Source organism: Oncorhynchus nerka, linkage group LG10 (genome assembly GCF_034236695.1).
Source record: "Oncorhynchus nerka isolate Pitt River linkage group LG10, Oner_Uvic_2.0, whole genome shotgun sequence".
Classification (NCBI taxonomy): Eukaryota; Metazoa; Chordata; class Actinopteri; order Salmoniformes; family Salmonidae; genus Oncorhynchus; species Oncorhynchus nerka.
Genome location: NC_088405.1, coordinates 15,077,893 through 15,149,981, shown reverse-complemented (window position 1 = coordinate 15,149,981; position 72,089 = coordinate 15,077,893). Strand labels below are relative to the sequence as shown.

Genomic DNA, 72,089 nt, shown 5'->3' with positions numbered 1-72,089 from the left:
ACAGTAGGATGATGGATGATGAGACAGTAGGATGATGAGACAGAAGGATGATGGATGATGAGACAGTAGGATGATGGATGATGAGACAATAGGATGATGAGACAGTAGGATGATGAGACAGTAGGATGATGGATGATGAGACAGTAAGTTGATGGATGATGAGACAGTAGGATGATGAGACAGAAGGATGATGGATGATGAGACAGTAGGATGATCAGACAGTAGGATGATGGATGATGAGACAAGAGGATGAATGATGAGACAGCAGGATGATGAGAGAGTAGGATGATGAGACAGCGGGATGATGAGACAGTAGGATGATGAGAGAGTAGGATGATGAGACAGAAGGATGATGAGACAGAAGGAGGATGGATGATGAGACAGAAGGATGATGAGACAGAAGGAGGATGGATGACGAGACAGTAGGGTGATGAGACAGTAGGATGATGAGACAGTAGGATGATAAGACAGAAGGAGGATGGATGATGAGACAGTAGGATGAGGAGAGAGAAGGAGGATGGATGATGAGACAGTAGGATGATGAGACAGTAGGATGATGATACAGCAGGATGATGTGACAGAAGGAAGATGGATGATGAGACAGTAGATGATGAGATACTTACTTGTGCACCTGGTGCTCCAGGGGGTCCTGAGATGGCTCCTCCACTCTGTGGAGAAACTAGTATTACCGTCATAACATTCAACACAATGATGACATGGTATCTGATTGTATGGTATCTGATGACATGGTATCTGATTACAGGGTATCTGATGACATGGTATCTGATTACAGGGTATCTGATGACATGGTATCTGATTACAGGGTATCTAATGACATGGTATCTGATTACAGGGTATCTAATGACATGGTATCTGATTACAGGGTATCTGATGACATGGTATCTGATGACATGGTATCTGATTACAGGATATCTGATGACATGGTATCTGATTACAGGATATCTGATGACATGGTATCTGATTACAGGGTATCTGATGACATGGTATCTGATGACAGGGTATCTGATGACATGGTATCTGATGACATGGTATCTGATTACAGGGTATCTGATGACATGGTATCTGATGACAGGGTATCTGATGACATGGTATCTGATTACAGGGTATCTGATGACATGGTATCTGATTACAGGATATCTGATGACATGGTATCTGATGACATGGTATCTGATGACAGGGTGTCTGATGATATGGTATCTACAGTAGCCTACGGTATATAGGGGAATGTGGTAACCTTTACTTTGAGGGTCACCCTACCGATGCTAAACAAACAATACTATAAGTAACATGTCAACTGTTGACTAGCACTGTGATGCTAGTTGCATCGTCGGCAACACCTGACACCTGATGAGGATGATTACAGTGAAGTTCTTACCTGCAGTTTGTACAGACTGCTCATCCCATTGCCCTCCACATAAGGGACACCCTGCAAACACACACATCTCAGTCAGAGCCAGGTATCTCCTCCGTTAACACCCTGCCTCATGCCTTCTAGCCGTGTGTGTGTGTGTGTGTGTGTGTGTGTGTGTGTGTGTGTGTGTGTGTGTGTGTGTGTGTGTGTGTGTGTGTGTCTGCCTGAGTGTTTTCTGTGCCTCTAGTCTAACAGTCAGTCCTGTAGGCCTGGACCAGGCAGACAGTATTACTTTGTTCATAAGCCCTTAAATGCAACATGGTTGAGATGAATATCTGGGGCTGCCTGGTGATCACTACACGGAGAGATCAATATCTGGGGCTGCCTGGTGATTACTACATGGAGTGATCAATATCTGGGGCTGCCTGGTGATCACTACATGGAGGGATCAATATCTGGGGCTGCCTGGTGATCACTACACGGAGAGATCAATATCTGGGGCTGCCTGGTGATCACTACATGGAGTGATCAATATCTGGGGCTGCCTGGTGATCACTACATGGAGGGATCAATATCTGGGGCTGCCTGGTGATCACTACACGGAGAGATCAATATCTGGGGCTGCCTGGTGATCACTACATGGAGAGATCAATATCTGGGGCTGCCTGGTGGTCACTACATGGAGAGATCAATATCTGGGGCTGCCTGGTGATCACTACATGGAGAGATCCATATCTGGGGCTGGCTGGTGGTCACTACATGGAGGGATCAATATCTGGGGCTGCCTGGTGATCACTACATGGAGAGATCAATATCCGGGGCTGCCTGGTGATCAATACATGGCAGATATCAATATTTGGGGCTGCCTGGTGATCACTACATGGGAGATATCAATATTTGGGGCTGCCTGGTGATCACTACATGGGAGATATCAATATCTGGGGCTGCCTGGTGATCACTACATGGAGAGATCAATATCTGGGGCTGCCTGGTGATCACTACATGGAGAGATCAATATCTGGGGCTGCCTGGTGATCACTACATGGAGAGATCAATATCTGAGGCTGCCTGGTGATCACTACATGGAGAGATCAATATTTGGGGCTGCCTGGTGATCACTATATGGATATATCAATATCTGGGGCTGCCTGGTGATCACTACATGGAGTGATCAATATCTGGGGCTGCCTGGTGATCACTACATGGAGAGATCAATATCTGGGGATGCCTGGTGATCACTACATGGAGATATCAATATCTGGGGCTTCCTGGTGATCACTACATGAGATATATCAATATTTGGGGCTGCCTGGTGATCACTACATGGAGAGATCAATATCTGGGGCTGCCTGGTGATCACTACATGGAGATATCAATATCTGGGGCTGCCTGGTAATCACTACATGGAGATATCAATATCTGGGGCTGCCTGGTGATCACTACATGGAGATATCAATATCTGGGGCTGCCTGGTGATCACTACATGAGAGATATCAATATTTGGGGCTGCCTGGTGATCACTACATGAGAGATATCAATATCTGGGGCTGCCTGGTGATCACTACATGAGAGATATCAATATTTGGGGCTGCCTGGTGATCACTACATGAGAGATATCAATATCTGGGGCTGCCTGGTGATCACTACATGGAGAGATCAATATTTGGGGCTGCCTGGTGATCACTATATGAGAGATCAATATTTGGGGCTGCCTGGTGATCACTACATGGAGAGATCAATATCTGGGGCTGCCTGGTGATCACTACATGGAGAGATCAATATTTGGGGCTGCCTGGTGATCACTACATGAGAGATATCAATATTTGGGGCTGCCTGGTGATCACTACATGGAGAGATCAATATCTGGGGCTGCCTGGTGATCACTACATGGGAGATATCAATATATGGGGCTGCCTGGTGATCACTACATGGAGAGATCAATATTTGGGGCTGCCTGGTGATCACTACATGAGAGATATCAATATTTGGGGCTGCCTGGTGATCACTACATGGAGAGATCAATATCTGGGGCTGCCTGGTAATCACTACATGGGAGATATCAATATATGGGGCTGCCTGGTGATCACTACATGGAGATATCAATATCTGGGGCTGCCTGGTGAGCCCTACAAAAGAGATATCACTATCTGGGGCTGCCTGGTGATCAGTACATGAGAGAGATCAATATCTGGGGCTGCCTGGTGATCACTACATGGAGAGATCAATATTTGGGGCTGCCTGGTGATCACTATATGGAGAGATCAATATTTGGGGCTGCCTGGTGATCACTATATGGAGAGATCAATATCTGGGGCTGCCTGGTGATCACTACATGGAGTGATCAATATCTGGGGCTGTCTGGTGATCACTACATGGAGAGATCAATATCTGGGGCTGCCTGGTGATCACTACATGGAGAGATCAATATCTGAGGCTGCCTGGTGATCACTACATGGAGAGATCAATATCTGGGGCTGCCTGGTGATCACTACATGGAGATATCAATATCTGGGGCTGCCTGGTGATCACTACATGGAGATATCAATATCTGGGGCTGCCTGGTGATCACTACATGAGAGATATCAATATCTGGGGCTGCCTGGTGATCACTACATGAGAGATATCAATATCTGGGGCTGCCTGGTGATCACTACACGAGAGATATCAATATCTGGGGCTGCCTGGTGATCACTACATGAGAGATATCAATATCTGGGGCTGCCTGGTGATCACTACATGAGAGATATCAATATCTGGGGCTGCCTGGTGATCACTACATGGATATATCAATATCTGGGGCTGCCTGGTGATCACTACATGAGAGATATCAATATCTGGGGCTGCCTGGTGATCACTACATGAGAGATATCAATATCTGGGGCTGCCTGGTGATCACTACATGGAGATATCAATATCTGGGGCTGCCTGGTGATCACTACATGAGAGATATCAATATCTGGGGCTGCCTGGTGATCACTACATGAGAGATATCAATATCTGGGGCTGCCTGGTGATCACTACATGGATATATCAATATCTGGGGCTGCCTGGTGATCACTACATGGAGATATCAATATCTGGGGCTGCCTGGTGATCACTACATGGAGATATCAATATCTGGGGCTGCCTGGTGATCACTACATGGAGATATCAATATCTGGGGCTGCCTGGTGATCACTACATGGAGATATCAATATCTGGGGCTGCCTGGTGATCACTACATGAGAGATATCAATATCTGGGGCTGCCTGGTAATCACTACATGAGAGATATCAATATCAGGGGCTGCCTGGTGATCACTACATGAGAGATATCAATATCTGGGGCTGCCTGGTAATCACTACATGGATATATCAATATCTGGGGCTGCCTGGTGATCACTACATTGGATATATCAATATCTGGGGCTGCCTGGTGATCACTACATGGATATATCAATATCTGGGGCTGCCTGGTGATCACTACATGAGAGATATCAATATCTGGGGCTGCCTGGTAATCACTACATGGATATATCAATATCTGGGGCTGCCTGGTGATCACTACATGAGAGATATCAATATCTGGGGCTGCCTGGTGATCACTACATGAGAGATATCAATATCTGGGGCTGCCTGGTGATCACTACATGGAGATATCAATATCTGGGGCTGCCTGGTGATCACTACATGAGAGATATCAATATCTGGGGCTGCCTGGTGATCACTACATGAGAGATATCAATATCTGGGGCTGCCTGGTGATCACTACATGGAGATATCAATATCTGGGGCTGCCTGGTGATCACTACATGGAGATATCAATATCTGGGGCTGCCTGGTGATCACTACATGAGAGATATCAATATCTGGGGCTGCCTGGTGATCACTACATGAGAGATATCAATATCTGGGGCTGCCTGGTGATCACTACATGGAGATATCAATATCTGGGGCTGCCTGGTGATCACTACATGGAGATATCAATATCTGGGGCTGCCTGGTGATCACTACATGGAGATAACAATATCTGGGGCTGCCTGGTGATCACTACATGGAGATATCAATATCTGGGGCTGCCTGGTGATCACTACATGGAGAGATCAATATCTGGGGCTGCCTGGTGATCACTACATGAGAGATATCAATATCTGGGGCTGCCTGGTGATTACTACATGGAGATATCAATATCTGGGGATCAATATCTGCCTGGTGATCACTACATGGAGATATCAATATCTGGGGCTGCCTGGTGATCACTACATGGAGATATCAATATCTGGGGCTGCCTGGTGATCACTACATGGAGAGATCAATATCTGGGGCTGCCTGGTGATCACTACATGAGAGATATCAATATCTGGGGCTGCCTGGTGATTACTACATGGAGATATCAATATCTGGGGCTGCCTGGTGATCACTACATGGAGAGATCAATATCTGAGGCTGCCTGGTGATCACTACATGGAGAGATCAATATCTGGGGCTGCCTGGTGATCACTAAACAAAAGAGGAGAGCAGTAACACTTGTTTAACACTCCGGCCTCTGTAGATTCAAACACTAATGTGGATACCAAATAGCACCCTATCCCCTATAGTGCCCCACTTAAGGGCTCATAGGGCTCAGGTAAAAAGTAGTGCACTAGACAATGAATAAGGTGCCATTTGGGCTGTAGTCTAACTAGTGTATCTGGGGGAAACAGTATAGCAGAACACATTGATTTAAAGAGATGGAGGCCAGCAGCAGCAACTACAACATCCTGATGGCTTGAGGAGTAGCCTGGATATACCAGAGATAGTCTGGATAGTCCTGCCTGACTAGTGTTTATGGGTCCAGGGCAGGGGGGGGGGGGGGGGTCTCCTCTCCACTACTCAGTGTATGTGCTGTCTGTCATCAGTGTGTAATCTGAGGCAAAGCTAAATGGCTGCAAAATCTGTGGCCCTAAGCTTTTGCTAGATTTGTGCAATTTAAAGAATTTACAGTACTGAAGTTCATTCATTAACCCTCTCCTCCAACACAGTAAGTGGGTTGTATTAAGTAGGCACAAAGTGGAAGAAACCCCTCCATAACAGAGTGAAACAGGAAGTACTCGCTTTGTACGTGTCCAATAAAAAACACTCCTTTTGGTTTTGCTCCAGTGTCCCCAGAAGTAACATGAACATGGTGACTCAATAACATTTCTACCTGCCCTCCAGGACACCTACAGCACCCGATGTCACAGGCCAAAAGGATCATCAAGGACATCAACCACCTGAGCCACGGCCTGTTCACCCCGCTATCATCCAGAAGGCGAGGTCAGTACAGGTGCATCAAAGCTGGGAAATACTACTGCACTGTTAAATACTACTGCACTGTTAGATACTACTGCACTGTTAGATACTACTGCACTGTTAGATAGTACTGCACTGTTAGATACTACTGCACTGTTAGAATCTACTGCACTGTTAGATATTACTGCACTGTTAGATACTACTGCACTGTTAGAATCTACTGCACTGTTAGATATTACTGCACTGTTAGATACTACTGCACTGTTAGATACTACTGCCCTGTTAGATACTACTGCACTGTTAGATAGTACTGCACTGTTAGATAGTACTGCACTGTTAGATATTACTGCACTGTTAGATACTACTGCACTGTTAGATATTACTGCACTGTTAGATAGTACTGCACTGTTAGATAGTACTGCACTGTTAGATACTACTGCACTGTTAGATATTACTGCACTGTTAGATACTACTGCACTGTTAGATACTACTGCACTGTTAGATACTACTGCACTGTTAGATATTACTGCACTGTTAGATATTACTGCACTGTTAGATAGTACTGCACTGTTAGATAGTACTGCACTGTTAGATACTACTGCACTGTTAGATATTACTGCACTGTTAGATACTACTGCACTGTTAGATACTACTGCACTGTTAGATATTACTGCACTGTTAGATACTACTGCACTGTTAGATACTACTGCACTGTTAGATACTACTGCACTGTTAGATAGTACTGCACTGTTAGATAGTACTGCACTGTTAGATAGTACTGCACTGTTAGATACTACTGCACTGTTAGATATTACTGCACTGTTAGATACTACTGCACTGTTAGATACTACTGCACTGTTAGATATTACTGCACTGTTAGATACTACTGCACTGTTAGATACTACTGCACTGTTAGATATTACTGCACTGTTAGATATTACTGCACTGTTAGATAGTACTGCACTGTTAGATAGTACTGCACTGTTAGATACTACTGCACTGTTAGATATTACTGCACTGTTAGATACTACTGCACTGTTAGATACTACTGCACTGTTAGATATTACTGCACTGTTAGATACTACTACACTGTTAGATACTACTGCAGTGTTAGATACTACTGCACTGTTAGACACTACTGCACTGTTAGATTCTACTGCACTGTTAGATTCTACTGCACTGTTAGATACTACTACACTGTTAGATACTACTGCACTGTTAGATACTACTGTACTGTTAGATACTACTGCACTGTTAGATACTACTGCACTGTTAGATACTACTGCACTGTTAGATACTACTACACTGTTAGATACTACTGCACTGTTAGATACTACTGTACTGTTAGATACTACTGCACTGTTAGATACTACTGCACTGTTAGATACTACTGCACTGTTAGATACTACTACACTGTTAGATACTACTGCACTGTTAGATACTACTGCACTGTTAGATACTACTGCACTGTTGAGCTAGGAACACAAGCATTTCGCTACACCCACAATAACATCTGCTAAATATGTGTATGCGACCAATAAAATTGTACTTGATTTGATTTCCAGGAAGGAAGAAAGAACAGGAAAAACATTTTCTCAAGTAGACGGAAGAAAACATGTTGTCCTTCAAAGTAGTAAGTCAATCTCACTGTCCTTTTAAATGATGTGTTGTGTGACCAGCCATTCAAAAGGACACTAGTAATTGGCTAAGGTACCTTGAACTGGTGTCATCATTCATAGGCATGAAAACTGTTGACACATCTCACCAATGACTCAACAACACACGCACGCATACACACAGTCTGTATACACACACACAGAGAGAGATCTCAGTGATGCTCTGAATAACTTACTGGGGGGCCTGGTAGTCCTGGCCTTCCAGGGGAGCCTTCACTTCCCTGTAGGACACACACACACACACACACACACACACACACAGACACAGACACAGACACACACACACACACACACACACACACACACACACACACACACACACACACACACACACACACACACACACACACACACACACACACACACACACACACACACAGAACAAACCATGAGAGGGATAATGCTTTCCAGTCTGTCACTGGGGAACACGTTTCTCCAGTTAAGATCCCAATAATCTAAGAATTCACCTCTTTACCCATATTTACCCACACATTAGACACAGTGACAATCCTAATCTTTGGGACATGGCATGGCTGATAATACAAGTCTATTGCAGAGGTAGAGTATTTGAGAAGAGGGACATACTAGCTCTGTTGAATTTGAGATAGATTGGGGGTAAGGCTCTGCGATAAACTCGTGTCCTGTACAAGGGGTGTACTGATACATCAACCTGCCTCACGCTACAGAAACAGGAGATTCTATGAGCTGGCTGCACAAGGCAAGGCTACTGGCTACTGAATTGGCATACAGCACGCCACCCAAATCCACTGACAACACTAGGCCCATGTTATTCTTTCAACAACAAAACTGAAGAGAAATCCATAAGGAATTATGTGCTTTTTAAGAAAATAACATGATTCCTGAGTATTACAATAACCCATTATTGATGCTCTTTGAGATAGCACTAAATAAGACGCAAGGCATTGTTTTCATCTTAGACTATCAGAACAGCTCTTGGCATGTCAGGCCACATGCTTGAATAAAACATGACCCTGTATGTACTAACTGCCTATATTTAGAACATAAAGTAGACATGTACAGTACAGTGCCTAGTGAAAGTCTGTACAGCAATGGCACAGTCTTCACAAACCCCCCCCCTCTTAAAATTAAATTAAAAAACGGATTGAATTAGATATATTTTCTACAGGTCTACACAACCTACTCCACATCTTCAAAGTGAAAGAAATGTATATCAAATGTTCTAATTAATAAAGAAAACAAAAAAAACAAAGATCTTGATTGTGTGTCTTCACACCCCAAAGTTAATACTTGGTGGAAGCACCGTTTGACAGCCATTACAGCTGTGAATCATTTTGAATAAGATTCTGCACAACTCTTAGGGCAATATAATTCCATTGCTTGATCCTGACAAACTCCCCAGTCCCTGGCGATGACAAGCATATCCATAACATGATGCTGCCAACCACAATAGTTGAAAATACAGAGGGTTGACTTTGTGTTATGTTGTATTGGATTTGACCCAAACCTGTAGTTTTTTATTTTAATGGTATGGTATTATTGCAAACAGAATCAAGGATTTGGAGAGTTTTTTTTTAACACAGGCTTCCTTCACTTTACCATACGGGCCAGTAATGTGGAGTGAATGCAATGGTTTTGATCCCTTTGTATTTCCCAGTATTGTAGTGGCCTCGGGAGGCTGTCAGGATCTAAAGAAATATGAAAGGAACAAAGCCCAGGTAAAAAGTTAGAGGAAACCCTGTCCTCTGAATACCTAACCCTGGGATAGAGTTACATTTTTATGTGGGACAATTGCACACACACAAAATTATGCCAAGGACACAACAGAGTGGCTTTCCAAGAGGTATTTAGTGTTCCTGAGTGGTTTAGTCTCTGTCCTGACTTAAATCTGATTGAAAAATTAAAGACAATGTTTGAATACTGCTGTCCATCAATGATTCCCTACCAAATGTACTGAGCTTGAGCAATTTTAACAAAAACAATGGATATACACTCAGTGGCCAGTTTATTAGGAACAACAACCCGTTCACGAAAATGGTTCACTCTTACAGAGAGTGAGTCATGTGGCCGTGGCTTGCTATGTAAAGCAGGCAGACAAGCCTTGAGGCATTCATTTACTGTTCAACTGAATGTTACAATGGGCAATCCCAGTGACCTAAGAGACTTTGAGCTTGGTATGATCGTCGACGGCAGGCGAGCCGGTTCCAGTATCTCAGAAACACCCGGCATCTTGGCCTTTTCACGCAGGACAGTGTCTAGGGTTGACTGAGAATGGTGAGACAAACAACAAACACCCAGTCAGCGGCAGTCCCGTGGGAGAAAACAGCTTGTTGATGAGAGAGGCTGAAGGAGAATGGCAATAATCGTGCAAGATAACAGGAGGGCCACAAACAGGTCAATATCGGTGCAGTACAACAGTGGATGGCAGAACGGCATCTCGGAATACACAACTTGTCTGTCTTTTTCACAGATGCGCTATTGCAGCAGTTGCTGTTGCATCATGCTGATGTCAGAGTCAGGATTTGACATAAGCAGCACGAGTCCATGGCCCCATTCTGCCTGGTATCAACGGTACAAGCTGGTGACGGTGGTGTAATTGTGTGGGGAATGTTTTCCTGGCACATGTCAGGTCCCTTGATACCAATTGAGCAATGTTTCCATACCCCAATGAATTCATTCTGTTCTGGAGGCAAAGGGGGGTCTGACCCGGTACCTAATAAACTGGCCACTGAGTGCATGTTGTCGTAAGAGTTGTGCAAGCTTGGTAGAATCTTATTCAGAATGATTCCCAGCTGTAATGGCTGCTGAAGGTACTTCCACCAATTAAAAGTGAAAACATACGTAATCAATTCATCAGCATCTTGTGTTTCTAAGTCATTTGGAAAATGATCATTTTTCTTTCACTTTGGAGGAGGTTGTGAAACTACATTTGGGACAAATCTAATTGAATCCCTTTGTAGATTTAATGTGAAGGTAGCAAAGTGAAGACCGTGTAAGTGTGTGTAGACCTTCACTAGAGACTGTATATTCATACAGTGTTAAGACCGTGTAAGTGTGCGTAGACCTTCACTAGAGACTGTATATTCATACAGTGTGAAGACCGTGTAAGTGTGTGTAGACCTTCACTAGAGACTGTATATTCATACAGTGTGAAGACCGTGTAAGTGTGCGTAGACCTTCACTAGAGACTGTATATTCATACAGTGTGAAGACCGTGTAAGTGTGCGTAGACCTTCACTAGAGACTGTATATTCATATAGTGTGAAGACCGTGTAAGTGTGCGTAGACCTTCACTAGAGACTGTATATTCATACAGTGTGAAGACCGTGTAAGTGTGCGTAGACCTTCACTAGAGACTGTATATTCATACAGTGTGAAGACCGTGTAAGTGTGCGTGAGAGACCTTCACTAGAGACTGTATATTCATACAGTGTGAAGACCGTGTAAGTGTGCGCAGACCTTCACTAGAGACTGTATATTCATACAGTGTGAAGACCGTGTAAGTGTGCGTAGACCTTCACTAGAGACTGTATATTCATACAGTGTGAAGACCGTGTAAGTGTGCGCAGACCTTCACTAGAGACTGTATATTCATACAGTGTGAAGACCGTGTAAGTGTGCGTAGACCTTCACTAGAGACTGTATATTCATACAGTGTGAAGACCGTGTAAGTGTGCGTAGACCTTCACTAGAGACTGTATATTCATACAGTGTGAAGACCGTGTAAGTGTGCGTAGACCTTCACTAGAGACTGTATATTCATACAGTGTGAAGACCGTGTAAGTGTGCGTAGACCTTCACTAGAGACTGTATATTCATACAGTGTGAAGACCGTGTAAGTGTGCGTAGACCTTCACTAGAGACTGTATATTCATACAGTGTGAAGACCGTGTAAGTGTGCGTAGACCTTCACTAGAGACTGTATATTCATACAGTGTGAAGACCGTGTAAGTGTGCGTAGACCTTCACTAGAGACTGTATATTCATACAGTGTGAAGACCGTGAAAGTGTGCGCAGACCTTCACTAGAGACTGTATATTCATACAGTGTGAAGACCGTGTAAGTGTGCGTAGACCTTCACTAGAGACTGTATATTCATACAGTGTGAAGACCGTGTAAGTGTGCGTAGACCTTCACTAGAGACTGTATATTCATACAGTGTGAAGACCGTGTAAGTGTGCGCAGACCTTCACTAGAGACTGTATATTCATACAGTGTGAAGACCGTGTAAGTGTGCGTAGACCTTCACTAGAGACTGTATATTCATACAGTGTGAAGACCGTGTAAGTGTGCGCAGACCTTCACTAGAGACTGTATATTCATACAGTGTGAAGACCGTGTAAGTGTGCGTAGACCTTCACTAGAGACTGTATATTCATACAGTGTGAAGACCGTGTAAGTGTGCGTAGACCTTCACTAGAGACTGTATATTCATACAGTGTGAAGACCGTGTAAGTGTGCGTAGACCTTCACTAGAGACTGTATATTCATACAGTGTGAAGACCGTGTAAGTGTGCGTAGACCTTCACTAGAGACTGTATATTCATACAGTGTGAAGACCGTGTAAGTGTGCGTAGGACTTCACTAGAGACTGTATATTCATACAGTGTGAAGACCGTGTAAGTGTGCGTAGACCTTCACTAGAGACTGTATATTCATACAGTGTGAAGACCGTGTAAGTGTGCGTAGACCTTCACTAGAGACTGTATATTCATACAGTGTGAAGACCGTGTAAGTGTGCGTAGACCTTCACTAGAGACTGTATATTCATACAGTGTGAAGGCCGTGTAAGTGTGCGTAGACCTTCACTAGAGACTGTATATTCATACAGTGTGAAGGCCGTGTAAGTGTGCGTAGACCTTCACTAGAGACTGTATATTCATACAGTGTGAAGACCGTGTAAGTGTGCGCAGACCTTCACTAGAGACTGTATATTCATACAGTGTGAAGACCGTGTAAGTGTGCGAAGACCTTCACTAGAGACTGTATATTCATACAGTGTGAAGACCGTGTAAGTGTGCGCAGACCTTCACTAGAGACTGTATATTCATACAGTGTGAAGACCGTGTAAGTGTGCGTAGACCTTCACTAGAGACTGTATATTCATACAGTGTGAAGACCGTGTAAGTGTGCGTAGACCTTCACTAGAGACTGTATATTCATACAGTGTGAAGACCGTGTAAGTGTGCGCAGACCTTCACTAGAGACTGTATATTCATACAGTGTGAAGACCGTGTAAGTGTGCGAAGACCTTCACTAGAGACTGTATATTCATACAGTGTGAAGACCGTGTAAGTGTGCGTAGACCTTCACTAGAGACTGTATATTCATACAGTGTGAAGACCGTGTAAGTGTGCGTAGACCTTCACTAGAGACTGTATATTCATACAGTGTGAAGACCGTGTAAGTGTGCGAAGACCTTCACTAGAGACTGTATATTCATACAGTGTGAAGACCGTGTAAGTGTGCGCAGACCTTCACTAGAGACTGTATATTCATACAGTGTGAAGACCGTGTAAGTGTGCGCAGAACTTCACTAGAGACTGTATATTCATACAGTGTGAAGACCGTGTAAGTGTGCGTAGACCTTCACTAGAGACTGTATATTCATACAGTGTGAAGACCGTGTAAGTGTGCGTAGACCTTCACTAGAGACTGTATATTCATACAGTGTGAAGACCGTGTAAGTGTGCGTAGACCTTCACTAGAGACTGTATATTCATACAGTGTGAAGACCGTGTAAGTGTGCGCAGACCTTCACTAGAGACTGTATATTCATACAGTGTGAAGACCGTGTAAGTGTGCGCAGACCTTCACTAGAGACTGTATATTCATACAGTGTGAAGACCGTGTAAGTGTGCGCAGACCTTCACTAGAGACTGTATATTCATACAGTGTGAAGACCGTGTAAGTGTGCGCAGACCTTCACTAGAGACTGTATATTCATACAGTGTGAAGACCGTGTAAGTGTGCGTAGACCTTCACTAGAGACTGTATATTCATACAGTGTGAAGACCGTGTAAGTGTGCGTAGACTTCACTAGAGACTGTATATTCATACAGTGTGAAGACCGTGTAAGTGTGCGTAGACCTTCACTAGAGACTGTATATTCATACAGTGTGAAGACCGTGTAAGTGTGCGTAGACCTTCACTAGAGACTGTATATTCATACAGTGTGAAGACCGTGTAAGTGTGCGCAGACCTTCACTAGAGACTGTATATTCATACAGTGTGAAGACCGTGTAAGTGTGCGCAGACCTTCACTATAGACTGTATATTCATACAGTGTGAAGACCGTGTAAGTGTGCGTAGACCTTCACTAGAGACTGTATATTCATACAGTGTGAAGACCGTGTAAGTGTGCGCAGAACTTCACTAGAGACTGTATATTCATACAGTGTGAAGACCGTGTAAGTGTGCGTAGACCTTCACTAGAGACTGTATATTCATACAGTGTGAAGACCGTGTAAGTGTGCGTAGACCTTCACTAGAGACTGTATATTCATACAGTGTGAAGACCGTGTAAGTGTGCGCACTTCACTAGAGACTGTATATTCATACAGTGTGAAGACCGTGTAAGTGTGCGCAGACCTTCACTAGAGACTGTATATTCATACAGTGTGAAGACCGTGTAAGTGTGCGTAGACCTTCACTAGAGACTGTATATTCATACAGTGTGAAGACCGTGTAAGTGTGCGCAGACCTTCACTAGAGACTGTATATTCATACAGTGTGAAGACCGTGTAAGTGTGCGTAGACCTTCACTAGAGACTGTATATTCATACAGTGTGAAGACTGTGTAAGTGTGCGTAGACCTTCACTAGAGACTGTATATTCATACAGTGTGAAGACCGTGTAAGTGTGCGTAGACCTTCACTAGAGACTGTATATTCATACAGTGTGAAGACCGTGTAAGTGTGCGCAGACCTTCACTAGAGACTGTATATTCATACAGTGTGAAGACCGTGTAAGTGTGCGCAGACCTTCACTAGAGACTGTATATTCATACAGTGTGAAGACCGTGTAAGTGTGCGCAGACCTTCACTAGAGACTGTATATTCATACAGTGTGAAGACCGTGTAAGTGTGCGTAGACCTTCACTAGAGACTGTATATTCATACAGTGTGAAGACCGTGTAAGTGTGCGTAGACCTTCACTAGAGACTGTATATTCATACAGTGTGAAGACCGTGTAAGTGTGCGTAGACCTTCACTAGAGACTGTATATTCATACAGTGTGAAGACCGTGTAAGTGTGCGTAGACCTTCACTAGAGACTGTATATTCATACAGTGTGAAGACCGTGAAAGTGTGCGCAGACCTTCACTAGAGACTGTATATTCATACAGTGTGAAGACCGTGTAAGTGTGCGTAGACCTTCACTAGAGACTGTATATTCATACAGTGTGAAGACCGTGTAAGTGTGCGTAGACCTTCACTAGAGACTGTATATTCATACAGTGTGAAGACCGTGTAAGTGTGCGTAGACCTTCACTAGAGACTGTATATTCATACAGTGTGAAGACCGTGTAAGTGTGCGCAGACCTTCACTAGAGACTGTATATTCATACAGTGTGAAGACCGTGTAAGTGTGCGAAGACCTTCACTAGAGACTGTATATTCATACAGTGTGAAGACCGTGTAAGTGTGCGCAGACCTTCACTAGAGACTGTATATTCATACAGTGTGAAGACCGTGTAAGTGTGCGTAGACCTTCACTAGAGACTGTATATTCATACAGTGTGAAGACCGTGTAAGTGTGCGTAGACCTTCACTAGAGACTGTATATTCATACAGTGTGAAGACCGTGTAAGTGTGCGCAGACCTTCACTAGAGACTGTATATTCATACAGTGTGAAGACCGTGTAAGTGTGCGCAGACCTTCACTAGAGACTGTATATTCATACAGTGTGAAGACCGTGTAAGTGTGCGTAGACCTTCACTAGAGACTGTATATTCATACAGTGTGAAGACCGTGTAAGTGTGCGTAGACCTTCACTAGAGACTGTATATTCATACAGTGTGAAGACCGTGTAAGTGTGCGAAGACCTTCACTAGAGACTGTATATTCATACAGTGTGAAGACCGTGTAAGTGTGCGCAGACCTTCACTAGAGACTGTATATTCATACAGTGTGAAGACCGTGTAAGTGTGCGTAGACCTTCACTAGAGACTGTATATTCATACAGTGTGAAGACCGTGTAAGTGTGCGTAGACCTTCACTAGAGACTGTATATTCATACAGTGTGAAGACCGTGTAAGTGTGCGTAGACCTTCACTAGAGACTGTATATTCATACAGTGTGAAGACCGTGTAAGTGTGCGCAGACCTTCACTAGAGACTGTATATTCATACAGTGTGAAGACCGTGTAAGTGTGCGCAGACCTTCACTAGAGACTGTATATTCATACAGTGTGAAGACCGTGTAAGTGTGCGTAGACCTTCACTAGAGACTGTATATTCATACAGTGTGAAGACCGTGTAAGTGTGCGCAGACCTTCACTAGAGACTGTATATTCATACAGTGTGAAGACCGTGTAAGTGTGCGCAGACCTTCACTAGAGACTGTATATTCATACAGTGTGAAGACCGTGTAAGTGTGCGTAGACCTTCACTAGAGACTGTATATTCATACAGTGTGAAGACCGTGTAAGTGTGCGCAGACCTTCACTAGAGACTGTATATTCATACAGTGTGAAGACCGTGTAAGTGTGCGTAGACCTTCACTAGAGACTGTATATTCATACAGTGTGAAGACCGTGTAAGTGTGCGTAGACCTTCACTAGAGACTGTATATTCATACAGTGTGAAGACCGTGTAAGTGTGCGTAGACCTTCACTAGAGACTGTATATTCATACAGTGTGAAGACCGTGTAAGTGTGCGCAGACCTTCACTAGAGACTGTATATTCATACAGTGTGAAGACCGTGTAAGTGTGCGCAGACCTTCACTAGAGACTGTATATTCATACAGTGTGAAGACCGTGTAAGTGTGCGCAGACCTTCACTAGAGACTGTATATTCATACAGTGTGAAGACCGTGTAAGTGTGCGCAGACCTTCACTAGAGACTGTATATTCATACAGTGTGAAGACCGTGTAAGTGTGCGTAGACCTTCACTAGAGACTGTATATTCATACAGTGTGAAGACCGTGTAAGTGTGCGTAGACCTTCACTAGAGACTGTATATTCATACAGTGTGAAGACCGTGTAAGTGTGCGTAGACCTTCACTAGAGACTGTATATTCATACAGTGTGAAGACCGTGTAAGTGTGCGTAGACCTTCACTAGAGACTGTATATTCATACAGTGTGAAGACCGTGTAAGTGTGCGCAGACCTTCACTAGAGACTGTATATTCATACAGTGTGAAGACCGTGTAAGTGTGCGCAGACCTTCACTATAGACTGTATATTCATACAGTGTGAAGACCGTGTAAGTGTGCGTAGACCTTCACTAGAGACTGTATATTCATACAGTGTGAAGACCGTGTAAGTGTGCGCAGAACTTCACTAGAGACTGTATATTCATACAGTGTGAAGACCGTGTAAGTGTGCGTAGACCTTCACTAGAGACTGTATATTCATACAGTGTGAAGACCGTGTAAGTGTGCGTAGACCTTCACTAGAGACTGTATATTCATACAGTGTGAAGACCGTGTAAGTGTGCGCAGACCTTCACTAGAGACTGTATATTCATACAGTGTGAAGACCGTGTAAGTGTGCGCAGACCTTCACTAGAGACTGTATATTCATACAGTGTGAAGACCGTGTAAGTGTGCGTAGACCTTCACTAGAGACTGTATATTCATACAGTGTGAAGGCCGTGTAAGTGTGCGCAGACCTTCACTAGAGACTGTATATTCATACAGTGTGAAGACCGTGTAAGTGTGCGTAGACCTTCACTAGAGACTGTATATTCATACAGTGTGAAGACCGTGTAAGTGTGCGTAGACCTTCACTAGAGACTGTATATTCATACAGTGTGAAGACCGTGTAAGTGTGCGTAGACCTTCACTAGAGACTGTATATTCATACAGTGTGAAGACCGTGTAAGTGTGCGTAGACCTTCACTAGAGACTGTATATTCATACAGTGTGAAGACCGTGTAAGTGTGCGCAGACCTTCACTAGAGACTGTATATTCATACAGTGTGAAGACCGTGTAAGTGTGCGCAGACCTTCACTAGAGACTGTATATTCATACAGTGTGAAGACCGTGTAAGTGTGCGCAGACCTTCACTAGAGACTGTATATTCATACAGTGTGAAGACCGTGTAAGTGTGCGTAGACCTTCACTAGAGACTGTATATTCATACAGTGTGAAGCCCGTGTAAGTGTGCGTAGACCTTCACTAGAGACTGTATATTCATACAGTGTGAAGACCGTGTAAGTGTGCGTAGACCTTCACTAGAGACTGTATATTCATACAGTGTGAAGACCGTGTAAGTGTGCGTAGACCTTCACTAGAGACTGTATATTCATACAGTGTGAAGACCGTGAAAGTGTGCGCAGACCTTCACTAGAGACTGTATATTCATACAGTGTGAAGACCGTGTAAGTGTGCGTAGACCTTCACTAGAGACTGTATATTCATACAGTGTGAAGACCGTGTAAGTGTGCGTAGACCTTCACTAGAGACTGTATATTCATACAGTGTGAAGACCGTGTAAGTGTGCGTAGACCTTCACTAGAGACTGTATATTCATACAGTGTGAAGACCGTGTAAGTGTGCGCAGACCTTCACTAGAGACTGTATATTCATACAGTGTGAAGACCGTGTAAGTGTGCGAAGACCTTCACTAGAGACTGTATATTCATACAGTGTGAAGACCGTGTAAGTGTGCGCAGACCTTCACTAGAGACTGTATATTCATACAGTGTGAAGACCGTGTAAGTGTGCGTAGACCTTCACTAGAGACTGTATATTCATACAGTGTGAAGACCGTGTAAGTGTGCGTAGACCTTCACTAGAGACTGTATATTCATACAGTGTGAAGACCGTGTAAGTGTGCGCAGACCTTCACTAGAGACTGTATATTCATACAGTGTGAAGACCGTGTAAGTGTGCGCAGACCTTCACTAGAGACTGTATATTCATACAGTGTGAAGACCGTGTAAGTGTGCGTAGACCTTCACTAGAGACTGTATATTCATACAGTGTGAAGACCGTGTAAGTGTGCGTAGACCTTCACTAGAGACTGTATATTCATACAGTGTGAAGACCGTGTAAGTGTGCGAAGACCTTCACTAGAGACTGTATATTCATACAGTGTGAAGACCGTGTAAGTGTGCGCAGACCTTCACTAGAGACTGTATATTCATACAGTGTGAAGACCGTGTAAGTGTGCGCAGACCTTCACTAGAGACTGTATATTCATACAGTGTGAAGACCGTGTAAGTGTGCGCAGACCTTCACTAGAGACTGTATATTCATACAGTGTGAAGACCGTGTAAGTGTGCGAAGACCTTCACTAGAGACTGTATATTCATACAGTGTGAAGACCGTGTAAGTGTGCGCAGACCTTCACTAGAGACTGTATATTCATACAGTGTGAAGACCGTGTAAGTGTGCGTAGACCTTCACTAGAGACTGTATATTCATACAGTGTGAAGACCGTGTAAGTGTGCGCAGACCTTCACTAGAGACTGTATATTCATACAGTGTGAAGACCGTGTAAGTGTGCGTAGACCTTCACTAGAGACTGTATATTCATACAGTGTGAAGACCGTGTAAGTGTGCGCAGACCTTCACTAGAGACTGTATATTCATACAGTGTGAAGACCGTGTAAGTGTGCGTAGATCTTCACTAGAGACTGTATATTCATACAGTGTGAAGACCGTGTAAGTGTGCGCAGACCTTCACTAGAGACTGTATATTCATACAGTGTGAAGACCGTGTAAGTGTGCGCAGACCTTCACTAGAGACTGTATATTCATACAGTGTGAAGACCGTGTAAGTGTGTGTAGACCTTCACTAGAGACTGTATATTCATATAGTGCGTGTACACACAGCGTCTCTTTCTTACCCGATCTCCCTTTGTTCCAGGCTGACCCATTGGCCCAGGTCTGCCCATGACCCCCTGCAAACAGAGACAAGGTACATCAATTAACTGGGTCACTAACTAAATATAGAAACAAGGTACATCAATTAACTAGGTCAGAAACTAAATATAGAAAACATAGTACATCAATTAACTGGGTCACAAACTAAATATAGAAACAAGGTACATCAATTAACTGGGTCACAAACTAAATATAGAAAACAAAGTACATCAATTAACTGGGTCACAAACTAAATATAGAAAACAAGGTACATCAATTAACTGGGTCACAAACTAAATATAGAAACAAGGTACATCAATTAACTGGGTCACAAACTAAATATAGAAAACAAGGTACATCAATTAACTGGGTCACAAACTAAATATAGAAACTGGGTACATCAATTAACTGGGTCACAAACTAAATATAGAAACAAGGTACATCAATTAACTGGGTCACAAACTAAATATAGAAAACAAGGTACATCAATTAACTGGGTCACAAACTAAATATAGAAAACAAGGTACATCAATTAACTGGGTCACAAACTAAATATAGAAACTGGGTACATCAATTAACTGTGTCACAAACTAAATATAGAAAACAAGGTACATCAATTAACTGGGTCACAAACTAAATATAGAAACTGGGTACATCAATTAACTGGGTCACAAACTAAATATAGAAACAAGGTACATCAATTAACTGGGTCACAAACTAAATATAGAAAACAAGGTACATCAATTAACTGGGTCACAAACTAAATATAGAAACTGGGTACATCAATTAACTGGGTCACAAACTAAATATAGAAAACAAGGTACATCAATTAACTGGGTCACAAACTAAATATAGAAACAAGGTACATCAATTAACTGGGTCACAAACTAAATATAGAAACTGGGTACATCAATTAACTGGGTCACAAACTAAATATAGAAACTGGGTACATCAATTAACTGGGTCACAAACTAAATATAGAAACTGGGTACATCAATTAACTGGGTCACAAACTAAATATAGAAACTGGGTACATCAATTAACTGGGTCACAAACTAAATATAGAAACTGGGTACATCAATTAAATGGGTCACAAACTAAATATAGAAAACAAAGTACATCAATTAACTGGGTCACAAACTAAATATAGAAAACAAGGTACATCAATTAACTGGGTCACAAACTAAATATAGAAACAAGGTACATCAATTAACTGGGTCACAAACTAAATATAGAAAACAAGGTACATCAATTAACTGGGTCACAAACTAAATATAGAAACTGGGTACATCAATTAACTGGGTCACAAACTAAATATAGAAACAAGGTACATCAATTAACTGGGTCACAAACTAAATATAGAAAACAAGGTACATCAATTAACTGGGTCACAAACTAAATATAGAAAACAAGGTACATCAATTAACTGGGTCACAAACTAAATATAGAAACTGGGTACATCAATTAACTGTGTCACAAACTAAATATAGAAAACAAGGTACATCAATTAACTGGGTCACAAACTAAATATAGAAACTGGGTACATCAATTAACTGGGTCACAAACTAAATATAGAAACAAGGTACATCAATTAACTGGGTCACAAACTAAATATAGAAAACAAGGTACATCAATTAACTGGGTCACAAACTAAATATAGAAACTGGGTACATCAATTAACTGGGTCACAAACTAAATATAGAAAACAAGGTACATCAATTAACTGGGTCACAAACTAAATATAGAAACAAGGTACATCAATTAACTGGGTCACAAACTAAATATAGAAACTGGGTACATCAATTAACTGGGTCACAAACTAAATATAGAAACTGGGTACATCAATTAACTGGGTCACAAACTAAATATAGAAACTGGGTACATCAATTAACTGGGTCACAAACTAAATATAGAAACTGGGTACATCAATTAACTGGGTCACAAACTAAATATAGAAACTGGGTACATCAATTAAATGGGTCACAAACTAAATATAGAAACTAGGTGAGAGAAAATAGGGACCAAACAATGAGTATGGTGTTCTCAGTGATTGTTCTTGTATCAGCAACACAGTACTACACATGCATTACAACGAGGGATGAATAGATGTGAAAGATGATTTAATGAAATTGGTGATTTGTTTTGCTTACAGGGGCTCCAGTACGGCCTGTTGTACCCAGAATGCCTGGAACTCCAGGAGAGCCCTGAGAAAGACAAGAAACACCAGAGAACAATCATTGTCACTTCCTGTGTAATAGTTAGTGTATGATAGCCTAACTGGTAGGTTTGCAAGAAGGACAAGAAGAGAGTTAACCTCGTTTGCATTTTCGGGGCTATTCCATTGATTCTGTTGTACATGGGGCAAGATGAGTCATGTGACCGTGGCTTGCTATATAAAGCAGGCATTGAGGCATTGAGGCATTGAGGCATTGAGGCATTCTGTTACTGATCGACTGAACGTTACAAAGGGTAAAACCAGTGACCTAAGCGACTGTGAGCGTGGAATGATCGTTGGTTCCAGATTTGATTTGATTTGATGTAGTGTACCGTCAAGCACACTCAAGCATGTTAAAGTATATGATTCCTGTATTGGCCCCAGGACAGGTCTGAAACCCACCTCGTCTCCTTTGTCTCCACTAGGCCCAGGGAATCCTCTCTCTCCTTTCATCCCCTAGAACAGCAAACAACAACAGTGAATGAGTAAACAGTAACAACAACAGTGAATGAGTAAACAGTAACAACAACAGTGAATGAGTAAACAGTAACAACATCAGTGAATGAGTAAACAGAAGTGAATGAGTAAACAGTAACAACATCAGTGAATGAGTAAACAGTAACAACAACAGTGAATGAGTAAACAGTAACAACATCAGTGAATGAGTAAACAGTAACAACATCAGTGAATGAGTAAACAGTAACAACAACAGTGAATGAGTAAACAGTAACAACAACAGTGAATGAGTAAACAGTAACAACAACAGTGAATGAGTAAACAGTAACAACAACAGTGAATGAGTAAACAGTAACAACATCAGTGAATGAGTAAACAGTAACAACAACAGTGAATGAGTAAACAGTAACAACATCAGTGAATGAGTAAACAGTAACAACAACAGTGAATGAGTAAACAGTAACAACAACAGTGAATGAGTAAACAGTAACAACAACAGTAAATAGTACAAAAATGGTCAAATCAAGTTGAATTCTGTATAAACCTTTTCTTAATGTGTCTGCTTGTGAAATGAGAAATGTCTGCCACCATAATATACAGTATGTTCTCTCCAAACCTAATTGTCTCAAACCAGCGGCCTGACGGGTGGTCATACATTTCACTTTGACTTCTTGTTTCTAATAGAGCCAATTAGAAGCGACTGCTTGGGTAATTTTACTAATACAGGACACTGCTGTGTATCCATGGCAACCACGTCTGCAGCCAGCAGCTCTGATGATACGAATGTGCTGGACTAACATTGTAAATGTCTGAATCTTTGGTTCAACGGTTGGTGTCTGAATCTTCCTAAATCTCTCAGATGAAAAGAAATATGAACAACTACGAGAGCCTATGTCGTACATTATAGCATATTATGCATTGTTTATAAGGCATTATAAATGCCCTCACAATGCATTACGAAGAGGGTATTTATTCGTAGGAAGTATTATGAAAACAATTCAACTGGAAATGAATAGCAACAAGGGATAGAATCATGTAAAATAATATCCTGGAGAAGAAGTGTAGTCCCCAGCGATGTTATGCACCAGTCTAAATACTATTACACCTATCATCTTTTCTAATTCACTTTGTCATGCTGAGATTGGCAATGAATGGAGTGAATGGAGTAATTGTAAGGTGGAAAGTAATTCTATATACATTGACTGTTTCCCAAATGGACTGTGTCCTAATCCTTTACACAGGGCACTACTTTTCACCAGAGGTTATAGTGCACTATGTAGGGAATAGGCTGCCATTTAGAACACATGCATTATAATAGGGAATAGGCTGCCATTTAGAACACATCCATTATAATAGGGAATAGGCTGCCATTTAGAACACATGCATTATAATAGGGAATAGGCTGCCATTTAGAACACATCCATTATAATAGGGAATAGGCTGCCATTTAGAACACATACATTATAATAGGGAATAGGCTGCCATTTAGAACACATACATTATAATAGGGAATAGTCTGCCATTTAGAACACATCCATTATAATAGGGAATAGTCTGCCATTTAGAACACATACATTATAATAGGGAATAGTCTGCCATTTAGAACACATACATTATAATAGGGAATAGTCTGCCATTTAGAACACATCCATTATAATAGGGAATAGGCTGCCATTTAGAACACATACATTATAATCAGGATGACACGTTGTTTCCTACCTTTGGACCTTCTTTCCCTGGATTACCAAGAGGTCCTCGCACTCCTGGATCCCCCTGTTTAGGATGGACACACACGCAAATCAATGCACGCAAGAACACATGCACAGAGAAAGACACACACACAAAACCACACAATCTGTCCCCAAGGGTTCCACTCTCACACTTCTGGGCGGGCGGGCGACCCACCCCCACACCCACCTACACACACACACACACACACACACACACACACACACACACACACACACACACACACACACACACACACACACACACACACACACACACACACACACACACACACACACACACACACACACACACACACACACACACACACACACACACACACACACAGTAAAGATAATGAGACACTCACCTTTTCTCCCACCATGCCTTGCACTCCTGTCGCTCCATGGGTTCCCTCCTCGCCCTTCTGCCCAGGCAGACCTGGCACTCTGGTCTGGCACACGGTGCAGGCATTCTGCCAACACACAGCGGGAGGGGGGAGAGGTACGGTCATACAGACCACATATCTGTCATCTCACTGAGTCACAGCAGGGAAATACAGTGCTCCTTGTGTTTGTATTCCACCTCCCCTGGGTCGAAGAGCAGGGGAGATGTCTTAATGTTCTCTCAATATTTCCACAACATTGAAGTTAATGTGAGCAGATTGAGAACCAGACATTGTCTTATTTCCCACCCACTCTCTAACTGACTGTGACATTTGGGGGATCATTTGAAATATCACAGTCTCCCATCCAGTTCAGGTTTCACTGAGTAACATTTATTTACATTCAAATAGTTAGGCTTAGTGGAAATCAGCCCTGTCTGGGAAATCAGCCCTGTCTGGGAAATCAGCCCTGTCTGTAGTGTACTTCCTCTACAGCAGCAGACAATCTGTACTCTGACACTGTGGAGTTGTTGAAGTGTACTTCCTCTACAGCAGCAGACAATCTGTACTCTGACACTGTGGAGTTGTTGATGTGTACTTCCTCTACAGCAGCAGACAATCTGTACTCTGACACTGTGGAGTTGTTGAAGTGTACTTCCTCTACAGCAGCAGACAATCTGTACTCTGACACTGTGGAGTTGTTGATGTGTACTTCCTCTACAGCAGCAGACAATCTGTACTCTGGCACTGTGGAGTTGTTGATGTGTACTTCCTCTACAGCAGCAGACAATCTGTACTCTGACACTGTGGAGTTGTTGATGTGTACTTCCTCTAAAGCAGCAGACATTCTGTACTCTGGCACTGTGGAGTTGTTGATGTGTACTTCCTCTACAGCAGCAGACAATCTGTACTCTGACACTGTGGAGTTGTTGATGTGTACGTTCCCTACAGCAGCAGACAATCTGTACTCTGACACTGTGGAGTTGTTGATGTGTACTTCCTCTACAGCAGCAGACAATCTGTACTCTGACACTGTGGAGTTGTTGAAGTGTACGTTCCCTACAGCAGCAGACAATCTGTACTCTGACACTGTGGAGTTGTTGATGTGTACGTTCCCTACAGCAGCAGACAATCTGTACTCTGACACTGTGGAGTTGTTGATGTGTACGTTCCCTACAGCAGCAGACAATCTGTACTCTGACACTGTGGAGTTGTTGATGTGTACGTTCCCTACAGCAGCAGACAATCTGTACTCTGACACTGTGGAGTTGTTGATGTGTACTTCCTCTACAGCAGCAGACAATCTGTACTCTGACACTGTGGAGTTGTTGAAGTGTACGTTCCCTACAGCAGCAGACAATCTGTACTCTGACACTGTGGAGTTGTTGATGTGTACTTCCTCTACAGCAGCAGACAATCTGTACTCTGACACTGTGGAGTTGTTGAAGTATACTTCCTCTACAGCAGCAGACAATCTGTACTCTGCTGAAGATAATTATGTTAAACTGTATCAGTTACCCAGAGGCACTTACTTCATAGAACAATGCTATGATTATACACTGAGTGTACAAAACATTAAGGACATCCTCCTAATATTGAGTTGCACCTCCCCCTTTGCAATCAGAACAGCCTAAATGTGTTGGGGCACGGACTCTACAAGGTGTCGAAAGCATTCCACAGTTTTGTCAAATTGGGTGGATGTCCTTTGGGTGGTGGACCATTCTTGATACGCACGGGAAACTGTTGAGAATGAAAAACCCAGCAGCGTTACAGTTCTTTACATGAACCAGTGCGCCTGACACCTGCTATTATACCCCGTTCAAAAGGCACTTCAATATGTTGTCTCGCCCATTCACCCTCTGAATGGCACAAATACACAATCCATGTCTCAACTGTCTCAAGGCTTCAAAATCCTTCTTTAACCCGTCTCCTCCCCTTCATCTACACTGGTGGAAGTGGATTTAACAAGTGACATCAATAAGGGATCATAGCTTTCACCTGGATTCACCTGGTCAGTCTATGACATGGAAAGAGCCGGTGTTCTTAATGGTTTGTCCTCTCAGTGTACATTCAGTAGAAGAACACCACAGGAGGTTGATGGCACCTGAATTAGGGAGGACGGGCTCGTAGTAATGACTGGGGTGGAATAGGTGGAATGGTTTCCATGTGTTTGATGCTGTTCCAGCCATTACTATGAGCCCGTCCTCCCCTCAGCAGCCTCAAATGAAGAACACATGAATACGTTCCACTTCCAACCATTTATCTGTAGATGGATATCAGTTCTGTTTATACAGCATGAAGACTGTATGACCCTTAGTGTCACTGGCATTTAGACTCATCAGAGAAGAGCAGTGGGAAGATATTTCATGTAACTTTATGGAAGTACAAATCTTTTTTTCTGAGAGAGACTTGAGCGAAGTGTCTTGAAATAAAAAAGGTCCAATTCAGTTGAGTGCTGCTTTCAGTGTGAAATATCAAATACCATCGGCTGTAAAGTGACCAAACTGTCAATTAAAGTGAAGAAACGGAGAAAAGCTATTCTTGGGGAGGATTGTCATTCAGCTCATCAAGTTGAATGACGCAGTCAAGCCAGCAGCACATTGTAAAAAAGGCCTTTAAACAGGCAGGTTAGCGTTTCTTTGTCATGGATCTTGTTCTGGAGGCAGTTCTGCAGAGTGGTCACTAGCTAGCACAGCCACAAAGTCGTAAAATCAGATTTTAAATCTAACTTTAATCTTAACCACACTAATAAACCTAAACTAAGACCAAAAAGCAACATAGCCAATTTTGACTTTGCAGCTGGCCAATCTAGTGGAAATTGCTCAGTTCTGCCTCCAGGACAAGATTCAGGACAATAAATGTCAATCTGCTTTGAACAGCTAAAAGCTTGGAAACTTTATTGATTTAACTGGGCTTCCTATCTTTGGTCTGGTAGAATAAAATCCCCCCCCCCCCCTCTCTCTCTCATAATCCTGTTTTAACACAATCCTCTCTCAACAGACACAATCCTGTTTTAAATACACATAATTTCTTCTCTGACTGAGAAGAGAGGGATGAATGCATGGATGTGCATTCATCTTGGCTGGCTGAGAGGGACTAGCATCACAACCGAACAGTAATCACACAAACACAGAGAAGAGAGAGAAGACAGACGGAGAGAGAGAAGAGAGACAGAGAGAGAAGAGAGAAGAGACAGATGGACAGAGAGAAGAGAGACAGAGAGAGAAGAGACGGACAGAGAGAAGAGAGATGTAGAGAGAAGAGACAGATGGACAGAGAGAAGAGAGATGTAGAGAGAAGAGACAGAGAGAGAAGAGAGAAGAGACAGATGGACAGAGAGAAGAGAGAAGAGACGGGCAGAGAGAAGAGAGATGTAGAGAGAAGAGACAGATGGACAGAGAGACAGATGGACAGAGAGAAGAGAGATGTAGAGAGACGAGACAGATGGACAGAGAGAAGAAATGGACAGAGAAGAGAGATGTAGAGAGAAGAGACAGATGGACAGAGAGACAGATGGACAAAGAGAAGAGACAGATGGACAGAGAGAAGAGAGATGTAGAGAGAAGAGACAGATGGACAGAGAGAAGAGAGATGTAGAGAGAAGAGACAGATGGACAGAGAGAAGAGACAGATGGACAGAGAGAAGAGAGATGTAGTGAGAAGAGACAGATGGACAGAGAGAAGAGACAGATGGACAGAGAGAAGAGAGATGTAGAGAGAAGAGACAGATGGACAGAGAGAAGAGGGATGTAGAGAGAAGAGACAGATGGACAGAGAGAAGAGACAGATGGACAGAGAGAATAGAGATGTAGTGAGAAGAGACAGATGGACAGAGAGAAGAGACAGATGGACAGAGAGAAGAGAGATGTAGAGAGAAGAGACAGATGGACAGAGAGAAGAGAGATGTAGAGAGAAGAGACAGATGGACAGAGAGAAGAGACAGAGAGAAGAGACAGATGCAAAGAGAGAAGAGACAGACAGAGAGAGTGAAGAGACAGATGGAGAAGGAGAAGACAGACGGAGAGAGAGAAGAGACAGATGGACAGAGAGAAGAGACAGAGAGAAGAGACAGATGCAAAGAGAGAAGAGACAGACGGAGAGAGAGAAGAGACAGACAGAGAGAGAGAAGAGACAGACAGAGAGAGAGAAGAGACAGACAGAGAGAGAGAAGAGACAGACAGAGAGAGAGAAGAGACAGACAGAGAGAGAAGAGTGTACATTGTACAGATACATCAACAAGGAGTGGGAGTGTTGGAGAGATAGAAGGAAAAGGAGAAGTATTGTCCCTTAAATACATAGCAACAAGGTAGCCGTGAGAACAAACAACTGAGAACAGAACGCCCTATTCCCTATATAGTGCACTACTGTTGACAAGAGCCCCATTCCCTATATAGTGCACTACTGTTGACAAGAGCCCTATTCCCTATATAATACACTACTGCTGACCAGAGCCCTATTCCCTATATAGTGGACTGCTGTTGACAAGAGCCCTATTCCCTATATAATACACTACTGCTGACCAGAGCCCTATTCCCTATATAATACACTACTGCTGACCAGAGCCCTATTCCCTATATAATACACTACTGCTGACCAGAGCCCTATTCCCTATATAGTGGACTGCTGTTGACAAGAGCCCAGCCGTAGCTCTCTGGTCAAAAGTAGTTCACAGGGTAGGGAATAGGGTACCATTTTGGACATATTCCCTGTGTACTCCAGGAGGGATGTATTCAACAACAGCATTCTTCTTAGGACATTTCAAGGATTCCTGTTGAATATAATAATGCATTTCCATAGTGGATTTCCAATTTCTTGAATTTCTAGCTGCAGTTCGCCACCACCACCTGATGGAGGCGCTCCTGAGCTTCTGTTAATAATTCCGTAACATCACCCTGATAGGTTTAGTACTGGTGAAAATATCACATCAAAATATCAACATTAAACGTTTGTTGTTGTATTACAATTGTGAGGTCTTAAAGTGTGAAATACACCACTGTGGGCAACTGTGCAATCATAGTAACTGATGCAATTAAAGCAGGCTAAATTATAACCTGTTTCTACACCCTCAGTCAATGTGGATCTACATGTTGGCACTTCAAGGTAATAACAAAATATCTTCCATGAATCTTGACAATTAAAAAATAATGTTTGATTTATGTACCACACTGAATAATGTTGGAATGACAATTGATGGGAATAATCATATGCCACAAAGGTAATACATGAAACAGTCCAGTACCTTGAGTAAAGAGCTCATATCTCCGACAATTGGCAAGGCAGTCTGTTGGAAAGACACATTGTCATCATACATTTAATCTTTTCAGTCAGATCATAGTTGAATGAACCTGTCATAATTATCTGAGCATCACTCGAAGCTTGAACTCTTACGAATGATGCTGAAACACTCAAAGTTACAACGATTGTGTTTATGGTGGTATGAATGATGCTGAAACACTCAAAGTTACAATGATTGTGTTTATGGTGGTATGAATGATACTGAAACACTCAAAGTTACAATGATTGTGTTTATGGTGGTATGAATGATACTGAAACACTCAAAGTTACAACGATTGTGTTTATGGTGGTATGAATGATACTGAAACACTCAAAGTTACAATGATTGTGTTTATGGTGGTATGAATGATACTGAAACACTCAAAGTTACAATGATTGTGTTTATGGTGGTATGAATGCCTTATACATAACCCCTTCAAGTACAGTGATTTCAGTTTTCTGTAAAATAATTGTCTCTCTGTGGTTTTGAGGCATTTAACCTAAATATGGTACAGTGGGCTTAGCACCTCCAAGTGACACTGACACAGTATATCTCTGAGATAGAGATGAGAAAGAGATGAGCGGTTAACTTACTGGTTGACCCGGGGGGCCAGGAGGACCTGGGGGACCTTCTCGACCAGGGGATCCCTTTAAATGAGAGACATAATGATGTCACCAGCTATGAGACCATCGGAAACACACAGCGCTGCACAGCCTTGGCCCACGCTTTGACATTCATCCTAATGGGGTGCTGTGTGTGTGTGTGTGTGTGTGTGTGTGTGTGTGTGTGTGTGTGTGTGTGTGTGTGTGTGTGTGTGTGTGTGTGTGTGTGTGTGTGTGTGTGTGTGTGTGTGTGTGTGTGTTTCTGATGTGTCCAGAAACTGTTTCTATTTCCTCATGCAGACATAAAGGAAACTTTCATCAGAATGTTAGTTTCTCTTTTTATCTGCAGACCGAGGAGGAGAGGAGGAGAGGAGTGGAGGAGAGGAAGAGTGGAGGAGAGGAAGAGTTGAGGAGAGGAGGAGTGGAGGAGAGGAGTGGAGGAGAGGAAGAGTGGAGGAGAGGAGGAGTGGAGGAGAGGAAGAGTGGAGGAGAGGAAGAGTGGAGGAGAGGAAGAGTGGAGGAGAGGAAAAGTTGAGGAGAGGAAGAGAGGAAGAGTGGAGAGGAAGAGTTGAGGAGAGGAGGAGAGGAGGAGTGGAGGAGTGGAGGAGAGAAGGAGAGGAGTGGAGGAGAGGAAGAGTGGAGGAGAGGAAGAGTGGAGGAGAGGAAGATTTGAGGAGAGGAGGAGTGGAGGAGAGGAGTGGAGGAAGAGTGGAGGAGAGGAGGAGTGGAGGAGAGGAAGAGTGGAGGAGAGGAAAAGTTGAGGAGAGGAAGAGAGGAAGAGTGGAGAGGAAGAGTGGAGGAGAGGAGGAGAGGAGGAGTGGAGGAGAGGAGTGGAGGAGAGGAAGAGTGGAGAAAAGGAAGAGTGGAGGAGAGGATCGGAGGAGTGGAGGAGAGGAGGAGAGGAGTGGAGGAGAGGAAGAGTGGAGGAGAGGAAGAGTTGAGGGAGAGGAGGAGTGGAGGAGAGGAAGAGTGGAGGAGAGGAAGAGTGGAGGAGAGGAGGAGTGGAGGAGAGGAAGAGTGGAGGAGAGGAAGATCTGAGGAGAGGAAGAGAGGAAGAGTGGAGAGGAAGTGTGGAGGAGAGGAGGAGAGGAGGAATGGAGGAGAGGAGTGGAGGAGAGGAAGAGTGGAGAAAAGAAAGAGTGGATGAGCGGATGAGAGGAGGAGAGGAGGAGAGGAGTGGAGGAGAGGTAGAGTGGAGGAGAGGAAGAGTGGAGGAGAGGAGGAGAGGAAGAGTGGAGGAGAGGAAGAGTGGAGGAGAGGAGGAGCGGAGGAGTGGAGGAGAGGAGTGGAGGAGAGAGGAGAGGAAGAGTGGAGGAGAGGAAGAGTGGAGGAGAGGAGGAGAGGAAGAGTGGAGGAGATGAGGAGAGGGATAGCGGAGGAGAGGAAGAGTGGAAGAGAGGAGGAGAGGAAGAGTGGAGGAGAGAAAGAGTGGAGGAGAGGAGGAGCGGAGGAGTGGAGGAGAGGAGTGGAGGAGAGGAAGAGTGGAGAAAAGGAAGGGTGGAGGAGCAGATGAGAGGAGGAGAGGAGGAGAGGAGTGGAGGAGAGGTAGAGTGGAGGAGAGGAAGAGTGGAGGAGAGGAAGAGTGGAGAAAAGGAAGGGTGGAGGAGCGGATGAGAGGAGGAGAGGAGGAGAGGAGTGGAGGAGAGGTAGAGTGGAGGAGAGGAGGAGTGGAGGAGAGGAGGAGATGAAGGGTGGAGGAGAGGAAGAGTGGAGGAGAGGAAGAGTGGAGGAGAGGAGAAGTGGAGGAGAGGAAGAGAGGAGTGGAGGAGAGGAAGAGTGGAGGAGAGGAAGAGCGGAGGAGAGGAAGAGCGGAGGAGAGGAAGAGCGGTGGTGTGGAGAGGAAAAGTGGAGTAGTGGAGAGGAAGAGTGGAGGTGGGGAGCAGAGGAAGAGTAGAGGAGAGGAAGAGAGAAAGAGTGAGATGAGAAAAGATGTGAGGAAGAGGAATAGAAGACAGAAAGGAAAGACATTTTTCCTCTGAATGTTAGTTTCTCTTTATCTCCAGATGTAAAGTATCACTGTGTCTCCTTCCTGCAGAGAGAGGAGGACAGGGGAGTGGAGGAGCTGAATGAGAAGAGAGGAAGGAAGGTCTTGATCCCACTCACCTCTCTCCCGGGGTCCCAGCAGGGCCTGAGAAACCAGAGGGTCCACGAGGGCCCTAGGAGAGAAGACAACCCCATAACACACTAATGAGATCAGGGCCCGTATCTAAAAGCCTCTCAGATTAGGATTGCTGACCTAGGAATAGAATATACAGTATATTCTCAACCCTCACAAAGAAGACATGCAAATAAGCCTATGATGAGTCTGACACCAGACCTGTTGAAACTAATACCAGTCTTGAAACTAACACCAGTCCTGAAACTAACACCAGTCCTGATGAGACTAACACCAGTCCTGATGGGACTAACACCAGTCCTGTTGAGACTAACACCAGTCCTGATGAGACTAACACCAGTCCTGATGAGACTAACACCAGTCCTGATGAGACTAACGCCAGTCCTGATGGGACTAACACCAGTCCTGTTGAGACTAACACCAGTCCTGATGAGACTAACACCAGTCCTGATGAGACTAACACCAGTCCTGATGAGACTAACACCAGTCCTGATGAAACTAACACCAGTCCTGATGAGACTAACACCAGTCCTGATGAGACTAACACCAGTCCTGATGAGACTAACACCAGTCCTGATGAGACTAACACCAGTCCTGTTGAGACTAACACCAGCCCTGTTGAGACTAACACCAGCCCTGATGAGACTAACACCAGTCCTGATGAGACTACCACCAGTCCTGATGAGACTAACACCAGTCCTGTTGAGACTAACACCAGTCCTGATGGGACTAACACCAGTCCTGATGGGACTAACACCAGTCCTGATGAGACTAACATTAGTCCTGATGAGACTAACGCCAGTCCTGATGAGACTAACACCGGTCCTGATGAAACTAACACCAGTCCTGATGAGACTAACACCAGTCCTGTTGAGACTAACACCAGTCCTGATGAGACTAACACCAGTCCTGATGAGACTAACACCAGTCCTGTTGAGACTAACACCAGTCCTGATGAGACTAACACCAGTCCTGATGGGACTAACACCAGTCCTGATGAGACTAACACCAGTCATGTTGAGACTAACACCAGTCCTGTTGAGACTAACACCAGTCCTGATGAGACTAACACCAGTCCTGATGGGACTAACACCAGTCCTGTTGAGACTAACACCAGTCCTGTTGAGACTAACACCAGTCCTGATGAGACTAACACCAGTCCTGATGAGACTAACACCAGTCCTGATGAGACTAACACCAGCCCTGATGAGACTAACACCAGTCCTGATGAGACTAACACCAGTCCTGTTGAGACTAACACCAGTCCTGATGAGACTAACACCAGTCCTGATGAGACTAACACCAGTCCTGTTGAGACTAACACCAGTCCTGATGAGACTAACACCAGTCCTGATGAGACTAACACCAGTCCTGTTGAGACTAACACCAGTCCTGATGAGACTAACACCAGTCCTGATGAGACTAACACCAGTCCTGATGAGACTAACACCGGTCCTGTTGAGACTAACACCAGTCCTGATGAGACTAACACCAGTCTAATATCACAGGGATCAGATGGATGTGTGTGTGTCTGGACAGGAGATATTCTTCCACATACCTCAAATCTCTCTCCTCTCTGTCCCGTGGGGCCCTAGAAGAACACATCACACAGCTTGTTTACAACACAACACCACACCTTCAGCCCTTCAGCACACACACACACACACACACACACACACACACACACACACACACACACACACACACACACACACACAACACACAACACACAACACACAACACACAACACACACACACACACACACACACACACACACACACACACACACACACACACACACAGACAGACAGAGAGACAGACAAACCAACTTGTTATTAACACCAACAGCAGTTCAGTCCAAGATCCAGTAAAGGACTGTGTTTCAACATCCATCCTTTGCTATGTTCCATTGATCCCTTGGTTTCCAACAACTCTGAATTTCACCATTTAATAAACCAAAGGGCAAAACTCAAGCGGGCATTTTTGAAGTTGAAACCAGCAGCAGCCTCACTGAGGATAGATAGATTGTGAAGTAGTGTGTAATGCTGAAGGTCCACAATGTTTGTAAATCTAATCTGGGAATTAATGTTCATTGAATGTAGTCTTTATTGTGTCATTCATTTGACCCGGATAAAATCATATATAAGTCTATGCACAAGCCATTCTGAAGATGACTCAACTGAAGAGGTGTGTGTCCAACAGAAAGGTTTTGTGAAGACTACAGGTTAAAGAGATGGGGTTGCAACTGCTGGTATTCTCTGGAGGATTGGTTTGAAAAGCAAAACATTTATTTGTGAAAATGTCAACGGACAATAAAGTATGAACAAGAGAAAATGAGAAATGTTCCATTGCCATGTACTCACAGGAGGTCCTTCAACGCCCAGACCAGGCTCTCCTTTCTCCCCTAGGTCTCCTGGTACACCAGGGACGCCACGCTCACCCTGACAGGGAGGAGAGGGGGGAACAGGGAACTCATTTTGATGACTGTTAAAGGGAAGAGAGGGTGGAACAGGGAACTCATTTTGATGACTGTTAAAGGGAAGAGAGGGGGGAACAGGGAACTCATTTTGATGACTGTTAAAGGGAAGAGAAGGGGGAACAGGGAACTCATTTTGATGACTGTTAAAGGGAAGAGAGGGGAGAACAGGGAACTCATTTTGATGACTGTTAAAGGGAAGAGAGGGGGGAACAGGGAACTCATTTTGATGACTGTTAAAGGGAGGAGAGGGGGTAACAGGGAACTCATTTTGATGACTGTTAAAGGGAAGAGAGGGGAGAACAGGGAACTCATTTTGATGACTGTTAAAGGGAGGAGAGGGGGAACAGGGAACTCATTTTGATGACTGTTAAAGGGAAGAGAGGGGGAACAGGGAACTCATTTTGATGACTGTTAAAGGGAAGAGGGGGAGGGAACAGGGAACTAATTTGAATGACTGTTAAAGGGAAGAGAGGGGGAAAGGGAACTAATTTGAATGACTGTTAAAGGGAAGAGGGGGAACAGGGAACTAATTTGAATTACTGTTAAAGGGAAGAGGGGGAGCAGGGAACTCATTTTGATGACTGTTAAAGGGATGAGAGGGGGAACAGGGAACTCATTTTGATGACTGTTAAAGGGAAGAGAGGGGGAACAGGGAACTCATTTTGATGACTGTTAAAGGGAAGAGGGGGAGGGAACAGGGAACTAATTTGAATGACTGTTAAAGGGAAGAGAGGGGGGACAGGGAACTAATTTGAATGACTGTTAAAGGGAAGAGGGGGAACAGGGAACTAATTTGAATTACTGTTAAAGGGAAGAGGGGGAGCAGGGAACTCATTTTGATGACTGTTAAAGGGATGAGAGGGGGAACAGGGAACTCATTTTGATGACTGTTAAAGGGAAGAGAGGGGGAACAGGGAACTCATTTTGATGACTGTTAAAGGGAGGAGAGTGGGGAACAGGGAACTCATTTTGATGACTGTTAAAGGTAAGAGAGGGGGAACAGGGAACTCATTTTGATGACTGTTAAAGGGATGAGAGGGGGAACGGGGAACTCATTTTGATGACTGTTAAAGGGATGAGAGGGGGAACGGGAACTCATTTTGATGACTGTTAAAGGTAAGAGAGGGGGAAGGGGGGGAACTCATTTTGATGACTGTTAAAGGGAAGAGAGAGGAGAACAGGGAACTCATTTTGATGACTGTTAAAGGGAAGAGAGGGGGAACAGGGAACTCATTTTGATGACTGTTAAAGGGAAGAGAGGGGGAACAGGGAACTAATTTTGATGACTGTTAAAGGGAAGAGGGGGGAACAGGGAACTCATAATGATGACTGTTAAAGGGAAGAGAAGGGGAGCAGGGAACTCATTATGATGACTGTTAAAGGGAAGAGGGGGAGCAGGGAACTCATTATGATGACTGTTAAAGGGAAGAGAGGGAGGAACAGGGAACTCATTTTGATGACTGTTAAAGGGAAGAGAGGGGGAACAGGGAACTCATTATGATGACTGTTAAAGGGAAGAGAGGGGGAACAGGGAACTCATTTTGATGACTGTTAAAGGGAAGAGAGGGGGAGCAGGGAACTCATTTTGATGACTGTTAAAGGGAAGAGGAGGGGAACAGGGAACTCATTTTGATGACTTTTAAAGGGAAGAGAGGGGGAACAGGGAACTAATTTTGATGACTGTTAAAGGGAAGAGAGGGGGGACAGGGAACTAATTTGAATGACTGTTAAAGGGAAGAGGGGGGACAGGGAACTAATTTGAATTACTGTTAAAGGGAAGAGGGGGGAACAGGGAACTAATTTGAATGACTGTTAAAGGGAAGAGAGGGGGAACAGGGAACTCATTTTGATGACTGTTAAAGGGAAGAGAGGGGGAGCAGGGAACTCATTTTGATGACTGTTAAGGGGAAGAGAGGGGGAACAGGGAACTCATTTTGATGACTGTTAAAGGGATGAGAGGGGGAACGGGAACTCATTTTGATGACTGTTAAAGGTAAGAGAGGGGGAACGGGGAACTCATTTTGATGACTGTTAAAGGGAAGAGAGAGGAGAACAGGGAACTCATTTTGATGACTGTTAAAGGGAAGAGAGGGGGAACAGGGAACTCATTATGATGACTGTTAAAGGGAAGAGAGGGGGGAACAGGGAACTCATTTTGATGACTGTTAAAGGGAAGAGAGGGGGGAGCAGGGAACTCATTTTGATGACTGTTAAAGGGATGAGAGGGGGGAACGGGGAACTCATTTTGATGACTGTTAAAGGTAAGAGAGGGGGGAACGGGGAACTCATTTTGATGACTGTTAAAGGGAAGAGAGAGGAGAACAGGGAAATCATTTTGATGACTTTTAAAGGGAAGAGAGGGGGGAACAGGGAACTAATTTTGATGACTGTTAAAGGGAAGAGAGGGGAGAACAGGGAACTCATTATGATGACTGTTAAAGGGAAGAGGGGGGGAACAGGGAACTCATAATGATGACTGTTAAAGGGAAGAGAAGGGGAGCAGGGAACTCATTATGATGACTGTTAAAGGGAAGAGGGGGAGCAGGGAACTCATTTTGATGACTGTTAAAGGGAAGAGAGGGGGAGACAGGGAACTCATTTTGATGACTGTTAAAGGGGGAAGAGGGGGAACAGGGAACTCATTTTGATGACTGTTAAAGGGAAGAGAGGGGGAACAGGGAACTCATTTTGATAACTGTTAAAGGGAAGAGAGGGGGAACAGGGAACTCATTTTGATAACTGTTAAAGGGAGGAGAGGGGGAACAGGGAACTCATTTTGCTGACTGTTAAAGGGAAGAGAGGGAACTCATTTTGCTGACTGTTAAAGGGAAGAGAGGGGAACAGGGAACTCATTTTGATGACTGTTAAAGGGAAGAGGGGGAGAACAGGGAACTAATTTGAACAGGGAACTCATTTTGATGACTGTTAAAGGGAAGAGGGGGGAGGGAACAGGGAACTAATTTGAATGACTGTTAAAGGGAAGAGAGGGGGAACAGGGAACTAATTTTGATGACTGTTAAAGGGAAGAGGGGGAACAGGGAACTAATAATGATGACTGTTAAAGGGAAGAGAGGGGGAGCAGGGAACTCATAATGATGACTGTTAAAGGGAAGAGGGGGAGCAGGGAACTCATTATGATGACTGTTAAAGGGAAGAGAGGGAGGAACAGGGAACTCATAATGATGACTGTTAAAGGGAAGAGGGGGAGCAGGGAACTCATTATGATGACTGTTAAAGGGAAGAGAGGGGGAACAGGGAACTCATTATGATGACTGTTAAAGGGAAGAGAGGGGGAACAGGGAACTCATTTTGATGACTGTTAAAGGGAAGAGAGGGGGAGCAGGGAACTCATTTTGATGACTGTTAAAAGGGAAGAGGAGGGGAACAGGGAACTCATTATGATGACTGTTAAAGGGAAGAGAGGGGGGAACAGGGAACTCATTTTGATGACTGTTAAAGGGAAGAGAGGGGGGAGCAGGGAACTCATTTTGATGACTGTTAAAAGGGAAGAGGAGGGGAACAGGGAACTCATAATGATGACTGTTAAAGGGAAGAGAGGGGGGAACAGGGAACTCATTTTGATGACTGTTAAAGGGAAGAGGGGGGAGCAGGGAACTCATTATGATGACTGTTAAAGGGAAGAGAGGGAGGAACAGGGAACTCATTTTGATGACTGTTAAAGGGAAGAGAGGGGGGAACAGGGAACTCATTTTGATGACTGTTAAAGGGAAGAGAGGGGGGAACAGGAAACTCATTATGATGACTGTTAAAGGGAAGAGAGGGGGGAACAGGGAACTCATTTTGATGACTGTTAAAAGGGAAGATGAGGGGAACAGGGAACTCATAATGATGACTGTTAAAGGGAAGAGAGGGAGGAACAGGGAACTAATTTTGATGACTGTTAAAGGGAAGAGAGGGGGAACAGGGAACTCATTTTGATGACTGTTAAAGGGAAGAGGGGGAGGGAACAGGGAACTAATTTGAATGACTGTTAAAGGGAAGAGAGGGGGGGGACAGGGAACTAATTTTGATGACTGTTAAAGGGAAGAGGGGGAACAGGGAACTAATAATGATGACTGTTAAAGGGAAGAGAGGGGGAGCAGGGAACTCATAATGATGACTGTTAAAGGGAAGAGGGGGGGAGCAGGGAACTCATTATGATGACTGTTAAAGGGAAGAGAGGGAGGAACAGGGAACTCATAATGATGACTGTTAAAGGGAAGAGGGGGGGAGCAGGGAACTCATTATGATGACTGTTAAAGGGAAGAGAGGGGGGAACAGGGAACTCATTATGATGACTGTTAAAGGGAAGAGAGGGGGGAACAGGGAACTCATTTTGATGACTGTTAAAGGGAAGAGAGGGGGGAGCAGGGAACTCATTTTGATGACTGTTAAAAGGGAAGAGGAGGGGAACAGGGAACTCATTATGATGACTGTTAAAGGAAAGAGAGGGGGAACAGGGAACTCATTTTGATGACTGTTAAAGGGAAGAGAGGGGGGAGCAGGGAACTCATTTTGATGACTGTTAAAAGGGAAGAGGAGGGGAACAGGGAACTCATTATGATGACTGTTAAAGGGAAGAGAGGGAGGAACAGGGAACTCATTTTGATGACTGTTAAAGGGAAGAGGGGGGAGCAGGGAACTCATTATGATGACTGTTAAAGGGAAGAGAGGGAGGAACAGGGAACTAATTTTGATGACTGTTAAAGGGAAGAGAGGGGGGAACAGGGAACTCATTTTGATGACTGTTAAAGGGAAGAGAGGGGGAACAGGGAACTCATTATGATGACTGTTAAAGGGAAGAGAGGGGGAACAGGGACCTCATTTTGATGACTGTTAAAGGGAAGAGAGGGGGAGCAGGGAACTCATTTTGATGACTGTTAAAGGGAAGAGGGGGAGGGAACAGGGAACTAATTTGAATGACTGTTAAAGGGAAGAGAGGGGGAACAGGGAACTAATTTGAATGACTGTTAAAGGGAAGAGGGGGGACAGGGAACTAATTTGAATGACTGTTAAAGGGAAGAGAGGGAGGAACAGGGAACTAATTTTGATGACTGTTAAAGGGAAGAGAGGGGGAACAGGGAACTCATTTTGATGACTGTTAAAGGGAAGAGGGGGAGCAGGGAACTCATTATGATGACTGTTAAAGGGAAGAGAGGGAGGAACAGGGAACTAATTTTGATGACTGTTAAAGGGAAGAGAGGGGGAACAGGGTACTCATTTTGATGACTGTTAAAGGGAAGAGAGGGGGAACAGGGAACTCATTTTGATGACTGTTAAAGGGAACAGGGAACTAATTTGAATGACTGTTAAAGGGAAGAGAGGGGGGAACAGGGAACTAATTTGAATGACTGTTAAAGGGAAGAGAGGGGGGAACAGGGAACTCATTTTGATGACTGTTAAAGGGAAGAGAGGGGGGAACAGGGAACTCATTTTGATGACTGTTAAAGGGAGGAGAGGGGGAACAGGGAACTCATTTTGATGACTGTTAAAGGTAAGAGAGGGGGGAACAGGGAACTCATTTTGATGACTGTTAAAGGGAAGAGAGAGGAGAACATGGAACTCATTTTGATGACTGTTAAAGGGAAGAGAGGGGGGAACAGGGAACTAATTTTGATGACTGTTAAAGGGAAGAGAGGGGAGAACAGGGAACTCATTATGATGACTGTTAAAGGGAAGAGAGAGGGGAGCAGGGAACTCATTTTGATGACTGTTAAAGGGAAGAGGGGGGGAACAGGGAACTCATAATGATGACTGTTAAAGGGAAGAGAGGGAGGAACAGGGAACTCATTTTGATGACTGTTAAAGGGAAGAGAGGGGGGAACAGGGAACTCATTATGATGACTGTTAAAGGGAAGAGAGGGGGAACAGGGAACTCATTTTGATGACTGTTAAAGGGAAGAGAGGGGGAACAGGGAACTCATTATGATGACTGTTAAAGGGAAGAGAGGGGGAGCAGGGAACTCATTATGATGACTGTTAAAGGGAAGAGAGGGGGGAACAGGGAACTCATTTTGATGACTGTTAAAGGGAAGAGAGGGGGGAACAGGGAACTCATTTTGATGACTGTTAAAGGGAAGAGAGGGGGGAGCAGGGAACTCATTTTGATGACTGTTAAAGGGAGGAGAGAGGGGGAACAGGGAACTCATTTTGATGACTGTTAAAGGGAAGAGGGTGCCATTTGGGACCCAGCTCAATAAAAGGAGAGTTCCCTGGCTTTAACAGGACCTGTGTTTCAGATCCTTGACATCCGTGAATAATGAATGCCACCTAACAGACTTACACTACAGTAACTGCAGAGAGAAGTGGATGAACTGGGTTGATGTGAGGTATTAGAAGAGCTAGTCATCCTTCAGATGTTTTCTAATGTGGATCACCATAGCCAGAGGAAATATCCGTCATCTAGCTAGAGAATAAAAAGTCCAGATTGTGCTAACCCTGGGTGGTCTGCCTGTCTGTTTTGTCCCTCTTCCCCCACCATGGGGGCTGCCTGTCTGTTTTGGCCCTGTTCCCCCACCATGGGGGCTGCCAGCCTGTTTTGGCCCTGTTCCCCCACCATGGGGGCTGCCTGTCTGTTTTGGCCCTGTTCCCCCACCATGGGGGGCTGCCAGCCTGTTTTGGCCCTGTTCCCCCACCATGGGGGGCTGCCAGCCTGTTTTGGCCCTGTTCCCCCACCATGGGGGGCTGCCAGCCTGTTTTGGCCCTGTTCCCCCACCATGGGGGCTGCCTGTCTGTTTTGTCCCTCTTCCCCACCATGGGGGCTGCCTGTCTGTTTTGTCCCTCTTCCCCCACCATGGGGGCTGCCAGCCTGTTTTGGCCCTGTTCCCCCACCATGGGGGCTGCCAGCCTGTTTTGGCCCTGTTCCCCACCATGGGGGCTGCCTGTCTGTTTTGTCCCTCTTCCCCACCATGGGGGCTGCCTGTCTGTTTTGTCCCTCTTCCCCCACCATGGGGGCTGCCTGTCTGTTTTGGCCCTGTTCCCCCACCATGGGGGCTGCCTGTCTGTTTTGTCCCTCTTCCCCCACCATGGGGGGCTGCCTGTCTGTTTTGTCCCTCTTCCCCCACCATGGGGGGCTGCCTGTCTGTTTTGGCCCTGTTCCTCCACCATGGGGGCTGCCTGTCTGTTTTGGCCCTGTTCCCCCACCATGGGGGCTGGCAGCCTGTTTTGGCCCTGTTCCCCCACCATGGGGGCTGCCTGTCTGTTTTGGCCCTGTTCCTCCACCATAGGAGTTGTTTTTCTACCTTTGGCCCTCGTGATCCTCTGGGTCCAGATGTCATCCCCTCTCCCTGCCCGGGCAAAAAGAAGAAAAAACTAAATGAGTTTCACATCCCAGACATCATACAGCATAACGTCAGCATTGATAATCAGATGACAACGACAGAGATGTTCGCCTCGCTTCAGGTCCTTAGGAAACTGTGCAGTATTTCTCGTTTTTTTATGTATTATTTCTTACATTGTTAGATTTTTTATTTTATTTTTTACAAGCATTTTGCTACGCTCACATTGACATTAACATCTGCTAACCATGTGTACGTGACAATTAACATGTGATATGATGTAAAGATTGGAGGCTAAACATGTAAGATACAGATACAGACCGTCTGAAAAATACCAAGACACTCTGACCAAGTAGCTGCAGTTAAAAAGCCTTTATTAAGTCAAATCAAATGTAACTTGTCACCTGCTTTGTAAACCACAGGTGTAGACCAACAGTAGAATACATACAGGTCCTTCCCCACAATACAGAGATAAAGACAATAGAGAAATTACACTGGTACTGAGTCATGATAACATGTCTATACTGTCTGCAAGGGGTACTAGTACTGAGTCATGATAACATGTCTATACTGTCTGCAAGGGGTACAAGTACTGAGTCATGATAACATGTCTATACTGTCTGCAAGGGGTACCAGTACTGAGTCATGATAACATGTCTATACTGTCTGCAAGGGGTACCAGTACTGAGTCATGATAACATGTCTATACTGTCTGCAAGGAGTACCAGTACTTAGTCATGATAACATGTCTATACTGTCTACAAGGGGTACTAGTACTGAGTAATGATAGGTCCACAGACGATGCAATCTCAACCACACTGCACACTGCCCTAACCCATCTGGACAAGAGGAATACCTATGTGAGAATGCTGTTCATCGACTACAGCTCGGCATTCAACACCATAGTACCCTCCAAGCTCGTCATCAAGCTCGAGACCCTGGGTCTCGACCCCGCCCTGTGCAACTGGGTACTGGACTTCCTGACGGGCCGCCCCCAGGTGGTGAGGGTAGGCAACAACATCTCCTCCCGCTGATCCTCAACACTGGGGCCCCACAAGGGTGCGTTCTGAGCCCTCTCCTGTACTCCCTGTTCACCCACGACTGCGTGGCCACGCACGCTCCAACTCAATCATCAAGTTTGCGGACGACACAACAGTGGTAGGCTTGATTACCAACAACGACGAGACGGCCTACAGGGAGGAGGTGAGGGCCCTCGGAGTGTGGTGTCAGGAAAATAACCTCACACTCAACGTCAACAAAACTAAGGAGATGATGGTGGACTTCAGGAAACAGCAGAGGGAACACCCCTATCCACATCAATGGAACAGTAGTGGAGAGGGTAGCAAGTTTTAAGTTCCTCGGCATACACATCACAGACAAACTGAATTGGTCCACTCACACAGACGGCATCGTGAAGAAGGCGCAGCAGCGCCTCTTCAACCTCAGGAGGCTGAAGAAATTCGGCTTGTCACCAAAAGCACTCACAAACTTCTACAGATGCACAATCGAGAGCATCCTGGCGGGCTGTATCACCGCCTGGTACGGCAACTGCTCCGCCCTCAACCGTAAGGCTCTCCAGAGGGTAGTGAGGTCTGCACAACGCATCACCGGGGCAAGCTATCTGCCCTCCAGGACACCTACACCACCCGATGTTACAGGAAGGCCATAAAGATCATCAAGGACATCAACCACCCGAGCCACTGCCTGTTCACCCCGCTATCATCCAGAAGGCGAGGTCAGTACAGGTGCATCAAAGCTGGGACCGAGAGACTGAAAAACAGCTTCTATCTCAAGGCCATCAGACTGTTAAACAGCCACCACTAACATTGAGTGGCTGCTGCCAACACACTGACACTGACTCAACTCCAGCCACTTTAATAATGGGAATTGATGGGAAATGATGTAAATATATCACTAGCCACTTAAAACAATGCTACCTTATATAATGTTACTTACCCTACATTATTCATCTCATATGCATACGTATATACTGTACTCTATATCATCGACTGCATCCTTATGTAATACATGTATCACTAGCCACTTTAACTATGCCACTTGTTTACATACTCATCTCATATGTATATACTGTACTCGATACCATCTACTGTATCTTGCCTATGCTGCTCTGTACCATCACTCATTCATATATCCTTATGTACATATTCTTTATCCCCTTACATTGTGCATAAGACAGTAGTTTTGGAATTGTTAGTTAGATTACTTGTTGGTTATGACTGCATTGTCGGAACCAGAAGCACAAGCATTTCGCTACACTCACATTAACATCTGCTAACCATGTGTATGTGAGAAATAACATTTGATTTGATTTGATTTGATGTCTATACTGTCTGCAAGGGGTACTAGTACTGAGTCATTATAACATGTCTATACTGTCTGCAAGGGGTACTAGTACTGAGTCATGATAACATGTCTATACTGTCTGCAAGGGGTACTAGTACTGAGTCATGATAACATGTCTATACTGTCTGCAAGGGGTACCAGTACTGAGTAATGATAACTTGGTTATATACAAGGGCTACCAGTACTGAGTAATGATAACTGGGTTATATACAAGGGCTACCAGTACTGAGTAATGATAACTTGGTTATATACATGGGCTACCAGTACTGAGTAATGATAACTTGGTTATATACAAGGGCTACCAGTACTGAGTAATGATAACTTGGTTATATACAAGGGCTACCAGTACTGAGTAATGATAACTTGGTTATATACAAGGGCTACCAGTACTGAGTAATGATAACTTGGTTATATACAAGGGCTACCAGTACTGAGTCATGATAACGTGTCTATATACAAGGGGTACCAGTACTGAGTCATGATAACGTGTCTATATACAAGGGGTACCAGTACTGAGTAATGATAACATGTCTATACTGTCTGCAAGGGGTACCAGTACTGAGTCATGATACCATGTCTATACTGTCTGCAAGGGGTACCAGTACTGAGTCATGATAACTTGTCTATACTGTCTGCAAGGGGTACTAGTACTGAGTCATGATAACATGTCTATACTGTCTGCAAGGGGTACTAGTACTGAGTCATGATAACATGTCTATACTGTCTGCAAGGGGTACCAGTACTGAGTCATGATACCATGTCTATACTGTCTGCAAGGGGTACCAGTACTGAGTCATGATAACATGTCTATACTGTCTGCAAGGGGTACTAGTACTGAGTCATGATAACATGTCTATACTGTCTGCAAGGGGTACCAGTACTGAGTCATGATAACATGTCTATACTGTCTGCAAGGGGTACCAGTACTGAGTCATGATAACATGTCTATACTGTCTGCAAGGGGTACCAGTACTGAGTCATGATAACATGTCTATACTGTCTGCAAGGGGTACCAGTACTGAGTCATGATAACATGTCTATACTGTCTACAAGGAGTACCAGTACTGAGTCATGATAACATGTCTATACTGTCTGCAAGGGGTACTAGTACTGAGTGGATGTGCAGGGGTACGAGGTCATTGAGATAGATATGTACATATAGTATATAGAGATAAATAGTCAAGTAGGACTAAATAATAAAGTATCCATGTAGGAAAGTTCAAACAAGCCAAACAATTAATCTACTGCAAATCACACATCAGCAATTCACTTTGAGAACGAGACAGTGTGTCTCCCAGCAGCACAGCTACAGCCTGTGTGAGACTTCAATGGGAATGTACCTCCATCTACACAGGGCAAACAGCAGGAACACTTCATTTCACCACGAGCCTTGTGTTCAATACTCTCCTACAACATGTTTTAACAGCGTCTACGTTGTGAAGTCAGACCCATAATGCTCTGCTGCTGCCATACACAGAAGTCCAGGGGTGTCTCCCAAATAACACCCTATTCCCTGTATAGAGCCCTATGGGTCCTGGTAAAAAATGATGCAGTATAAAGGGAATAGGGTGCCATTCTGGACGCAGCCTTGATTGGGATCGGGCATAAGCATTATTTACAGTACACCCCCTTGACCCCTTGATGGAAAATGGATTTCTGTGTTCAGCATGCATTAGTGCTCCAACTAAGTCCTGCATTGCACAATGTAAATCAGCCATCTGAAACTCTGCTTCACGCTAATGCAGCAGTTCTGAAATAAAGCTCCCCCACATTTTAAGAAGTGTTCAGAGGACAAATAAAAATAAAGTTGGATGAACCCAAATGACCTGTTACTCTGGTTTTACTTCGTCAAGGGTGTAGTGGTGTGTCATTTGAATCGGCACTGAACTCTCTCTCTCTCTCTCTCTCTCTCTCTCTCTCTCTCCTTAATTCATCCATCCACCCCCCCTCCATCACTGCCCTCCTCAACTACTCACAGGCCGTGTCCCAGATCTGGCTTGCCCACTACTTACTTAAACTGCATACTGTGTAGTACTAATCATACAGAATACTATTTAGAATAAACTGGTTAGTAACAATGAATGCAGTAACAACAAACATCAGCATACTAGGCTCCTCCTACTGAGACTGTGCCATCTAATGTTCCCTGCTGGGAACGTAATGTTGTGTTTACGGATTAATTAATATTATGCTACACAAAGATACATAACATACATTTTTCTAAACTAATCCAATCTGTTAGTTGGACTTATTGCACCCATTACTGAGCTGTTGTTCAGTTTAGATGGTTATTTATTCTTCTGTTTACCCTGCCAGTCATTCAGAAACCATGTTGTTGTGAGTGAAGTACACTTCCAGTTGTTGGATTTCCCCACTCTGCCTGGATTCCAATAGGATTCAAACATCACTTTGCAAGCCAGCATGAGTCCAAAACACAACAAAGGCTGGTCACCAGCAAACACAGTGAAGGCACCATGAAAACACAGTGAAGGCTGGTCACCAGCAAACACAGTGAAGGCACCATGAAAACACAGTGAAGGCTGGTCACCAGCAAACACAGTGAAGGCACCATGAAAATACAGTGAAGGCTGGTCACCAGCAAACACAGTGAAGGCACCATGAAAACACAGTGAAGGCTGGTCACCAGCAAACACAGTGAAGGCACCATGAAAACACAGTGAAGGCTGGTCACCAGCAAACACAGTGAAGGCACCATGAAAACACAGTGAAGGCTGGTCACCAGCAAACACAGTGAAGGCACCATGAAAACACAGTGAAGGCTGGTCACCAGCAAACACAGTGAAGGCACAATGAAAACTCAGTGAAGGCTGGTCACCAGCAAACACAGTGAAGGCACCATGAAAACACAGTGAAGGCACCATGAAAACACAGTGAAGGCACCATGAACACACAGTGAAGGCTGGTCACCAGCAAACACAGTGAAGGCACCATGAAAACACAGTGAAGGCACCATGAAAACACAGTGAAGGCACCATGAAAACACAGTGAAGGCACCATGAAAACTCAGTGAAGGCACCATGAAAACTCAGTGAAGTCACCATGAAACACAGTGAAGGCACAATGAAAACACAGTGAAGGCACCATGAAAACACAGTGAAGGCACAATGAAAACACAGTGAAGGCACAATGAAAACATAGTGAAGGCACCATGAAAACACAGTGAAGGCACAATGAAAACACAGTGAAGGCTCCATGAAAACACAGTGAAGGCACCATGAACACACAGTGAAGGCTGGTCACCAGCAAACACAGTGAAGGCACCATGAAAACACAGTGAAGGCACCATGAAAACACAGTGAAGGCACCATGAAAACACAGTGAAGGCACCATGAAAACTCAGTGAAGGCACCATGAAAACTCAGTGAAGTCACCATGAAACACAGTGAAGGCACAATGAAAACACAGTGAAGGCACCATGAAAACACAGTGAAGGCACCATGAAAACACAGTGAAGGCACCATGAAAACACAGTGAAAGTGAACCTCCCTGTATCCCTCCATCCTTCCCTCTCTATATCCCTCCATCCTTCACTCTACATCCCTCCATCCTTCCCTCTCTACATCCCTCCATCCTTCCCTCTCTATATCCCTCCATCCTTCCCTCTCTATATCCCCCATCCTTCCCTCTCTACATCCCTCCATCCTTCCCTCTCTACATCCTTCCATCCTTCCCTCTGTATCCCTCCATCCTTCCCTCTCTACATCCCTCCATCCTTCCCTCTCTACATCCTTCCATCCTTCCCTCTGTATCCCTCCATCCTTCCCTCTCTACATCCCTCCATCCTTCCCTCTCTACATCCTTCCATCCTTCCCTCTGTATCCCTCCATCCTTCCCTCTCTATATCCCTCCATCCTTCCCTCTCTATATCCCTCCATCCTTCCCTCTCTACATCCCTCCATCCTTCCCTCTCTACATCCCTCCATCCTTCCCTCTCTACATCCTTCCATCCTTCCCTCTCTATATCCCTCCATCCTTCCCTCTGTATCCCTCCATCCTTCCATCCTTCCCTCTCTATATCCCTCCATCCTTCCCTCTCTATATCCCTCCATCCTTCCCTCTCTACATCCCTCCATCCTTCCCTCTCTATATCCCTCCATCCTTCCCTCTCTATATCCCTCCATCCTTCCCTCTCTATATCCCTCCATCCTGCCCTCCTAAACACTTGTTTACCTACTCACTTTCTTAGAGACGTTCCTCTCCCTGACACCATTAACATGCAAACATCTATCTTATTACTCTGCTCTACCGAGCACATTAGCTCTTAATGTGTGTGTGTGTGTTTGTGTGCTCTCCGACCTAATGAGTAGTTCCACTGTCATGCTTAATGTTCAGTTTAGCACCTTCCATGTAGAAACAAACATTATTGCCCTAGCCTAACCTGAGAGCTGGCACCCTATTCCCTACATAGTGCACTACTTTTGACCAGGGCTTTGGAACAGCTTTAGGAACAGGGTGCCATTCAGAACTCATACCTATACTACTAGTTGATATCTGCCATCACTGCTTGGGCTTGCACCATGCAAAACGCAGAAAACCTGGGTTCAATTATTTTTTGAACTCATTAAAAATACTTACTTTGTGCCTGACTGAGCATGCTCTGCTTAATAGAGCCAATAGAATAGTTCCAATATGATAAACCCCACCCATGTGGCAATCGAGGTAGGCTGGAGCAAACTCTCTAAAAATGTGAATGATTTCAAATAGTATTTGAACCCAGGTCTGAAACACAGTCAAGTCAACCAACACATCTTGACTGTTAAGGTCTGCTACTAGCTCGTACTGCAGGTGCTGTGCATAGATAGGTAACTAGCTGGTACTGCAGGTGCTGTGTCTGTACAGGTAACTAGCTGGTACTGCAGGTGTTGTGTCTGTACAGGTAACTAGCTGGTACTGCAGGTACTGTGTCTGTACAGGTAACTAGCTGGTACTGCAGGTGCTGTGTCTGTACAGGTAACTAGCTGGTACTGCAGGTGCTGTGTCTGTACAGGTAACTAGCTGGTACTGCAGGTGCTGTGTCTGTACAGGTAACTAGCTGGTACTGCAGGTGCTGTGTCTGTACAGCTAACTAGCTGGTACTGCAGGTGCTGTGTCTGTACAGGTAACTAGCTGGTACTGCAGGTGCTGTGTCTGTACAGGTAACTAGCTGGTACTGCAGGTGCTGTGTCTGTACAGGTAACTAGCTGGTACTGCAGGTGCTGTGTCTGTACAGGTAACTAGCTGGTACTGCAGGTACTGTGTCTGTACAGGTAACTAGCTGGTACTGCAGGTGCTGTGTCTGTACAGGTAACTAGCTGGTACTGCAGGTGCTGTGTCTGTACAGGTAACTAGCTGGTACTGCAGGTGCTGTGTCTGTACAGGTAACTAGCTGGTACTGCAGGTGCTGTGTCTATACAGGTAACTAGCTGGTACTGCAGGTGCTGTGTCTGTACAGGTAACTAGCTGGTACTGCAGGTACTGTGTCTGTACAGGTAACTAGCTGGTACTGCAGGTGCTGTGTCTGTACAGGTAACTAGCTGGTACTGCAGGTGTTGTATAACGGAACAAATAAAGGAAACAGTTGAGTAAATGAGTGGCTGCTTCCACACAGGTGTTGTTCAGGTGTTGTTAATTAGGCAATTAACATCCCATCATGCTTAGGGTCATGTATAAAAATGCCCAGTTGCCCATTATTTTGGCTACCATGGCTAGAAATGTCTTTGAAAGAGGGGCTTCAAAGGAGCATTTTTTAAAGTGTGTGTGTGTGTCAGTAACCAGACCTCAACCCAATTGAACACTTATGGGAGATTCTGGAGCGGCACCTGAGACAGTGTTTCCCACCAACTTCAACAAAACACCAAATGATGGAATTTCTGGTGGAAGAATGTTGTGGGATCCTCCAAAAGAATTTCCGACACGATGCCAAGGCACATTGAAGCTGTTCTGGGTCATGGTGGCCCAACACCCTATTAAGACTCTCTATGTTGGCGTTTCCTTTATTGTGGTAGTTCCCTGTATCAGGACTGCTGTAACACATTGACATTTATCATGGCATCTGTAGAATCTATGCCAAGGCACATTAAAGCTGTTCTGGCTCATGGTGGCCCAACACCCTATTAAGACTCTCTATGTTGGCGTTTCCTTTATTGTGGTAGTTCCCTGCATGTAATGAACACTTCTAGATGCAAAGCCGCGTCCACAACGTAGTCTGCTGACAGCTTTAAGCCTCAGAATGGGGGTGGATGGGCCATTACCGTGGCTGGTGTCACTGACGCTGGATTACTTACTAGCACTGCATCTGCATGATGTCAGGGCTGTGCTACGACAGGCCTCTCAGTCAACATGTTTGCTGCTCTCGTCGCAGCTGTTTCTAGCTGATCTACTACTCTGTGTGTGTGTGTTTTTGTGTGTGTGTGTGTGTGTGTGTGTGTGTGTCTGTTTGTGTGTGTGTGTGTTTGTGTGTGTGTGTGTGTGTGTGTGTGTGTGTGTGTGTGTGTGTGGATAAGGCCAAAACAAGCCAATAAGGCCAAAACAAGCCAAAACAAGCCGATCAGATATTGATAACAGTGTCTCTCTGCGTCCCAAATGGGACCCTATTCCATACTGTAGTGCACTACTTTGACCGGAGCCCTATGAGCTCTCAGCAAACTCACCAGATGTTCAGCTACTGGCTCTCCAGGCTCTCCCTTGGGTCCAGGCAGGCCCTGGGGTCCCATCACATCTCCAGAGTCCCCCTAGGGAGGAGAGATAGACAGACAGTCATCTCTACAGTACAGGGGGTGACTCTGAGTGACTGATGGGCCATGTCATCTCTACAGTACAGGGGGTGACTGAGTGACTGATGGGCCGTGTCATCTCTACAGTACAGGGGGTGACTCTGAGTGACTGATGGGCCGTGTCATCTCTACAGTACAGGGGGTGACTCTGAGTGACTGATGGGCCGTGTCATCTCTACAGTACAGGGGTGACTGAGTGACTGATGGGCCGTGTCATCTCTACAGTACAGGGGTGACTCTGAGTGACTGATGGGCCTTGTCATCTCTACAGTACAGGGGGTGACTCTGAGTGACTGATGGGCCGTGTCATCTCTACAGTACAGGGGGTGACTGAGTGACTGATGGGCCGTGTCATCTCTACAGTACAGGGGGTGACTCTGAGTGACTGATGGGCCGTGTCATCTCTACAGTACAGGGGTGACTCTGAGTGACTGATGGGCCGTGTCATCTCTACAGTACAGGGGTGACTCTGAGTGACTGATGGGCCGTGTCATCTCTACAGTACAGGGGGTGACTCTAATTGACTGATGTTTACACACAGATAAGGAATGGGTGTAGGAGGGGTGAGGCTGGTGAGGCAGGTGGGAGTCAGGAGGGAAAGCGGGGCATCTGTCACCCCACTTCACTATGAATGACACACACAGTGTGGGAGGTAGGGGAGTCAGAGGCTGAGGATATCTGTCACCCCACTTCACTATGACTGACACACACAGTAGGGGAGGTAGGGGGAGTCAGAGGCTAAAGCTGAGGATATCTGTCACCCCACTTCACTATGAATGACACACACAGTGTGGGAGGTAGGGGGGGGGGAGTCAGAGGCTGAGGATATCTGTTACCCTACTGGAATCATTTCACGCAACAACAGAGGTTAATTAGGAAATTACACCCCAAAACAATATTATTGTATTTTTTTCATTAGTCCACAGCGTGTTTGTGTGCGTGGAGGAAACAGACGCGGCAGTATTTTATAAACTGTAGCATACAGCCTTGTAAGAGATGCCTCACCACTTGTGTCTGTCTGTAGCAGGCAGCCTTGTCAGAGATGGGTGTGTGTGTATAGGCCACGATAGAGCTGAGCTCACCATGCACAATCTACAGGACTATACCCCAGTATAACCCCTTAATACAGACTATACCCCAGTATAACCCCTTAAAACAGTATAACCCCTTAATACAGGCTATACCCCAGTATAACCCCTTAAAACAGTATAACCCTTAATACAGACTATACCCCAGTATAACCACTTAATACAGACTATACCCCAGTATAACCACTTAATACAGGCTATACCCCAGTATAACCACTTAATACAGGCTATACCCCAGTATAACCACTTAATACAGACTATACCCCAGTATAACCACTTAATACAGACTATACCCCAGTATAACCACTTAATACACGCTATACCCCAGTATAACCACTTAATACAGACTATACCCCAGTATAACCACTTAATATAGACTATACCCCAGTATAACCCCTTAAAACAGTATAACCCTTAATACAGAATATACCCCAGTATAACCACTTAATACAGACTATACCCCAGTATAACCACTTAATACAGACTATACCCCAGTATAACCACTTAATACACGCTATACCCCAGTAGAACCACTTAATACAGGCTATACCCCAGTATAACCACTTAATATAGGCTATACCCCAGTATAAGCCCTTAATACAGACTATACCCCAGTATAACCACTTAATACAGGCTATACCCCAGTATAACCACTTAATACAGGCTATACCCCAGTATAACCACTTAATACAGGCTATACCCCAGTATAACCACTTAATACAGACTATACCCCAGTATAACCACTTAATACAGACTATACCCCAGTATAACCACTTAATACAGACTATACCCCAGTATAACCACTTAATACAGGCTATACCCCAGTATAACCACTTAATACAGCCTATACCCCAGTATAACCACTTAATACACGCTATACCCCAGTAGAACCACTTAATACAGGCTATACCCCAGTAGAACCACTTTAATACAGGCTATACCCCAGTATAACCACTTAATACAGACTATACCCCAGTATAACCACTTAATACAGACTATACCCCAGTATAACCACTTAATACAGGCTATACCCCAGTATAACCACTTAATACAGCCTATACCCCAGTATAACCACTTAATACAGGCTATACCCCAGTAGAACCACTTAATACAGACTATACCCCAGTATAACCACTTAATACAGACTATACCCCAGTATAACCACTTAATACAGGCTATACCCCAGTAGAACCACTTAATACAGGCTATACCCCAGTATAACCCCTTAAAACAGTATAATCACTTAATACAGGCTATACCCCAGTATAACCATTTAATACAGACTATACCCCAGTATAACCACTTAATACAGGCTATACCCCAGTATAACCCCTTAATACAGACTATACCCCAGTATAACCACTTAATACAGGCTATACCCCAGTATAACCCTTAATACAGGCTATACCCCAGTATAACCACTTAATACAGGCTATACCCCAGTATAACCCCTTAAAACAGTATAACCACTTAATACAGGCTATACCCCAGTATAACCCCTTAAAACAGTATAATCACTTAATACAGGCTATACCCCAGTATAACCACTTAATACAGGCTATACCCCAGTATAACCCCTTAAAACAGTATAACCACTTAATACAGGCTATACCCCAGTATAACCCCCTTAAAACAGTATAATCACTTAATACAGGCTATACCCCAGTATAACCACTTAATACAGGCTATACCCCAGTATAACCACTTAATACAGGCTATACCCCAGTATAACCCCTTAATACAGACTATACCCCAGTATAACCATAATACAGGCTATACCCCAGTATAACCACTTAATACAGGCTATACCCCAGTATAACCACTTAATACAGGCTATACCCCAGTATAACCACTTAATACAGACTATACCCCAGTATAACCACTTAATACAGGCTATACCCCAGTATAACCATAATACAGGCTATACCCCAGTATAACCACTTAATACAGGCTATACCCCAGTATAACCACTTAATACAGACTATACCCCAGTATAACCACTTAATACAGACTATACCCCAGTATAACCACTTAATACAGGCTATACCCCAGTATAACCACTTAATACAGGCTATACCCCAGTATAACCACTTAATACAGGCTATACCCCAGTATAACCACTTAATACAGGCTATACCCCAGTATAACCACTTAATACAGACTATACCCCAGTATAACCACTTAATACAGACTATACCCCAGTATAACCACTTAATACAGGCTATACCCCAGTATAACCACTTAATACAGACTATACCCCAGTATAAACCCTTAATACAGAATATACCCCAGTATAACCACTTAATACAGGCTATACCCCAGTATAACCCCTTAAAACAGTATAACCACTTAATACAGGCTATACCCCAGTATAACCCCTTAAAACAGTATAATCACTTAATACAGGCTATACCCCAGTATAACCACTTAATACAGGCTATACCCCAGTATAACCCCTTAATACAGGCTATACCCCAGTATAACCACTTAATACAGACTATACCCCAGTATAACCACTTAATACAGGCTATACCCCAGTATAACCCCTTAATACAGACTATACCCCAGTATAACCACTTAATACAGACTATACCCCAGTATAACCACTTAATACAGGCTATACCCCAGTATAACCACTTAATACAGACTATACCCCATTATAACCACTTAATACAGGCTATACCCCAGTATAACCACTTAATATAGACTATACCCCAGTATAACCCCTTAATACAGGCTATACCCCAGTATAACCACTTAATACAGGCTATACCCCAGTATAACCACTTAATACAGGCTATACCCCAGTATAACCACTTAATATAGACTATACCCCAATATAACCACTTAATACAGGCTATACCCCAGTATAACCACTTAATACAGGCTATACCCCAGTATAACCCTTAATACAGGCTATACCCCAGTATAACCCCTTAATACAGACTATACCCCAGTATAACCACTTAATACAGGCTATACCCCAGTATAACCACTTAATATAGACTATACCCCAATATAACCACTTAATACAGGCTATACCCCAGTATAACCACTTAATACAGGCTATACCCCAGTATAACCACTTAATACAGGCTATACCCCAGTATAACCACTTAATACAGACTATACCCCAGTATAACCACTTAATAGGTAGTGGCTATCCAATCTGATAGTTGTGCGTCATCCTCTACGGTGATGGTGAAACATCTGTCTAATGTCTGCCTGCAGGTCTGTTCTTAAAGGTGTAAGACTTGATTTGAAGCTCTACCTTGTTTCCTTTCAGACCGTCTCTACCAGGTGATCCCTGGTCCCCGACGATCCCTAGAAACGGAGGACAGAACAGAGACACATCTGTCAACCAGGTCTTCACACACACACACACACACACACACACACACACACACACACACACACACACACACACACACACACACACACACACACACACACACACACACACACACACACACACACACACATAGATGTGAACAGGTACACAAACACGCACAACTACTGCCCCTCAACACACACGCCCAACCTCCCATTACCATACAGATACATTTATCTCTCTCCTCCTCTCCGCATCAGCGGGCCCACCATGTTTCAACATCCTTTCCCTTTTCCAGGATGAAATGCCTCTCTTTCCCTCTCCTGCTTCTGAATAAAGACAGATACTCATTATAGGTACAGCAGGTGCAGCAACAGATTGGGGTCCATGCCTGCCTCTGCTCCCTCATAACGTAAAGCGCTCCGATCTGCCTCTACCCACTAATTCATTCTCAAATTGAATTACTGATCGTCTGTGTAACAATTCAAGACTTTGCCTTCATCAGCTCTCTTCTTCTCTCTCTTACTTTCTCTCCGTCTCGCCTCAGCGGTTTATCTATGTGTTTCCTTATTGTCCTTTGGTAGGTGTAGTTGGGGAACAGTGGAACAGGGAGACATGAGAGAAGGAGGAAGATGAGATTGTTCTTTCAGGAGGGTTGGGGTCAATTCCATTTCAACTCAGGAACTAAATATATCTTCCATAATTGAAATAGAATTGACCACACCCCTGGTTCAAACGGTACTTAACACATGTATTTTAAGTAACATGTCTTTTACTCACCGTCTCTCCTGCAATCCCTGGGAGTCCGATGAGTCCACGAGGACCTTCTTTACCCTGGAAAACAGTCAGAGAAGTGTTAGAGTCTAATATCCTTCTTCTAGTAATCACAGCCTGGCCCATGGCGACCTTCCTGTCTGGCTAACTGCAGGCAGCCCCAGCAATCACTCTCTGATTCAGAGAGTTGTATTACTGAGCTGCCAACTGTACACCCAAGTAAAGACATGTTGTTCTGGAGGCCTTTCTGGTCGCCAAAGAGGTTGGAAGTTGGATGCTAAGAAGAAGACATCTCAGAGGTGTTGGAACGGTGTAGACTGTAACTAGCTACTAGACACCAGAGGGATATACTACAAAGTAGCTTTAATTAGTTAAGCAGCTAACTTTGATAAATAACCAGAAATAACTGTTTGATTTTCTGGTTCATTAAGAAAGATAAACGTATATGTGTTTTTGGTTGTTCAGTCAATTAGACCAAGCCCATTTCAAGCTTACCTTTCTTTTAAAAAATAAGGTTATTTGGGGATATTTACTGGCTCGATCCTACTTTGTAGAATAGCCTTCAGGACATCCTGCAGTTTTATTTTATTTTAAATTTATAGTCTGGGATTCGACAGTTGTGTCAAGCTCAAAAGACATTTAGAAGTTATATCTGTCATGAATCAAATGGGTAAATATCAAGAATTGAAAAGACCAATGAACCATTTCCCAAATACCAGACTGTAGGGGACAAACTGTAGGGGAAGAAAGAAGATTGCAGCAATCTTTTGGTGTTTGACCTGCTGTGAGAATTGCAGCAATCTGTCTGGTTTGGGAGCTTGACCATCCCCATTAGGTAACAGAGGGCAGTAGAGGAAAACAGGAGCTATTCAAGTGTTCTACAGTAGTTACATTGAACGACCCACTTCCACTTACAGTCAACAGGTGGCCCAGCCTCAAACGTTTGATTAATCGTACTGGTTGATAAGAATTTGATCAGGATTTTAATCCCCAAGGGCTAGTCTTCCAAGAGTCCATAGAGTTTAAGATAGTCATTTCTCTCTGTAGACCAATATAAATTGCTCAAACGTGTTTTGACCTGAGGTAATTAAGCACTTGTCATGCCATATAGACCTAGTTCTAGTTCCTGGGGTGAGTTGCATTACCACTAGCTGCTCAGGGAACCTGAACTAGAACCTAAACCAACTACAGGTGCACTAAAGGTGATCTAGGGTATCTGAGTACTTGGTACACAATGTAATACATTCTGTTTCCTGTGTCAATCCGAACAGTCTCATACTATTGTACCAATAAGTACAATGGCAGAGGATCATACAGCTTGTGTTGTTGGGTGATAGAGACTCTTTGTTCTCTGGTGATAAAGACTCTTTGTTCTCTGGTGATAGAGACTCTTTGTTCTCTGGTGATAGAGACTCTTTGTTCTCTGGTGATAGAGACTCTTTGTTCTCTGGTGATAGAGACTCTTTGTTCTCTGGTGATAGAGACTCTTTGTTCTCTGGTGATAGAGACTCTTTGTTCTCTGGTGATAGAGACTCTGTTCTCTGGTGATAGAGACTCTTTGTTCTCTGGTGATAGAGACTCTGTTCTCTGGTGATAAAGACTCTTTGTTCTCTGGTGATAAAGACTCTGTTCTCTGGTGATAGAGACTCTTTGTTCTCTGGTGATAGAGACTCTTTGTTCTCTGGTGATAGAGACTCTTTGTTCTCTGGTGATAAAGACTCTTTGTTCTCTGGTGATAGAGACTCTTTGTTCTCTGGTGATAGAGACTCTTTGTTCTCTGGTGATAGAGACTCTTTGTTCTCTGGTGATAAAGACTCTTTGTTCTCTGGTGATAAAGACTCTTTGTTCTCTGGTGATAGAGACTCTTTGTTCTCTGGTGATAAAGACTCTTTGTTCTCTGGTGATAGAGACTCTTTGTTCTCTGGTGTTAGAGACTCTTTGTTCTCTGGTGTTAGAGACTCTTTGTTCTCTGGTGATAGAGACTCTTTGTTCTCTGGTGTTAGAGACTCTTTGTTCTCTGGTGTTAGAGACTCTTTGTTCTCTGGTGATAGAGACTCTTTGTTCTCTGGTGATAGAGACTCTTTGTTCTCTGGTGATAAAGACTCTTTGTTCTCTGGTGATAGAGACTCTTTGTTCTCTGGTGATAGAGACTCTTTGTTCTCTGGTGATAGAGACTCTTTGTTCTCTGGTGATAGAGACTCTTTGTTCTCTGGTGATAGAGACTCTTTGTTCTCTGGTGATAAAGACTATTTGTTCTCTGGTGATAGAGACTGTTTGTTCTCTGGTGATAGAGACTATTTATTCTCTGGTGATAAAGACTCTTTGTTCTCTGGTGATAGAGACTATTTGTTCTCTGGTGATAAAGACTCTGTTCTCTGGTGATAGAGACTCTTTGTTCTCTGGTGATAAAGACTCTTTGTTCTCTGGTGATAGAGACTGTTTGTTCTCTGGTGATAGAGACTATTTGTTCTCTGGTGATAAAGACTATTTGTTCTGTGGTGATAAAGACCTTTGTTCTCTGGTGAATAAAGACTCTTTGTTCTCTGGTGATAAAGACTCTTTGTTCTCTGGTGATAAAGACTCTTTGTTCTCTGGTGATAGAGACTCTTTGTTCTCTGGTGATAGAGGCTGTTTGTTCTCTGGTGATAGTTTGATTATCTCGGTGTTTACCTCTGGGCCGGGCTCTCCCTTTGGACCTGGTAGTCCTAAGCTTCCCTTTAAATCAGTAATGAAAGGAGGGAGAGGGGGGAAGGGAAAGAAGAAAAAGAGAGAGAGAGACCATTTAAGGTTAGATTTGTTTTTCTCCATAATTACACCAGGACATGTATTAATAAGTGAGACCCTGAGAAAATCTATTTAGCGTCTGGCTTCAAGAAAGAAAACCTACCAAACAGAGCAATTCAACCTGACTTTATAGAACTCCCAGTTTCTATTTAGTCTAGAAACACACTGTAATACATATCACTTTTTATTCCTCAAATATAATTTCTTTGTGTACTGGGCTCCTATTCAATTCCAGGCTGCTCAAATACAGTATCATATGTATATGTGTTATTGTTTATCATTGTGTACTTAACAATAATATACAATGTCAAAGGTTATACAGTACTCAGATCAGTGTAGATGACCAAACCTAATTTCAAAGGTCATATAGTACTCAGATCAGTGTAGATAACCAAACCCAATGTCAAAGGTTAGACAGTACTCAGATCAGTGTCGATAACCAAACCCAATGTCAAAGGTTATACAGTACTCCGATCAGTGTCGATAACCAAACCCAATGTCAAAGGTTATACAGTACTCAGATCAGTGTAGATAACCAAACTCAATGTCAAAGGTCATATAGTACTCAGATCAGTGTAGATAACCAAACCCAATGTCAAAGGTTATACAGTACTCAGATCAGTGTAGATAACCAAACATAATGTCAAAGGTTATACAGTACTCAGATCAGTGTCGATAACCAAACCCAATGTCAAAGGTTATACAGTACTCAGATCAGTGTAGATGACCAAACCCAATGTCAAAGGTCATATAGTACTCAGATCAGTGTAGATGACCAAACCCAATGTCAAAGGTCATATAGTACTCAGATCAGTGTAGATAACCAAACCCAATGTCAAAGGTTATACAGTACTCAGATCAGTGTAGATAACCAAACCTAATGTCAAAGGTCGTATAGTACTCAGATCAGTGTAGATGACCAAACCCAATGTCAAAGGTCATATAGTACTCAGATCAGTGTAGATAACCAAACCCAATGTCAAATGTCATATAGTACTCAGATCAGTGTAGATAACCAAACCTAATGTCAAAGGTCGTATAGTACTCAGATCAGTGTAGATGACCAAACCCAATGTCAAAGGTTATACAGTACTCAGATCAGTGTAGATAACCAAACCTAATGTCAAAGGTCATATAGTACTCAGATCAGTGTAGATAACCAAACCTAATGTCAAAGGTCATATAGTACTCAGATCAGTGTAGATGAGGCCTTTAAAGTGTATGTAATGCTTGTTCTTCATCTGAAAACTTAGACTGAACTGGTTACCTTGAAACCATGTGGTCCTTGGAGTCCTCTTTGTCCCTGAAGAAAAGGATCACATAAACCATTATCCTCATCCTGTAAATCCAATGTCTTTACACAAGAGACACACAATAGCACTGGTGTAAAGTACTTAAGAAAATCTTTAAACTACTACTTAAGTACTTTTGGGGGCATCTGTACTTTACTATTTATATTTTTGACAACTTTTACTTCACTATATTCCTAAAGAAAATTATTTACTTTTTACTTGATATATTTTCCATGTCACCCAAAAGTACAGGTTACATTTTGAATGCTTAGCAGGACAGGAAAATGGTCAAATTCACTACTTATCAAGAGAACATCCCTGGTCATCAGTACTGCCTCTGATCTGGCAGAATAATTCAACACAAATGGTTTGCTAATTATGTTTTAATGTTGGAGTGTGAGCCTGGCTAATTGTAAATAAATAAAAACATGAACATCGTGCTCTCTGGTTTGCTTAACATAAGGGATTTGAAATTATTTATACTTTTACTTTTGATACTTAAGTATGTTTAAAACCAAATACTTCTAGATTTTTACTCAAGTAGTATTTTACTGGGTGACTTTTATTCTATTAAGGCATCTTTACTTTTACTCAAGAATGAAAATGGGGTCCTTGTTCCACCACTGCACAATAGTAATCAATAGTTGGCCCAACTCAGTCAGGTGACGCACTTTTGAAAAGCTATTACACTGTTTCTGAATGGCATTCATTCCAAACCATGTAGCTATTGTTGAAGTCTTGTTTCTGAATGGCATTCATTCCAAACCATGTAGCTATTGTTGAAGTCTTGTTTCTGAATGGCATTCATTCCAAACCATGTAGCTATTGTTGAAGTCTTGTTTCTGAATGGCATTCATTCCAAACCATGTAGCTATTATTGAAGTCTTGTTTCTGAATGGCATTCATTCCAAACCATGTAGCTATTGTTGAAGTCTTGTTTCTGAATGGCATTCATTCCAAACCATGTAGCTATTGTTGAAGTCTTGTTTCTGAATGGCATTCATTCCAAACCATGTAGCTATTGTTGAAGTCTTGTTTCTGAATGGCATTCATTCCAAACCATGTAGCTATTGTTGAAGTCTTGTTTCTGAATGGCATTCATTCCAAACCATGTAGCTATTGTTGAAGTCTTGTTTCTGAATGGCATTCATTCCAAACCATGTAGCTATTGTTGAAGTCTTGTTTCTGAATGGCATTCATTCCAAACCATGTAGCTATTGTTGAAGTCTTGTTTCTGAATGGCATTCATTCTAAACCCTGTAACTATTGTTGAAGTCTATGACATTCATTCTAAACCATGTAGCTATTGTTGAAGTCTATGACATTCATTCTAAACCCTGTAACTATTGTTGGAGTCTATGACATTCATTCTAAACCATGTAAATATTGTTGAAGTCTATGACATTAATTCTAAAACACTGTATCTATTGTTGAAGTCTATGACATTCATTCTAAACCATGTATCTATTGTTGAAGTCTATGACATTCATTCTAAACCCTGTAACTATTGTTGAAGTCTATGACATTCATTCTAAACCATGTAACTATTGTTGAAGTCTATGACATTCATTCTAAACCCTGTAACTATTGTTGAAGTCTATGACAGTCATTCTAAAACACTGTATCTATTGTTGAAGTCTATGACATTCATTCTAAACCATGTAACTATTGTTGAAGTCTATGACATTCATTCTAAACCCTGTAACTATTGTTGCAGTCTATGACATTCATTCTAAACCATGTAACTATTGTTGAAGTCTATGACATTCATTCTAAACCCTGTATCTATTGTTGAAGTCTATGACATTCATTCTAAACCATGTAGCTATTGTTGAAGTCTATGACATTCATTCTAAAACCATGTAACTATTGTTGAAGTCTATGGCATTCATTCTAAACCATGTAACTATTGTTGAAGTCTATGTCATTCATTCTAAACCCTGTAACTATTGTTGAAGTCTATGACATTCATTCTAAACCCTGTAACTATTGTTGAAGTCTATGACATTCATTCTAAACCATGTAGCTATTGTTGAAGTCTATGACATTAATTCTAAAACACTGTATCTATTGTTGAAGTCTATGACATTCATTCTAAACCTTGTAACTATTGTTGAAGTCTATGACATTCATTCTACACCCTGTAACTATTGTTGAAGTCTATGACATTCATTCTAAACCATGTAACTATTGTTGAAGTCTATGACATTCATTCTAAACCATGTAACTATTGTTGAAGTCTATGACATTCATTCTAAACCCTGTATCTATTGTTGAAGTCTATGACATTCATTCTAAACCCTGTAACTATTGTTGAAGTCTATGACATTCATTCTAAACCATGTAGCTATTGTTGAAGTCTATGACATTAATTCTAAAACACTGTATCTATTGTTGAAGTCTATGACATTCATTCTAAACCTTGTAACTATTGTTGAAGTCTATGACATTCATTCTACACCCTGTAACTATTGTTGAAGTCTATGACATTCATTCTAAACCATGTAACTATTGTTGAAGTCTATGACATTCATTCTAAACCATGTAACTATTGTTGAAGTCTATGACATTCATTCTAAACCCTGTATCTATTGTTGAAGTCTATGACATTCATTCTAAACCCTGTAACTATTGTTGAAGTCTATGACATTCATTCTAAACCCTGTAACTATTGTTGAAGTCTATGACATTCATTCTAAACCCGGTATCTATTGTTGAAGTCTATGACATTCATTCTAAACCATTTAGCTATTGTTGAAGTCTATGACATTCATTCTAAACCATGTAACTATTGTTGAAGTCTATGACATTCATTCTAAACCCTGTAACTATTGTTGAAGTCTATGACATTCATTCTAAACCATGTAGCTATTGTTGAAGTCTATGACATTCATTCTAAACCATGTAACTATTGTTGAAGTCTATGGCATTCATTCTAAACCATGTAAATATTGTTGAAGTCTATGACATTAATTCTAAACCCTGTAACTATTGTTGAAGTCTATGACATTCATTCTAAACCATGTAGCTCTTGTTGAAATCTATGACATTCATTCTAAACCATGTAACTATTGTTGAAGTCTATGACATTCATTCTAAACCCTGTAAATATTGTTGAAGTCTATGACATTCATTCTAAACCATGTAACTATTGTTGAAGTCTATGACATTCATTCTAAACCCTGTAACTATTGTTGAAGTCTATGACATTCATTCTAAACCATGTAACTATTGTTGAAATCTATGACATTCATTCTAAACCCTGTAACTATTGTTGAAGTCTATGACATTCATTCTAAACCATGTAGCTATTGTTGAAGTCTATGACATTCATTCTAAAACCATGTAACTATTGTTGAAGTCTATGACATTCATTCTAAACCATGTAACTATTGTTGAAGTCTATGACATTCATTCTACACCCTGTAACTATTGTTGAAGTCTATGACATTCATTCTAAAACCATGTAACTATTGTTGAAGTCTATGACATTCATTCTAAACCATGTAGCTATTGTTGAAGTCTATGACATTCATTCTAAACCATGTAACTATTGTTGAAGTCTATGGCATTCATTCTAAACCATGTAACTATTGTTGAAGTCTATGTCATTCATTCTAAACCCTGTAACTATTGTTGAAGTCTATGACATTCATTCTAAACCCTGTAACTATTGTTGAAGTCTATGACATTCATTCTAAACCATGTAGCTATTGTTGAAGTCTATGACATTCATTCTAAACCATGTAACTATTGTTGAAGTCTATGACATTCATTCTAAACCATGTAACTATTGTTGAAGTCTATGACATTCATTCTAAACCCTGTAACTATTGTTGAAGTCTATGACATTCATTCTAAACCCTGTATCTATTGTTGAAGTCTATGACATTCATTCTAAACCATGTAACTATTGTTGAAGTCTATGTCATTCATTCTAAACCCTGTAACTATTGTTGAAGTCTATGACATTCATTCTAAAACCATGTAGCTATTGTTGAAGTCTATGACATTCATTCTAAACCATGTAACTATTGTTGAAGTCTATGACATTCATTCTAAACCATGTAACTATTGTTGAAGTCTATGACATTCATTCTAAACCCTGTAACTATTGCTGAAGTCTATGACATTAATTCTAAACCCTGTATCTATTGTTGAAGTCTATGACATTCATTCTAAACCATGTAGCTATTGTTGAAGTCTTGTTTCTGTATGGCATTCATTCCAAACCATGTAGCTATTGTTGAAGTCTCGTTTCTGAATGTCATTCATTCCAAACCATGTAGCTATTGTTGAAGTCTTGTTTCTGAATGGCATTCATTCTAAACCATGTAGCTATTGTTGAAGTCTTGTTTCTGAATGGCATTCATTCCAAACCATGTAGCTATTGTTGAAGTCTTGTTTCTGAATGGCATTCATTCTAAACCATGTAGCTATTGTTGAAGTCTTGTTTCTGAATGGCATTCATTCTAAACCATGTAGCTATTGTTGAAGTATTGTTTCTGAATGGCATTCATTCTAAACCCTGTAACTATTGTTGAAGTCTATGACATTCATTCTAAACCCTGTAACTATTGTTGAAGTCTATGACATTCATTCTAAACCATGTAACTATTGTTGAAGTCTATGACATTCATTCTAAACCATGTAGCTATTGTTGAAGTCTATGACATTCATTCTAAACACTGTATCTATTGTTGAAGTCTATGACATTCATTCTAAACCCTGTAACTATTGTTGAAGTCTATGACATTCATTCTAAACCATGTAACTATTGTTGAAGTCTATGACATTCATTCTAAACCATGTATCTATTGTTGAAGTCTATGACATTCATTCTAAACCCTGTAACTATTGTTGAAGTCTATGACATCATTCTAAACCCTGTAACTATTGTTGAAGTCTAATTTTGATGTGTGGCACGATAAAGATTGACCTCCTTGAACTTTGTATCCTTTTTTTATATTTGATTATTAGATTCTTTGCCAACAGCTCTTTCATATATGTTTAGATGTATCCTAAATGACAGCCTATTCCCTACATAGTGCACACAAAACCATAGTGTCCTCAATAGTCATCATTAAGCTAAGGACCGTGGGACTAAACACCTCCCTCGGCAACGGTATTATGGACTTCCTGACGGGCCGCCCCCAGGTGGTAACGGTAAGCAACAACACATCTGGCACGCTGGGCCCCTCAGGGTTGCGTGCTTAGTCCCTGCCATCAAGGCACAAAAAATTGTCAAAGACTCCAGTCACCGAAGTCTAGGACCAAAAGGCTCCTTAACAGTTTCTACCGCCAAGCCATAAGACTGCTGAGCTTTTAATCTAATGCCCCCCCAGACTATTTACATTGCCCCCCAGACTATTTACATTGCCCCCCCCCAGACTATTTACATTGCCCCCCAGACTATTTACATTGCCCCCCAGACTATTTACATTGCCCCCCCCCAGACTATTTACATTGCCCCCCCAGACTATTTACATTGCCCCACTGTATTTAGCCTCACTATTGTTATGTCATTTTCTTTTTCCCATTATTTTTTCACTTTAGTTTATTTGGTAAATATTTTCTTAACTCTTCTTGAACTGCACTGTTGGTTTAAAGGCTTGATAGTAAAAGCATTTCACGGTAAGGTCTGTTGTATTACGAGACAAATAATATTTGATTTGATTTGACAGAGTCAAACTGTTTCTTGGTGCCGTGAACATCAATATATTATTCTTCCTCTGATCTGGACCCATACTCACGAAGCATCTCAGGTAGGAGTGCTGATCTAGGATCAGTTTAGCGGATGAATAATGAAATGGATTAAATGGACAAGGAGGAGCGGTTTTCTTTTACACTTGTTAATTATAGACAAATCATATGAACACTGTGAGCAGGTTGGTACATATCCTATCCTTACTGGATCACCCATTTCTCCTTTCTGGCCCTTGTCTCCTGATTCAGCCTCCTAAAATAAAATAGAAATAAGGTCATTATGAAATGCGGAAAATTTGATATAAAATAACTTTCATCAAGGTAACACAAAGATTGAGTTAGCAGTCAGAGCACGACTGCCGTTATGACTGAACAGAAGGTAAAGGTAACTACGTAGGATGTTTCTACTTACAGAGCCAGACAGATGTCTCAGTTCATGAGCTGTCATTTCCTGGATGGAAAGGACAGACAAGATAGAAGATAGAAAATGAGCTGTCTTCTTCATTGTCACTTATTCGGTAGGTAAGATGTACCACCTAACCTCCCTTATTGAATGCACTCGGCTCGGCACCGGCTCGGGCACTCGGCTCGGCACTCGGCTCGGCACTCGGCTCGGCACTCGGCTCGGCACTCGGCTCGGCACTCGCTCGGCACTCGGCTCGGCACTCGGCCCGCACTCGGCTCGGGCACTCGGCCCGCACTGCCCGGCACTCGGCTCGGGCACTCGGCCCGGCACTCGGCCCGGCACTCGGCTCGGCACTCGGCTCGGCACTCGGCTCGGCACTCGGCTCGGGCACTCGGCTCGGCACTGGGTTGTCAAAGTCAAACTAAAGAAGCCTTTTAAGAGAGAAAAGGAGGGGAGGGGTGTTTTCGGTGAAACTAAAGACGAGTGCCTGTCTGTCACTAGACCCTCTTCCACTAGACTAGCCCTCTGCCTGTATGCCCCAAATTGCACCTATTCTCTATTAAAGTGGGGGTAAATAGTACCATAGGCCTCTGGTCAAAAGTAGTGCACTATGTAGGGAATAGGTTGCCATTTGGGATGTATTTTGAGAGTCAGTCCCGGAATCGACCAATCATTGCTGTGGGGATACAAAGCCCCTGTGGAGCAGTCCTCCAGCGAGGTATGGATCGTTAAAGGTCACAGGTGTATCCCGAATGGCTTCCTCTTCCCTTTATAGTGCCCATTGGGCTCTGGTCAAAAGTAGTGCACTATATAGGGAATAGGTTGCCATCTGGGACGCCTTCCCACAGTAACGGAAAGTCGACTTTTCAAGCTGTAAAATTATGTCCTGAGCTTTCCAATGATTTTGTACCACAATTGCAGCCTAGAAACCTGCAATTATGTGAACATGTGTTTTTGGTAGCTTCAAGTTCAACATCTGACATGCTGAGCCACACGGCTCGCGTTGCCAAATAAATGTACACACACATGTTATTCAACCATCGCACCCACACTGCTCACGCGCGCCAACCACCGTCTCGTTGCCAGGCGCTCAAAATAGAAGTTGCTTCTATTTGTGGCACAGAAACGCGCTGCAAGTCCTTCCTCTCCCATCTCCTCATTGGTTAATAGAAGCAGATACCCATGTGCCATCTCCTCATTGGTTATACCCATCGTGCGTGATTGAAAGACGAACTGAGGTCGGTCGTCGTCATGGTAATAGTTTTAGATGCCAGTCGCCATATAAAGTCCAAAAGAATAAGCCTGGAAGGAGGTGAGGTGACTAGAAACGATTCGGTTGGCTTTTATGTGTGAATTAATTTTCGAGTAGAGGACCTTGTGCATTTCAGGGGTAATATAACAACTCAACGTTGTTATAAATGTTTAATGCTCTTTGACCTGTCCCCAAATTAATATAATTGGTTCAGAGTTTGTTTTGATATTTCAACCTGCGTGTCGTGATAGCGCGGTGTGGGGACAAAATCAATTTGTGCACGATAGCGGTTTGGGTACAGTGTTAGTCTGCCTCCAAAAGCTAGCAAAAATAAATAAATAATTCTATTGAACAAGTATGTCAATTTATTCCAAACCCTGTTCCTTGTCTTCCTGTTCTTCTGTGTCTGTCTGGTCGAGCCGGGTTATTTAGTGGTAATACATTTTGTTTTGGCTTTCATTTCAACATCTCAGACTGCCATAAATATCTATTTACAAGTTTGTCAATTCGTTCTAATCTTTAGCCTTCTGCTCTTGTTCATAGCTTAGCCTATTATTCTGTGTCTGTCTGGTCAAGGGCTACGTGTGGGTCATGGAGCCCATGCAGTAAAAACGATGTCCTGATCTTTCCTGTGATGTTGTATAACAAAGTTCAGTGTGGAAATCAGCCTTTCAGTGCTTCAAGTTCCAAATATCAGTCTGCCTCCTAAAGCAATTTGTTCTAATCTTGTCTCTTATATTTGCAGCCTTCAGTCAGAGTCTGGTCAAGGCCACGTGTGGGCTGTCTGTGGGTCATGGGGGTCACGCATGCCTATAACCCCCTGGTGGTTCCTCCTCTGCACTAATGAACAGGAAGGAGGGTAATGGTTGAACCCTGGTTTCTGCAGAGTCATGGAAGTAAACGCTTTACTGCAGAAATGATCCCACTGTCTCAAATGGCACCCTATTCCCTATATAGTGCATTCTCTCAATACAGCCTAGAATCGAACCAGGGACTTTGGTGACCTCTCGCACACTGAGATGCAGTGCCTTGACTGCTGTGCCACTCCCGGGAGCCCCCTATTTAATTGAGATTGGAGCTAAATAATCAAACAGACCCATTTATGAATTGATAAATGACTTTTCTGAATGTCTGACTTGTAAATGAACGTACTCCAAAGCCACTAATGTAGACCAGAGAGTAGATTGGATAGATGGATGGAAGCAATGTGGTGACACCTCCCACCTAGCCAATCAGAAATGAAGCTATTAATTAAGCTATTACAATAAAGAGTATAGCTACTTGTCCAATCCTCTCAGATATAGTGTGTCTATCAGGAGTGGTGCTAGGGGGGATTTGGCATTCGACAATTGGCATAGTTGATTTGGCATTTAGAAACCGTTTGAAGCCACATGATTAATTGATTTACTGAATGTATTTGATAATTATAAGTAGAAGGCTGCCCCAGCCAGAGACATCAGCACATGATAACATACTGAACTTTGGGTGTTTTCAACCAAACCTCAGAAAACTGTAGGCCTAAAATATCAACATCATTTTAAATCATTTTGCTCCCTTATCGCTTCAATCTTAGAAATCCATTTCAAAATGTAATCCAGTCCAGTTAATTGAGTCCGATTAAGTGGTTCTGATAGAACTTCTTACACAAATAATTGCAAGGCAAGAAAAGGCTTTATAGCCATTAAGGGGGACTTCATTACCTGCCACTGTTCAGTTGTAAATGCAACGTTTAAGAACAAGTGGACCTGACTCCAGTTGAGATAAGGGATTCATATTAAATGGCACCCTATTGCTTATTTAGTGCACCTCTTTAGACCAGGGTCCATAGGGAACCATTTGGGACACATTCAGTGAAAGACATCAGTAGTCGGAGCATGCATGTTACACAAGTAGTCACTACGTAGGGAATGGGGTGCCATTTGGGAGGCAGACAGAGTGATATAAAGTAGTAGTAGGAGAAGGAGTTCATTAGTGTAGAGGGAATATTTGTTCAGCGTGCGGTGATGTGACGTTGGCTCGGTGCCACTTTGATCCGCGGCTAAACAAGAAACCAGGAGTTGAATTATGAAGAAGGACAGATCTCAGAGGAGTCTGGGAATAGTCTGTTGTTCTCACTACTATTACCTGTCTGGATGGTCTACCAAAGGTCTACCTGTCCATTGTGGTCACATACTAGCCTTTTTATATATCATGTTGACATGCACCAGTAAAGGCCCATTGCAATTACATAGTCAGGTCATGTACGTGCAGATTCAGGATTGTCTTTGAGAGATCAAAGGAGACAGAGCATGGATTGCAGGTACTTCAGATCTGAAAACATGTAGCCCAAACATTGTGACTGTGGAGCAGGGATAATGTACTGGACCAACACCGACTGTAGAGTCCAGGCTAGTCTTGTTTACAGCCCTCAGTTACTCCTCTCTCCAATAACTCCAAAATAAAACTACAGTACAGAACTGTAAAACATGTAGCCCAAACATTGTGACTGTGGAGCAGGGATAATGTACTGACCAACACCGACTGTAGAGTCGCCTCTCAGTTACTCCCTCTCCAATAACTCCAAAATAAACTACAGTACAGAACTGTAAAACATGTAGCCCAAACATTGTGATCAGGAGCAGTGGATAATGTACTGGACCAACACCGACTGTAGAGTCGCCCCTCAGTTACTCCTCTCTCCAATAACTCCAAAATAAACTACAGTACAGAACTGTAAAACAGTCTCTTAGATAATATGACTTTATGTCTCAGTTATAAACAGTCACAGGAAACATTAACGCCACAACAATGTACTCCTCACCGGGTCCTGGTGGTCCTCTCTGGCCTTCTTCCCCTGATAAGAGAACACACAGAGAGCATAGAGACACCACGTGATGTCATACTGTACAGACATGCTTCAAAACCTCAGGATGATATTGATCTATTCTTAAGGAGAATCCAGAAGCCCTGGTTTACAGAGGGTTGTGAAATCTCCCCACTACCGAAGCTGCTGTAACATCTGCCCTACCTGCTCTCTCATTGATTCAGTCATAAACCAACAGTAGCATTCATTCAAACACTATTTACATCTACTTAATGGCAACCGGTTTCAGTTGATTGGGTTAGTGGGGTTGGTACACTGATATATTGTAGTGGGTTAAACAAGGACGCTTCCGAGATGAAAGAACAGAAGGTGAGTCACACATGGTGTGTGTGTGTGTGTGTGTGTGTGTGTGTGTGATACTAACAATGATGAAATATCATTATAAGAGAGTTAATTTGCAGCCAGATTTAGACATAAAATGAATGCAGGAAAGATAAATAGATCAGGGCACCAGACTGGAGCCCACACACACTCTCTCACACACACACACACACACACACACACACACACACACACACACACACACACACACACACACACACACACACACACACACACACACACACACACACACACACACACACACACACACACACACACACACAC

General features: G+C 43.2%; 1 protein-coding gene and 2 long non-coding RNA genes across 3 annotated transcripts in view; all 3 read right to left on the bottom strand.

Annotated features, from left to right (window-relative positions):
* Positions 1-31,041, bottom strand: part of LOC115115718 (collagen alpha-1(XIX) chain-like) — an 87,497-nt gene extending 56,456 nt beyond the window's left edge. The window contains exons 1-10 of the mRNA XM_065023042.1: positions 30,969-31,041; positions 30,340-30,381; positions 25,086-25,190; positions 24,707-24,760; positions 22,934-22,987; positions 22,467-22,520; positions 20,301-20,354; positions 8,474-8,518; positions 1,397-1,447; positions 624-668 (exon numbers count right to left, since the gene is read on the bottom strand). Of these exons, the coding sequence (XP_064879114.1) occupies positions 624-668; positions 1,397-1,447; positions 8,474-8,518; positions 20,301-20,354; positions 22,467-22,520; positions 22,934-22,987; positions 24,707-24,760; positions 25,086-25,190; positions 30,340-30,357 (480 nt within the window). The 5' untranslated portion in view covers positions 30,358-30,381; positions 30,969-31,041. The remainder of the gene's footprint in view (positions 1-623; positions 669-1,396; positions 1,448-8,473; positions 8,519-20,300; positions 20,355-22,466; positions 22,521-22,933; positions 22,988-24,706; positions 24,761-25,085; positions 25,191-30,339; positions 30,382-30,968) is intronic.
* A 4,415-nt stretch (positions 31,042-35,456) lies between these two features.
* LOC135573552 (uncharacterized) lies at positions 35,457-56,391 on the bottom strand. The gene is made up of 4 exons (XR_010464780.1): positions 56,347-56,391; positions 51,865-51,945; positions 42,815-42,859; positions 35,457-35,535 (listed from the first exon to the last, which is right to left on the bottom strand). It is a non-coding gene; the product is annotated as an uncharacterized LOC135573552 (long non-coding RNA).
* Positions 56,392-57,185: 794 nt separating this feature from the next.
* LOC135573551 (uncharacterized) lies at positions 57,186-67,215 on the bottom strand. Its single transcript, XR_010464779.1, has 4 exons — positions 67,168-67,215; positions 61,232-61,267; positions 59,851-59,895; positions 57,186-57,240 (listed from the first exon to the last, which is right to left on the bottom strand). It is a non-coding gene; the product is annotated as an uncharacterized LOC135573551 (long non-coding RNA).
* Between the last annotated feature and the right edge of the window lie 4,874 nt (positions 67,216-72,089).